The 67,933-nt window shown below is 38.6% G+C and overlaps 6 protein-coding genes across 15 annotated transcripts; 4 read left to right on the forward strand and 2 right to left on the reverse strand.

Annotated features, from left to right (window-relative positions):
* Positions 1 to 1,762: 1,762 nt before the first annotated feature.
* LOC116207679 (zinc finger CCCH domain-containing protein 30) lies at positions 1,763 to 5,919 on the reverse strand. Of its 3 annotated transcripts, XM_031540737.1 has the most exons (3): positions 5,552 to 5,919; positions 4,852 to 4,990; positions 1,763 to 4,703 (listed from the first exon to the last, which is right to left on the reverse strand). In XM_031540737.1, exon 3 carries the CDS (start codon positions 4,638 to 4,640, stop codon positions 2,481 to 2,483), a length of 2,160 nt encoding a protein of 719 aa, XP_031396597.1. In that variant the 5' UTR covers positions 4,641 to 4,703; positions 4,852 to 4,990; positions 5,552 to 5,919; the 3' UTR covers positions 1,763 to 2,480. The 3 variants fall into 3 exon arrangements, with proteins under 3 accessions (XP_031396597.1, XP_031396598.1, XP_031396599.1); XM_031540738.1 differs by lacking the exon at positions 4,852 to 4,990; XM_031540739.1 differs by lacking the exons at positions 4,852 to 4,990; positions 5,552 to 5,919 and adding an exon at positions 5,037 to 5,534.
* Positions 5,920 to 28,889: 22,970 nt separating this feature from the next.
* On the forward strand, positions 28,890 to 34,859 carry LOC116208097 (nuclear transcription factor Y subunit A-1-like). Of its 6 annotated transcripts, none has more exons than XM_031541335.1 (7): positions 28,890 to 29,157; positions 31,077 to 31,186; positions 31,752 to 32,137; positions 33,150 to 33,265; positions 33,354 to 33,425; positions 33,634 to 33,798; positions 33,882 to 34,562. In XM_031541335.1, exons 3-7 carry the CDS (start codon positions 31,924 to 31,926, stop codon positions 34,191 to 34,193), a joined length of 879 nt encoding a protein of 292 aa, XP_031397195.1. In that variant the 5' UTR covers positions 28,890 to 29,157; positions 31,077 to 31,186; positions 31,752 to 31,923; the 3' UTR covers positions 34,194 to 34,562. The 6 variants fall into 6 exon arrangements, 5 of the variants coding, with proteins under 5 accessions (XP_031397195.1, XP_031397193.1, XP_031397194.1 ...); XM_031541333.1 differs by having other exon boundaries at positions 31,077 to 31,182; XM_031541334.1 differs by having other exon boundaries at positions 31,077 to 31,178.
* A 2,617-nt stretch (positions 34,860 to 37,476) lies between these two features.
* Positions 37,477 to 40,646, reverse strand: LOC116208096 (guanylate kinase 1). Its single transcript, XM_031541331.1, has 11 exons — positions 40,390 to 40,646; positions 39,961 to 39,994; positions 39,764 to 39,871; positions 39,561 to 39,637; positions 39,344 to 39,473; positions 38,878 to 39,240; positions 38,599 to 38,720; positions 38,386 to 38,521; positions 38,250 to 38,295; positions 38,065 to 38,170; positions 37,477 to 37,983 (listed from the first exon to the last, which is right to left on the reverse strand). Exons 2-11 carry the CDS (start codon positions 39,961 to 39,963, stop codon positions 37,866 to 37,868), a joined length of 1,209 nt encoding a protein of 402 aa, XP_031397191.1. The 5' UTR covers positions 39,964 to 39,994; positions 40,390 to 40,646; the 3' UTR covers positions 37,477 to 37,865.
* Positions 40,647 to 48,721: 8,075 nt separating this feature from the next.
* On the forward strand, positions 48,722 to 50,912 carry LOC116208822 (remorin 4.1). Its single transcript, XM_031542384.1, has 3 exons — positions 48,722 to 49,295; positions 49,391 to 49,602; positions 50,283 to 50,912. The coding sequence occupies exons 1-3, from the start codon at positions 48,893 to 48,895 to the stop codon at positions 50,472 to 50,474; spliced, it is 807 nt and encodes a 268-aa protein (XP_031398244.1). The 5' UTR covers positions 48,722 to 48,892; the 3' UTR covers positions 50,475 to 50,912.
* A 1,042-nt stretch (positions 50,913 to 51,954) lies between these two features.
* LOC116209224 (putative elongation factor TypA-like SVR3, chloroplastic) lies at positions 51,955 to 56,750 on the forward strand. Its single transcript, XM_031542809.1, has 14 exons — positions 51,955 to 52,272; positions 52,475 to 52,584; positions 52,709 to 52,912; positions 53,136 to 53,312; positions 53,400 to 53,552; positions 53,888 to 53,977; positions 54,304 to 54,438; positions 54,518 to 54,634; positions 54,996 to 55,147; positions 55,216 to 55,300; positions 55,419 to 55,513; positions 55,715 to 55,880; positions 55,959 to 56,154; positions 56,397 to 56,750. The coding sequence occupies exons 1-14, from the start codon at positions 52,047 to 52,049 to the stop codon at positions 56,531 to 56,533; spliced, it is 2,043 nt and encodes a 680-aa protein (XP_031398669.1). The 5' UTR covers positions 51,955 to 52,046; the 3' UTR covers positions 56,534 to 56,750.
* Positions 56,751 to 61,139: 4,389 nt separating this feature from the next.
* Positions 61,140 to 65,332, forward strand: LOC116208035 (calcium-dependent protein kinase 32). 3 transcript variants are annotated; one of them, XM_031541223.1, is made up of 9 exons: positions 61,140 to 61,276; positions 61,404 to 62,126; positions 62,768 to 62,891; positions 62,992 to 63,135; positions 63,258 to 63,410; positions 63,539 to 63,654; positions 63,780 to 63,947; positions 64,100 to 64,327; positions 64,844 to 65,332. In XM_031541223.1, the coding sequence occupies exons 2-9, from the start codon at positions 61,623 to 61,625 to the stop codon at positions 65,000 to 65,002; spliced, it is 1,596 nt and encodes a 531-aa protein (XP_031397083.1). In that variant the 5' UTR covers positions 61,140 to 61,276; positions 61,404 to 61,622; the 3' UTR covers positions 65,003 to 65,332. The 3 variants fall into 3 exon arrangements, with proteins under 3 accessions (XP_031397083.1, XP_031397084.1, XP_031397082.1); XM_031541224.1 differs by having other exon boundaries at positions 61,195 to 61,316; XM_031541222.1 differs by having other exon boundaries at positions 61,203 to 62,126.
* Positions 65,333 to 67,933: the final 2,601 nt, after the last annotated feature.

The raw sequence follows: 67,933 nt of genomic DNA on the forward strand, positions 1-67,933 counted from the left end.
TAAGTCTAATTAGTGATCAGTGATATTGCATTATCTCGACTTAGTGGGACAATTTTATTAAAATTAATTCACTAATGAATGTCAAGATTGGACCACCAATTTATTGATGACACCCCCTAATTTCAAAATACGACCACCGGGCAATGCCAATAGACTAAATCCATAAATGTCTCGACATAATCTTCTAGAATAGCACATAATATATATATATATATATATATATATATCATGTTTAAAACAAGCAATTCTCTTCCTTGATCAACGAATCCATCTTTCCTCCAATCCAATGATCTTTGCTTACAAATCCGAATTCAACTAAATTTCACAGCTTCGTCAAAATTCTTAATTAAATAATTGCCGATGGTAATCAATTGCGAGGACCAAAATTTCCACTTTCGACCCCTTGTGACCTCATGGCATTGAAGGAACTCCACAACTTTATGGAAAAGAGTCATTCAATCAAACAATAATGGTCGAGGTCCCCCCTCCCCTTATTATTAATTTCCAAGGGTGGTTCCCGGAAAAAACGCAGCAAAGAAAGGAAAATACCGAAGAATAACTAATAAAATAGAGATGTCATTCTCATTTGAAGGCAAAACGATATGCATTCTTTTTTAATAAGAGAGTAGAGAGAAGAATTCCCCGATCCAGTTTATGGACACAGTTCAAGTGTCCCTTTCTATTGTCATATCAAACATTTCGGGATGGTCCTCACGCTGAACCGTTCGTAAATTGGCTCTAAAAAAAAAGAAAAAGAAAAAAGGGAAAAATGTTTCATGGGCGATCAAGCTCTTTTCCTTGATCATGAAAAGAAGGGAGATGAGAAACGAGAATTTGCTGCTTCTTTTTTTTTTTTTAAAAAAAATATATATATATATTTTTGGGGGTTACCCACTATACTCTGTTTCCATTGATTTTTGTCCTCTTGAATGTCCAAATCAATGCTTTTAAGCTCTCAAACAATTGGAATGATGACAACATCTCCCTTACTATATTTATTTATCTCGAAAATAATTAAAAAGATAGCATTATTTCAAGAACCAAACACCTCAGCAAAGCAACAAGAAGAAGCATGCATGCATACATGCATAAGATCTTGTCAACACGACAAGAACCATCCTCGTCTGGTGGGTTTAGGTAAAATAAATCCTTTCTTTTAGAAAAAAAAAATTATTATTATTATTATTATCATTTTTTTTCCCCCTGAATTTTCTCAGCCAAAAGAGAGGATCTAAAGGCACCGAAAGTATGCGACTTTTGCTATCATTTTCTTCTTCTGCAAAAGAGATGTAGTTAAAAGAAGCAAAAGGAATAAAACCCGTGATTACCCGTATCTTCGCAGGTTCTTTCTCCCGCGAGTAAAACAACCACCAGATGAAAGTAAACTCGGGTTTTATCCCGATGCAGAGGATGGATACGCGTCCCGGGCGAGAGCTCCTGTCGATTTATATATTCCTCGGAGCAAGAAAACAGGCCACCTCCCCTCTTACTTTCTCTTGGATTGATACCCTCGTGAGAATAGAATAACTGGGGTTGGGGGGTACTCACCAATCAAGAATCATGGCATCATTATCAGAGTCATGCCATCATCAACCCAAAGCAAGATCCATCATCCGTAGACCCTTTGGCTTTAAATATTGCCATCCCATCACCATAACTGATATGATATAATATCATATACTTCCATTGGGGAAAGAGGCTTTTCTTCTTCCCACATCCCAAAGAACCGGACCAGCAATCAAGAACAGCATTAAGAAAGCCATTAAAGACAACAAATGAAGCAATTATTATATGAAGAAAGAGTAATCTGTAATGGAATGTTACATGGCAAAAGGATCAATATCATCTCCATTCTTCTTCTCTACTTCTCCCAGCAGTTGCTGGCATCATTTGAACAGATTATTGGTTCCATACTACAAACATGGGGAAACATCTGCCCCCCTCACTTTCTTGTTCCATTCCCAGAAAACTAAAAAAGAAAGGAAAAACGAAAAGGCACTGATGACCCTTCTCTTCTCAGTTCTTCTCGAGGGTGTTAATGAATCGAAAGGAGCAAAATATCGGAAGGAACATATAGGCTTTCAGAGTTCCATCTTCATGAAAATATCATAGAGGCCGAAGAAAAAAAAATTATGAATAATAGGGTACCTAAGACTGTAAGATATTTGGGAAGAAAAAGAAAAACCGAAAAGAAGGAATGAACTTCTTCCTAGCCTGGGACTATTTCTGCTTATAACCCAGAGACGTTCCCATCCTCCTTCTTTGTTCTAACTTCTGTTGTAATCGATCGAAACAATGAAATTGGTTAAAACGAATTCCCCCCCTTTCACCTTCCACCTCCTTGTTCTTAATGCCACCTTCTTTAAAACCCACAAACAACAAAATTCTCCAGCAAAAAGTCATAGTATTTACCAAAATCCTTAGGGCTGTCTGTCTTGTCTACTACCTCAATGTTTCAGTTCAGCGAGAAGCCTTCTGTCCTAGTTTTGCTGAGTCACGAGCTGATCAAGCTGCATCTGCTCGAGCCACGCTCCTAGCACCGCATGGTCAACAGGCTCTGCCTGCGAGCTTATGTTCGGAACCTCCCCGGACGGAGCAGTAGCAGGTGGAACCCCACAGTGAGATGATGAGAGCTTCTCCTTGAGGTCAGTCGGAGATTCTTTAACAAGTGACTGCACCCAGGAGAGATCAGGCTCCTCCCCGCCGTTGTTGCCGAGTTCAAATGAGTTTGACCTACGCAGCTTGCCCAGCTCATCCGTACTGACGGCCCAATCAGGCTTCCCATTAGAGCTTCCCCATTTGGACCAAGAACCCACGGGGGAACCCACGATAGCAGAGGAGTTGGATCCGAGTTCACGAGAGCTCAAGCTTCGAAACTGTTGCTGCTGTTTCTCACGCTGAGCTAGCATGGAAACCCGAGAGCCCATAGGAGAGATCGGTTCCATGTTACGAGGAGACATTCTCCCCGAAGTTGGAACACCAAAGGATGCCTGAAGAAGAGGATGATCCATGTTCTTGGGAGAGAAGGATGTGTTGATCGGAGATAACATGCTCTGCTGCTGCTGTTGAAACTGGTTTATGACTGCGGACTTGTGGGTCGGCGAGAAAACCGCAGAGGCCAAAGCCTGGTCCGCATATCTGGGGGATGAGCTCTCAGCAGAAAAGAGATCATCCAGGTTCGATGGGGTCAGAGTCTTCAGCCGCCCTGATCGATTCAATGAATTAGCCACCATTGAGGGTTGTGAGAGGACTGAAAACTCATTCAACAGCTGCTGCTGCTGCTGCTGCTGTTGCTGCTGCTGTAAATCATAATCATTCATCATATCAAACTCATCCGCAGGGATGTCTCTCGCGTTGAGGGACGATCTTAAGCGACTGGACTGGAGGTTGCCGCCAGGAAGGTGCAAGGTTGGAACATTCTGCTGCGGCCATGGGACCGAAGAGTGAGACATTCCGTTACCAGCAGAAGGGGACATCGGAGGAGTGAACGGAGAAGGAGACATGACAGAGACTGAAGAAGGAGATCCTGGTAAGAGGCTCATCGCAGCAGCAAAGTCCATAGCAGCGGCAGCAGCAGCCCCGGAAGCTGCTGCCGAACGGGGAGAAGGCACGGCCGAACCAGTTGATACATACAGAGGCCGAAGCTCCTGCTCTGTGTGAGCAAAGAAGCAAACTCTCCTCGCACAGCTCGTCCCATCCTTGCACAGCCTGGTCCTGTACTGGGCGGGATGCAGCCAGCACTCAAAGACTCCATGGGCATACTCACACATATCCCCCCGCCTGCATGCCCCCTTCCTGAAGTCAGGACACGGGACACAGCTGTAGTGGAATTTCCTTGGGTCCCGCCTACGGGCGTTCTCACCAGGGTGGACAAACGGACACTCGGTCCAGTCATGTGAGTAAGCCCGGGAACAGGGCCGGACTTTGAAAGAGTACATCCTGAACTCGTCGGTTGAGAAAATGCTGTTCTTGATATCAGGAAGAGATGGGTCAATGGGATATTCTTTCTTTTCTGACACCAAGGGAGCCGGGAAATCATTCAACTTGGACTTCATTGGAGAAGTACCAGTAGCTGAAGCAGGGGACCCGTTCTCAGGAGAGGAAGAGAGCGGGGGTGAGTTCGAATTGGAAGTGGCCACTGATATCCTCAGGTTTCGTTCCCCAATGGAGCCCTCAACTGAAAGGAGCTCTTCGAGGGCAAACTTTATCTGGTGTAGCTTTGGGGGGACAACAATAACATCCACCGGGCGATGGCCACTTGCATCTGTCAAGTTGGGGTCTGCACCTGCAGCTAAGAGCAGTTTCACCGCCTCAATGGCATTCACGGCTCCACCTGAGGCAGCACAATGGAGAGCAGTGCTCTTGTCCAGGCCGCAGGATCGATTGACATCGCAGTCTGATACGGAGAGGATCAGTTTCATCACTTCGACACTTCCATAAGTTGCAGCAACCATTAATGGAGTCCGCTGCTCGTTCACCATCTGCTTCGACCCCTTCTGTCGACCATACCACAACCCAACCTCATCAATGCTGGAAGGGTCACGCTCGATGAACCGCTTGAAGCCTTCAATATCATTATTAGCAGCGAGCTCAAGCAAACTCACAAAAGTATCCTCAGTCACGACAGTCAAGTGACTCATGGCTTCCAGGGGACGCCTAGATTCTTGCAACGTAATCAGAGATCTCGAGTACAAATCCTTCTTCTGCCACAAAGAATGCAAAATCCCCATTAATTTATTACTCATGGGAAGGTTTTGACTCTGAATAATGATAAGTCGCAGAAGAAAGGATGGAAGAAACAGTACAGACATAGGATGCAACGATACTACAAAGCCGCAAGTGAGCACTGACCGAATGAAAATGAGCTACATGATTAATGGAAAATGATTCCAATATTTAAGACTCCCCATATGACAGAATCAAACGGCTGCTGCTCCTTTCTTCTTCGACTTTCCATCAGATTTCATATGGGAAACGGCCCAATCCAACCCTAAGAACATAAAAACAACAAAACCCATTTCACAAGAAAGACAAACCTGAAAAAGTAGTTTGCTTAGCACTTCATCGGAACAACATATGGCAGAGGTTACCGGGCTCGGAAGAAAAACCAACTTAACAGAAAGATCAACGCTTTGTCAAGCAGAAGAAAGAAATGAGCACGACAATGATTGACTACGCAAAAGAAGCTTCCAAGGAGACCAAAGCAGCTACAAGAACATCAGAGAAGCAAAACCCACAAACCCAGAAATGGCAAATTAACGATCTGACTACAAATCCGGTGAAAAGAACCCTTCCTGCACAGACCAAATAATAGGCTAGAACCAAGACACGAAACTAACAAGGTATGAGAGACATCCCCAGAGGAAGGTAGCATCACAGATCAGATGTCTATTTTGAGCAGACAGATCGGAAGCAAAGCGGGAGTAAAAGATCAAAAAAGGGCAAATCTTTGCATGTGACCCAGCCGACCAAAGCAGAACTGTTCCGAGCAAAGTGAAGGGGGGTGGGGGGCGATTTCAACAAGCAGTCTGGTGATTGGAGCGAATCTTACCAGTTATACCCAGCTCAAGAAAATGTAAGAGCTCTCGCAGATCTGCTGCCGATTTCCACTTGTAGTTAAAAATATCGAGGGGGAAGCGGAGAACCAAAAGAAGCGCAGGCAGCCTCTCACCTTCCTCCTCCTCGGAGCAGAACAAAAAAACTAAAAAGAAGCCCACCGAAAAAACAAAGGAGAAAACTTGTTTTCCCTACAAAGAATAAAATGGAAAATGGGGAGAAGAGAACTATCTTCTCTCTGAAAGAGAGAGTGTATGGGGGTAGAGAAGATGGAGACTGAGAGGAGGAGCTCTTTGTTCTTCTTCCTCCATCTCTATTTCCTATGTTTCTTTGTAAGTTGAAGCAGAGAAAAAAAAATAAAAATAAAAAAAGAGGGGAATTTGCACCCAAAAAAAAAATGAAAAAAAAAAAGAATTTGGGTTAGATAAAATCGCCTATCCAATAGAAGCTAAAGAAAAATTATAAAAAGGCAGGCGCACTGACATCCCTATTAAGTTTATTGTCAGTGCATCTGCTGCGGACACCCACTTTTCGTACATCCGTTCATGCTCTGCCGCGTGTCCTGAAGAGGGTAAAACAGTCATTTGAAGCTGCCACCGTGGGGTAATCCTGTAATTGACGGTGGGCCGACGCAGCCAATCGGTGTGACGCGGCGCCGTCTGATTGGCTGCGGGGAATAGAAGGGGGTGGCACCGCCTTCATTTCGCGGATACTCATGTAAGAATTTAACCTCGTCTTTAGGTCAAATTCCATGGAAATTCAACCTAAATTCACTCCACATGAAAGTTAAATTCCCGGGAGGTGGGATCTCGTGCGGCGCGCCTCCGCTGCATCCGGGCGGGTTCTTCGACGGGGGCAGGAGAAAGCTCAGTAGGGGATTTCCCCGCTCGCGGGGCAAAAATGACGTTGCTGTCCTCCAAGTAATCGCCTTATCCAATGAGTCAACGCCACGTCAGCCAGGGAAGCGGTCTGGTTGGAGCACGGGAGCAAAGGCCCCCTGATGCGGACAACTTAGAAGTTACTGGAAACCGGCGGGGGAGGTGAAAAGGCTGGGAGGGAGACCGGTTAGGTGGGAGCGGGGGCCGGGGTGGGGAGACCGGCCGAGCCGGTGACCTCGGACGTGCGCGGGAGCCCTGATTGAACTGGAATTAAGTCCGGAGATTTGGAGTCCGGAGATTTGGAGTCCGCCGATGAGGTCGGGGAAAGTGGGACGTGGTATCGGGCGCAGGGGATCGGACTCCAGGCACGGGTCAATTCCGGTTAATTGTGAAGTCAAATCACGGGGAGGGTGCAAAGAAAGCATGGAGCACCAACGACTCTATAAAAAATGCTAAAAATAGTACAATTAAGTTAATTAAATTGTTTTTAGAAAAATAGCGACAACGCTATTTTCTATTCTAATAAATAATATAAAAATATATATTCTCTATACCTAAATTGTCAATTATTCTTTTGAGCTATTGCAATTATTCTGTTGTCTTAGAAATATCGATTAGTTTGTCTACAACTTGTTTTCTTTGGTAAGATAAGATGTCTACTACTTTTCTGTGAATTAACAAATTCAGAGAATTTTATTGAGATTTAGAATGAATATATTTATATATATATATATATATCTCCACGCACTTTATAGAGTATTTGATTTTAAAGTTGAATTGAGTTGAATTTTGATTTTAATTGGTCTGTAATGATTGTGATGTTGAATTATGAGAAAAAGTGTGAAAAATTAATAAATAGTTGAGAGAATTTATTATTAAAAATTGAATTAAATTATTAAAAAATTGAAAAAAGTAATAATTATGTTTTTGACTTTTATTGTGTAGTAAGTAGAATTAAAATTAAAGTTAAAATCTTAAAACCGGATTTAGAAATCAAACGGGACATTAGACTTTACCTTGTGTGTGGCGAGCCAACTATAATTATTTTTTCTAACAAAAATGTTAAATCCTCCTAATTTGTATGCCTAAACATTCTCATAGTTCAAAATCTCACTGACATTAATTGAATAGTCTTTTGATATTATGTAGTCACAACTCATGACATTATTAGTTAGATTTTAAATTTAAAAAATTTTCAGGTTAATTATTAGAAGGATATAACAACACTCTTTTTCTTATACTTTTATGAATGAATTGATTTAGAAAAGGAAGGACAAAATTTTGGGTAAGTAAAAAAAGTCAGATTTTGAAATAAAATTTAAAAATGGAACAACAATAATGATATAGATTATAGAACGTGGGAAGGAGAGATTGAAAGAGAAAATAACAAAATAAATAGATTTTGATATGTGTGAGGAAAGAAACGGAAAAAAGAATAATATTAAATAAATAATATTGCCTTCAACTTTTATAATTTATTTCTAATTCTATCACATACTCAAATTAAAAATAAGGGATATTTTCAACAATTTAAAATTTTCTATAAATTTGCCTTGTAGTTTCAAAATCAAACAATTCAATTAAATAATAATATGATATGATATTATTATATGATTATAAAAAGTACCAATAATGAAGGTGAATTGATCAATTCCTAATTGTCGAACTATGGTTGCTTTCGATGACTGGGTTTTTCATGAAAAAATATTTTGTCATATCGGATAAAGCATTAAGAATTATAAATAAGAAAATATGGCTTTTCTTGCTTCAATGGGGATTCAGCAAAAAAGGAGCCCCGACGGGCAAACCTTTACGGCCGCCCAGGTTGACCACAAAACCCAAAAGAACTATAAATTAAATATAGATATAAATATATGTATAGGTTTAATATCTGAATGGGTTTTGTCTAATATTAACATATTATTGCATGAAACCATAATAATAAATTAAGATCAAGTAATCATATATTAAGTCATCCGATTAATTATGTACATCGGAATATAACGAAAGCGACTATATCGCATATTGTGCTTCTTCTTCTTCTTTTTTGCCATAGAAAATTCAATTTTAACTTCCTCAAGCTTGAGATGGCATATGAAGCCATTCATCTTCTAAAGCCACGAATATTCAAAACCTTATATTTAAAAAATCGTGTGATTTGAAAAAATAAAGCCTCCACGGATGCTTTATTTACATTTCCACATTGAAATTACATATAAATGGTTGACATATAATAATTACTTTTCAAACTGAAATTGATGAAGAGTATATTGACCGTGAAAAAAATAGTTTGCACTTCTTTCATTCTGTTGAAAGGTAGAATTATTGAATAAGTAACTAACTATAGTGTAAAATATTAAAAATTAGATGAATTAAATCAAATAAACTTAGAATAAGAAGGTTATTAATGGAGGGATGATGTAGGGACGCCATATTCCTTTTTTTTTTTCTCGCCAGTAACTTATTTACATTACATAAAGAAGTTCTCCATTAAAATTGTTAGCAATTTATTGTGATGGGAAAACAAACCCTAAGAAGTTCTTGTCTGAATAATGATGAATTTTATATATTGATTTATTTATATATAAGCACCCCGATAATGATAGGATTATAATATTAGACGGCCTGAATCTTTATAAAAGTATGCCTTTCATTTATACTAGCTAGCAACGTCTTGATTGGGTTGATTGTCAATTTGGGCACTTAATGCATGGTTTATGCATGTTGGATCGTGGATAGACTATGTATATGGGACGAATAGCTTGGATTCAGTCCAGTGATTTTGCGATTAAAGATGGAATTATATATAAATTTTTTGAAGATTTTGCTCCATCCTTCGGATGAACGAGTTTTAATATATTAAGGTTCCCTGCCATCATGGACATGTAATAATATAACTATTGAGAAAAGAAAACGAGGGGGAAATATATATATATTTTCTTTTATGCCGTCATATTTATCCAATCAAGATATATATTTCTTCGAAGAATTAGTTAAATAATGATGATAGCAAATTTAGGAGTCAGCTCAATTAATGTGTATGGATCTTACCCAACAATATTTGCTAAAAGATTGGCATTTAAACATCTGCAGTTAGGAAGGAACTTAATGACATTGCTTACACAAAACGGGTATATAAAAAAAGAAATTCAAAATTTCATGATTTGGTAAAAGAAAAAACTTACCTTAAAAGTTTTCTGGTAGCATCCAAATTAATTAAGACCTATAATTGGATTGGATTGCCTCGATTCTTTTCTTCCCCTTATTCGGCCATACTCATAGTTCTAAAATCGAACTTTCGTTTAAATAATAATATAAGATATAAGACGCAATCTATATATAACGTGTGTACATATAGGTCGAACAAATCCAATGCAGAGAAAATCACTGAAACCCTATTTAAACTCGCGTATAAGGGCAATGCGCAAATGTGGGTAAGAAAATTCCTCCATTTCCCCGCTGGAAATATAAACGAAGTAGATAAAACGATTGACAAAGAACGAGACCGGTCGATTTAATTACCGAATCAAAATTTTGTCTCTCGCCCCTTTCCGAGAAAAGAAAATCATGACAATATATATTAACCGTCGAGGCAATGGAGGTTTTCTTTTCTTGGACAAAATAATACGATGGAGCTTTCACTGTCAGGGTTTTCTTAACAGGAAGGAGGTCGTGCATCGGAGGACTGTTTGGGTTATTTAGACGTTTAACTACTTTCGGACGTGAGCTTATAGGAAATTATTTTCCTTGGAACCAAACACGTACTGTGATGAGACCATAAGGTTCCAAAACTTTGGATATATTCATATTCAATTGGGAGGAATTTATTCATTATGGGATCGACTTTGTTCGAATATATAATATAGTCAGAGTCATTCGATTTTCTGATATTAGGTGACGTGATATACACTAAAAGAAAACTTTAGATATATTAATTCTCAGCCTCAGGCATTTTACAACAGAAAATAACTCCCAACCCTAAGATTGGCCGGATTTGATATATATAAATATCTAATTTTTTATTCGTCTCCAAACTGTATAAAGTCTAATTTAATTGCCCTTAATTGAAGAGAGATAATCAATACAAGCAATACCCTAATTAGAGATGAGTAATAAGAGGCAATTACAAAAATTTCCTCTAAAACTCTTATATCGAGACAAATATAATAATATATGTCTCTTATATAGATTTTATTTGTCTCTAGAGCACAAAAAATTGATACTTGAATAAATAATAAATTTATATCATAATTTTTAACAGCAAATAATACTTTTGCCTCTAAAAAATATTTTTTAGAAATGTATAAGTAGAGACATATAGAAATATTGTCGGTAATTCATCTTTTAGAAAGCAAAAGATTTAATTATTTCTAAATTCAATTGTATTTGCCCATAATATATTTTTTTAGATGTAAATTACAATTGCCTCTAAATCTAATAAACATTTGCCTCCAACTTAACAAATTTTATCTACAAAGTAATTACATAAAATGTTGAAAGTAGGATTATTTTTACTTAACATAGAAAATTTATTAGATATAAATTAAAAAATATTCAATTAACTCTATGCAAAAGTAAAAAATGTGTTTTATTTATTTATAAGTGTAAATTGTGTTATGCAAGTATTAAATTAAATAAAATAGTTGCTAATATATTTGTGTATTTTACATCATATATTGTATTTTTATCTATTTTTTATAAAAAAAATTAATTACAGAAACAATCATCAAATTTACTACCCTGAGAAAAAAAATTAATGATATATATGCACAATCTTTGATTTACTATCATATTTACCTATCAATTATTTTTTAAATTGAATATAAATAAAAATTTTACATATTTATAGAGGCTTGACATTTTTTATTGTGAGACATAAATTGAATTTGTAATTCAATTAAAAGATGTATTGGTGGTGAAATGGTAAAGGCGCGAGACTAAAAATGTTGTGCTAGACATCAAATGTTCGAGTCGGATTCAAAACACAATAGAAAGATGCGAGATATATTAGAGTCAAATGTGATTAATATAATTTTCTTTTTGAAAAATTACACAACAATTATGATTGTCCTTAATGATAAATTTAGTAACAAAATTTCTTGTTATATCTCCTTATTTGAGGCAATTTTAATTAACACTAATAGTATTAATTGGCGACTTTTATTAATTATTACTAATTTGCGTATATAGACCTAAAACAATACAGGTAAATGGGACAATTTACTCATTTGCCTCTTATACTATTAGAAGCAAATAAATGGATTTTAGAAATAAATCACTATCTCTAATATGAGTTTTTCTTTTAGTGATTTCATGTCAGTCCACATCCTTGTTTTGCGTTGTAACCCTAATCGACTTAGAAGACTTGTTATCGTTTTTCTCGCGAGAATAAGCCCCTGCGCCAAACTGAAAGGCATCATACAGGCACGCGTGCAATTTTTTCTTTGCCATGCACTTGGTGCGGATCCATATATACAAGCTTTCGTATGCATCCGATAAGTTCCTCGTTACGTAGGCTTTTTATGTATTTGGTGAACCGTTTTTTAGGCTTTCGATCAATAGGAACCAATGGGTGGAATTCCAACACCTGATATTTCGACTAATACAAAACAGCCAGGCTTGAGCTTGAAGACATGGGATTGTCCACACACTTCAGCTCAAGGAGATGGACGTGTCTTTCCACATCATTTCCTAGTCAGAACCTCCAAATTTCTCTAACAAAAAGGGATTTCTCTGCTTTTTATTTTTTTCTTTGTTTTTTGGGGAAAAATGTGAAATATATAATTAACCTTTTTGACATTTAGGGAAGGCAGGACAAATGGGGAATTATGTCAATCTCTCTCTTATCTCTTTTTATGTGAAAGAAAAGAGAAATGACACATACTGTACATATTGATTAATTAAAAGGGGGATGGATTATGGAGCACTTAGGTTTTGGGTTGATGCATACATTCACTATCTACCCAACGCATGCAATAATATTCATTAAGATAGGAATATGGTCCCAACTTTAGCTGATTTTGGTATATTTTTTCTTTTAAAAAATTGCCTTTGAATCAGCCCACCCCCAAGGGATAGAGAGAATTTTTTTATCAAGAAAGTTACAAATCCGAACCCAAATCGGATGCCCCCACCACCATGAAAGTGACTTTCTTGTGATGGTGTTATACGATAGCGACTAGGGCCGATTTGGGCCTTCACAGGAGCCCGACTGTACGCGACAGCACCGTTTCAGTGTCTTCCATTTCGGACGAATCTCGAACCTGACTCAACACGAAGAATAAGGTTATCTCGAATCTCGGTGTGATTAAATCTGCTTTAAAGCATAAAACAAAGGAGTGAGTAGGCGTCACGCGTCATAAGAAACGAGCTCGTACGAGAAGAATTAGCTAGACCGCTTTTATTCCTTCCCACTACGATCATGAGAAATGCTGATTAAGAGTCGATAAAATGCACATTAATTAAATATACAAGAAATTTTGGACCCTAATATAAAATAATTGGGACCGCACATCATCCAATTAATTTGAACTTTTGAATCGCTCAATCACTAATATACCCAGTTAAGTTCTAAACATTACTAGAACAAGCAGTCAAAGTGCACCCTATGTTGTTACGGACGCGATGGCAAACGTTTATGCCCACATGATATGGATCACGAACTTCTATCTTGATCTCTAGTTGATACTTCTATCTTGACCAGTGGCCATTAGTAGCACATGTACGGCTTCAAATTTCCTCGTCATGGACAGAGGGGTCCCTATTGGGAAAGTTATTTCTGTTCAGACAATATATTTGTTTATAAAATTAAATTTAACTTAATTTACTTTATTTTTTCTCCAATTCAACAATATAATTATTACTTTTTAAAATTTTTTTATTCAAATTCTCTCTCATATTTTTTTTTATCTATTATTACAATTAATTTTTTAATAATAATTTTCTCAACTATTCAATATATTTTCCTCAATTTAACTGCACAGTTATTACTTTTTTATCTTATTTTTTAAATTCTCTTACATACTTTTCTCAATTATTTTTATCTCCATTTTCTCAAATTTTAAAAAATAAAATAAATTAAACTTAATTTCATTATTAAATGTAAAAATATTATATTTATTTGCATAAATAAAATGAATAATAAAAATCATTGATTTTTTTTTATTTTTTTAGCTGAAAAATCACCAGATCATATTACTTGGCTTATATATTCTTCATATTGAATAAACAAAGACCCCGGTCAAGAGGAAGAGACGACAAGGAAATATTCACTGAGTATTATTCAATTACGTGACAGTGTATAACTTAATCAACAATTGACATATATGAAGATAGGGAGAAACACTTTACAGACTATAACAATATATTTTGTACGTGTTAGTTGTTGATTGAGTTTTAAGCAGAAATTTGACCATATAATATACACTAAATATTTTCTCATGGATGACACATAGGGATTGGAGGACACATGTCCCGCTTCCACTGAGTCGACGGCATCGATCCCATGGGTTGGTCGGATGTTTACTGGTGAGGTGGACTTGGCTACACAGTCATATTTCTCTTTCGTTCTTTCTTTCTCCATCTTTTTCTTCTTTTTTTTAATTTCATTTTTATAATTGTAAATTTTTCTGGTCGGACAAATTCAGGTTTTTCTCATAAAAATCGAACAGGGACAAAGGACGTTTCTAGAGAAAGAAAGCAACGCGTGGAATGGAGAGGGGTCCTGGGGACAAACCCGGCCCCACCCAAAGTGACTTTATGAATTATATATTCAATAAGTATTATACTCTAAATAAATAAAAATCAATTTAAATACTTGTAAATAAAAATTTATACGTCGTTGTGGGCACTTTTAGCCATTTTAATTGGGTATTATCTATACAAGTCATTCACTTGATTTCCTGGGGGTCAGTATCGAAGCAGACGGGCTGATCTGAGCCGTCAATCGACCGATCAGACTCACCGTATCTTGCAAATCATAATAGGACGTAGATATTCAGCAAGAATAGTAATCTAATAACCTATCCAAAAAAAAAAAAGAAAACAGTAATCTAATAAAGCAGATAATTATCAAACAAATACTAATTTCTTTATTTATGATTTAAGGATTCACGAGTTGAATCGCAACTTCGTTATGAGAAATTATTGCGTGCTTTTGTTCGGCTACGTGCGAGAATGTGTGAAAATTGTTCCGAAAATATGGGATGAGCTACTTATTTGGAAAGATAACAATAAAGAAAATACGTATAGATGGGTTAAGTTGGGGCGAGGCCAAGCAAAATTATGGTAAATGAATTCACGGGGAAAACGAAGACTCTCGACGATGGACCTGAGGTTTTGTCCTCTTTTTTTTTTGGCGCAAGGAAGAGAGTTGAGATTGAGAAATAAGAGTGTACCATGGGCCGTAAAAAGATAAAATACATTAGTTTATATCAATTTAGATGGTGTTTCGATGTATCATTCACGATCTATTAACTTGAACTTTTAAATTAGAAATGAGTTTAAATATGTACAAATCTATAGAGATTCAAATTCTTAACAATAGAAGAGCAAGTTTTACGCTTCAATATGAGGTCACACTATGCAAGTTACAGATCTCGAAAGACTCAAAGTGTGCTAGTGATAATCTGTCTCTCCTTGTTCGAGTATGGAAGGGGAACCCCGGCTTATGGTTTAGTCAAAAAACCCGAGAAAAAAAAAAAGAAGATGCCTGCTTGATGGTGAGTTGTTAAGGGCAAGTCTCAAGGGCACGTGACACGTTCGGACAAAGTATGAAAAAAGATCATCCATTGTTATGTTATGGCGGATTTGTTGAGATTGGAAAATAAGCGCGTCCCATAGACCATAAAAAAAGAAAATATATGAGTTTATAAGTGGTCTGCGTCTCATTATTTATTAGTTTAAGTTTTTGAATTAGAGATAGATAGAGACTCGTAGTAGGCCCTAGGAAAGTTTTCTATCTAGAGAGAAGACAGAACTACATGTGATGTTAATTGTATGGACGGTATTGCAATAAAAAGGCCTCATTTTTGGGCCAACAAGAAAATAGAAGGGGAAAAAGCCTTGCTTTGGGGTGTATGAGCCATCATTCCCGGGGAAATAATTCATCTTTTTCAACGAGTCATATTTATTATAACTATTCCCCCATTTTGGGATATCGACTCAGGACACGTAAAAATCGAGTCTCGAATGCTCCGATTGTAACTTGTACGTGCGATACAAAACTTTGAATGAGTTGTTAGAAGATAAAGTACCACATAAAATTTTGTACAGAGAATGATCCATTATTAAATAAGACGTGCTTAGTAAGAAAAATAAAATTGAGTTTGAGCTGCTCTTGTTGACCTATGTTGAGTTTTTAATTCGTGTATGATCACTATCACTCCTATTAGAAAGTCCCAAATTCTTTTTATTAAATTATTAAAAGAAAGAAAAGAAGTAACATGACGTAGATTTAAGACCACTAAAGCCCATCACGTATCGATTGGTTAATTCTAAAACGGCGGGCCCATCCAAGCATAGTAACCTCCGACTGCCGTGCACTAAAAAATGCAAGAGATTAGCCTATCCAAAGCCGAGGGAGAAAAACAATGTTATCATCAACACATGCAAGTGTAATTTATTCCTCTATATTAAAAACCGCCTTGAATGCGAGATATTTTTTGCACGCTCCACTCGTAAAGAATGCGACAAATTCAAGGCTGAACTTGAGATGGTGTGTAAATACTGTCACGAAGTTCTCATATGAGTGTATCATCGCACTTACAATGTGCATGAGGAAATTGGAGCTTGGACTGAGGAGCTTAGGCCGTTCACGAGGAATCGGGAATGCGGCATTACGATTCCAAGATGGATGATGAAGGCCGACCCGAATTTAAGAGGAGTATGAGCTAGCGATAGAAAAACTCTGTGCTCCCTTGCTTGAAGACTTTGGGCCGGGATGGTTAATGGTCCATGGGCCTATTGTGTTCTCGTGTAGGTGAACCTTCTTGCAAGCAGAGCATAGAGGTGACAATTAAATGTCATAATTAAAAGAAATACCGAAAAATGCCGCGGATACGTACCGAGTCTAATTAGTGATCTGAACAAAGAGCCGAGCAAATATCAAGAGATACGATCCCCGCGCGAGTCTTGCTGGGCTCGCTTTCCGGCTACCAAAGCTAAGCTTACAGTTGGGAGTGTGAAAGTCCATCTGTGCGGAATTGGTCTTCTGGGCTGAAGGTTGGATGGGCCGAAGTCATCATTTGAGTTCGACCCGGATCATCGGATAACATCATGCATGTGCCTTGGGTCCTTTAATCCTATTACATCGGTCGACATGGCGACGCCCCTCGGTGTAGGACACGGTGTTCATACTCTGGGTACACGATACGACCTTCCAACTGACTCTCATTTTGTTGTACGTCCGATGTTTGCTTCACAAAATCGGGTAGCTCGACCGAAGAAAAGCGCCCCAATCTTATCCGAGATTCGGCAAGAGCTTTGAATGGTCTTGTTAATTCCGATAGTGTAGCAGTTGCTTTGCTGCCGTAGTGTGTTCTTGGACGCACATGGGACGTTGCACAAACTTTCCCATTTATCCAAATTGTTAATGCCATGTGGTTTGGCATGTTGTTGTCGCCATCTTTTTTAACACATTGGCGTCACGTAGTTGAAATATTCATAGCCTCAAAACCCTTTTCGTAGAATTGATTAGATCCTTAATTTTTCGGTCAGTCTTTTCGGGTTAGTTAATAATAATTAATATAAAATCGTGTACTTTAAACTATTCCTAGAATAAATATAGGGAAAAAAATGATGTAGTTCATTCATTCATATTCTCAGGCTCAAAAATTATCTAATAACTCGTACGGTGCAACAGCAAACAAGAGCGCAATGCACAACGAGCAGAAGAGTCCTCCCAGCTCGAGCGGCGAAAAGCAGTTGAACTTTGAGGAGGCGAACGACATGTTGAATGCTCGGGAAGAAAATGAAAATGGTAAGAATTCGTCTCTCATTTATTCAACACCGAAGGCTCAGAAGTACAGGATACCAAAGCTTTTGGCGTGCCCACCGGCTCCGATGAAGAGGAGGGTGTCCCTGAACTGCTTCCCGAGGAAGACTCCGGTGACTTATTTCGCTCCTCCAGATATCGACTTGTTCTTCCTTCTCGCATATAGGAACATTCCTTCTGGTCAGCATCAATAATGGACTGCTCCTGATAACTATTACGGATCGATGATGACAAGAGCATAAAAGAATGTAATGTGATTATCACCGGACGCAACTTCAGCAGCGTCCTGATAGTCTTTAGGTGGCTTTAGTTTGGAGATCTCATTAAGTATCATTTTCGATGTGTGGTAAGGCTTACAGAGTTTGGGTTCGGCAACTGTTTCGATATTATAAGGAAGTATATACTGGCTATCTGTGTGCTTCAGGCTCTCATTGAATCGAATGTGTCGGGAGAGAAGGAAATTCTCCCCTCTGTCGGGCTCCTTTCCTGTGCATACTTCTTCCAAAAATCTGAATCCTGCTATATATATTCGAACCAGTACCCAGTGGGCGGATGTCGATCAAAACATGACAAGTCCATATAAGCATAATCGAGGTTATAGCCCTTGTAGATGTGACACAGTTACGAACAAATAAGGCCACGGAACACAGTGCGAGATACGCATCCGGCTAGGAGAAGTTCAAGCGCATACCAGAAGTCTATGTGAGATAAATACCAGAATTCTCACTGAATTTAGAACACACGATAAATAGCGGAAACAAGAATTTAGGATTGCCTCCAGCTATTGATTTTAATTGTGGTATTTGAAAGACCGGATTATAACTCACACATAATCACTAAATAATCCACGAGCCTAGCGAACAATCACGAATAGTATTCTGGATTCACGCGAGACTCCTGGAACTCTTACAACGATCGGAAATCTTCTAAGCTCTCGGTAATCTCATGTAGATGGTGTGTGTGACCTCACGAATCACCGAGCTTGGAGACCTTGATCAATGTGTGTGTGTGTGTGTATATATATATATATATATATATATATATAACTCAGCCATCTCCCATCATAATGGCAACGTAAACATGAAACGAGGGATAATAAATAGGATAATTATTGGGAGCTATACTAAAATGAAGACCATACATTTAGAGATCATAATTCCAATATTCTCCCACTTGGTTCGAAAATTTTAGTATCTAGATGCTCAAATCATGATTTCCAACTTTAGAAGAAATAAGATACAGGAATCATGACGATAAGTCCTCTTAGAACGAGTATTATTTTCCATGTATCACGATGCGTCTCAGTCCTTCAACCTCAAACCAAAACTTTATGAATAAACCCTATGTTTATTCTAGGTCCAACTTTAACTGTTATTCCTTGAAAACCATATGTGCACATCCATATGAGAAATAAACTGAATAAGATTGTCAAGATAAACACAAGGTTCGTACAGCTATTATTGTGTAGTGGAATCAAGTCCCATGCGATTCACATGATCCTTGAACCCCTTAGTTGGCATGCCTTTCATCAAAGGATCAGCGATCATCAATTCAGTGCTAATATGCTCAATGACCACTTTATTCTCTTTGACATGTTCCCTAATGGCTAAGTACTTTACGTCGACGTGCTTACTTCGACTTCGACTTCTGTGGTTCTTAGCCAATTGTATGGCAGCTGAATTATCACAGTGTATCTTTAATGGCCTAGCAATAGAATAAAAAATTCTAAGCCCCAAGATAAAACTCTTCAACCACACACCATGTGAGGTAGCCTCAAAGCAAGCAACGAACTTAGCCTCAGTGGTAGATGTAGTAGTCAAAGTTTGACTCAAGCTTCTCCATGAAATAACTCCGCTGGCCATCATAAAGATGTATCCTGATGTCAATTTCTGAGAATCGACACAATCAGCGAAGTTGGAGTCAGAGTAGCCTACCACCTCAAGAACATCGGTATGTCCATACATGAGCATGTAATCCTTGGACCCTTTCAGATACCTCATGGCTTTCTTTGCTGCATTCCAGTGGTCCATTCTTGGATTACTCTAATATCTGCCTAACATTCTCACAACAAATGCAATATCGGGCCTTGTACAAACTTGAGCATACATAAGGCTACCAATAGACAAAGCATATGGGATGTTTGCCATTTGTTCCCATTCTAGATTTTTTTTAGAGCACTAGTTTAAATTGAACTTGTCACCCTTCACAATGGGTGTTGTACTCGACGAACAATCCTTCATCCGAAATCTCTCCAAGACCTTATTGATATAAGTTTCTTGCGACAGACTTAAGATGCCGCGAGGTCTATCCCTATGGATTTTAATCCCAATGACATAAAATGCCTCACCAATATGCTTCATATCAAAATTCTTAGAAATAAATTATTTCACCTCATGTTGCAAGCCCTCATCATTGGTTGCAAGTAGAATGTCGTCCACACACAAAATCAGGAAACAAATCTTACTTCCACTGACATTATGGTATATGCATTGTTCTATGATGTTCTCTTCAAAACCAAAAGAAGAAATAACATCATGGAACTTCAAGTACCCCTGACGGGAGGCTCGTTTCATGTTGTAAATAGATTTTTTGAGCTTACAGACCAAATGCTCACCTTTACTAGAGGATAACCCTTCAAGTTATTTCATGTATACCTCCTCCTCTAGTTCTCCATTGAGGAAAGTTGTTTTCACATCCATCTAATGCAGTTCTAAGTCAAAAGAGTTACTAATGCCATAATAAAACGGAAAGAATCTTTCTTTGATACAGGCGAGAAAGTCTCCATGTAATTGATCCCTTTCTGAGTGAACCCTTTGGCTACGAGTCTCGCTTTATATTTTTCGATGTTACCTATTGAATCCCTCTTGGTTTTGAAGACCCATTTGCACCCTATGGCCTTCGAACCTTTAGGCAACTCAACAATATCTCAGACTCCAATTGATGCCATTGAATTCATCTCTTCGTTCATGGTATTGTACCATAATTCTGACTCACCACTAAACATGGCCTGTGAAAACGATTCGGGATCATTTTCGGCTCCAACGTTGTAGTCAGACTCTTGTGAATACACAACATAATCACAAAAAATTGTTGACTTCCTCATCCTTGTTGATCTCTTTAATGTTGTGTCCTCATACTCTAGAGGAGCTTCTTCCATAACAAGTTGCTCAATAGTTTCTAGCAATTGCTGAGCAACTAGATCAACGGGTTCATCAATAATTATTTGTGGATTCTGAATGATTGGTTGAAGTATACCACTCGGAGGTGCATTATGAATGACAATCAATCTCTCTCTTGAAATGGGAGTTTTTATCCTCGAATGACCATTCTCAGAATTTTGAGTCTACCCACCCCCAAAGTTATTTTCAAGGAATTTGGCATTCATCGATTCCACAAATCTGGTGATGTGAGATGCACAGTAAAATCTATAATCCTTAGACTTCTTAGCATATCCAACGAAATATCCACTAATAGTCCTTGGGTCTAGTTTTTTTTCCTGTGGATTATAAATTCGTATCTCATATGAACATTCCCCAAATGTGCATATGTTGCAAACTTGGTTTCCAACCTTTTCATAACTCAAATGGCATTTTAAAAACAACCATAGTTGGAACTCAATTTAATATATACACAACCGTCTTGAGAGCTTCAATCCACAAGAAATTTGGAAGTTTGGAGCTGCTGAGCATGCTCCGCACCATGTCCAATAATGTTCGATTCTTTCTCTCTGTTATACCGGTTTGATCTGGAGATCCAGGCATGGTGTATTGGGCAACTATCCCATGCTCATGGAGAAACTTAGCAAATGGACAAGGTGCCTGTCCATCCTCAGTGTGTCTACCATAATATTCACCTATTCTATCTGACCTCACGATCTTTATTTGCTTTTCGCATTGTTTCTTTACTTCTGCCTTGAAAACCTTAAAGGCAACTAGTGCTTCATTCTTATGACGAAACAAGTATAGATACATATATTGGGAATAGTCATCTATAAAAGAAATGAAGTATCTTTGACTGCCAGAGTCCATTTCTGGACTACAGATATCTATATGTATGATCTCTAATAGGTCTGAACTTCTCCTAACACCTTTCTCTAACATGTTAGTTTGCTTTCCCTTTATGCAATCTATACATTGTCTCAAAATCAGTAAAATCCAGAGTATCGAGTATCCCTTCATTCACCAACCTCTTTATTCGGTCAATTGAAATATGACCTAACACTCGGTGCCATAAAATGGAAGAACTTTAATCCATAACACATCTTTTAATACCCGCTTCAACATGCATAGTATTGTAAATGGAATCAACTTGTAAATGGATTGGGAAAAGACCATCAGACATAGTATTATTCGCAACAAGATCAGATTTGTAATACAAACTGCATAACAAATCTAAAAATTTGAAGGAATATCCCAAGGGTACAAGTCTGGAAACTTAAATTAAATTTTGAGAGAAATTTGGAATATAAAATAAAACCAGAACTTAAAACAAGCTTGCACGTTTCAAAAGCCTCGACATTTGAGCGCACTCTATTTCCTTGTATAGATGCAATGCTCATTGTCTACTGGATTTCGATGGGTTAGAAAGCCCTGTAAGGTATTGGAAATATGGATTGTAGAACCGGAATCAATTCACCATGTGTTATGACAAATGTCAGCCATATAGATTCATAACAAACTGGAGAGATTAATATACATTTCTTTTCAAGTCACTTCTTATATCTGACACAATCCTTCTTAATGTGCCCATTCTTTTTACAGAAGTAACACCACCTAGAATGGACGCTTTGCCCTTGTCCTTATGCTTGGCTTGTGTCTTCTTTCTCTTCCTTTGTGCAGCCATATGTGCACTATCATTCATCTCAGCAAGTAGCCTCCCATCCTCTTGTACGCACATGGCTAAAAGCTCATTAATTGATCATTTCTCCTTATGAGTGTTATAAGAGATCTTAAAGGCCCTGTACTGCTGTGGCAGGGAGTTCAAAATGAAGTGCATTAGGAAGGATTCAGACATATCAAACTCAAGTTTCTTTAATTGGGTCGTAATATCCCTCATCATCATGATGTGCTCAGGTACACCTTTGACTCCAGTGAGTCTCATAGATGATAACCGGGTCATAAAAGTGTTAGTAAGGGCCTTATCTAAAGACTCAAACTGCTCATCTATGGCCATCAATAATTCCTTGATATTATTACGCTCTCTAATGCAACCATTATGCTAGCAGGTAAACGCGCCTTGATAAACATCATGCAAATGCGATTAGATCGCTCTTATGCTTCATAAAGAGCTACCTCAGTTGGAGTGCTAGCATTTGTGGGAGCTGGTGATTCCTCTTTCCTTATAGTGTAATCCATATTCATGCACCCCAAATGAAGGAAAATCCTTTCCTTCCTCAATTTATAGTTATCACCAATTAGTTTGGGAATTTCTGTTTGAGATCAGAGTGGGAAATACAGCTGCAAATAAACAAAATACATGCTCAAAATTCGAATAAAGGCATAACCTTGCATATTCTACTAATGCAAAACACACAATAAATCACAAATATGAACCAGACAACAAAACTGTCTGTGGGCTGAGTTTTATTTCAGGTACCATATTTGGCCTTATTTTGATGAAACTAAAAAAATTATAAACCTCAATTCCTGTGGGCAAGTCGAAGAATATAATACGTTATTCCATCCTAATTATTCATGGACATATGATAAAGACTCTTGTGGGATAGAATTCATCATATTCGTATGATTAATTACAATCGATGTTATTTTACCATATGTGACCCTAAAATATTCATATATAGTTTTAACATAATTAGAGATGCTGTGGCTACTCCCTAATTAGTCAAAATTATATAGATCACACAACACCTTTACGCCATTGAAACCTTAAACCAGCATGCTTAAACCTATGACTATTAAACTGTCGCGGGCTTCTTATTCACTAATAACTTCTAATGTAATAAATACTTTAATGGGCAAGGAAGTCAAAACAATTGGGCCCACTTAATAAGCCCAACCATCAGAATTTTTACATGAGCCCAATTGCAAGTTCGAAGTCAAAATCATATTCGAAGGCAAGCCCCAGATCCGAATTTTCTTTTTATTTTGACTCTCTGGTATTTGATACTCGAAATCCGCCCCAATGCTCAAATAAATCAAAATTTTGTGAGGGCATCTCGACCCGGATCAACTATAATTGAACATACTGCACTAAATGAATGAATAAACTAATCTCCTTTATGGGTTTAACCTCATATGTGTAATTTCCATGTCATCAAATCATCATCTGCTCGACGGTTATCTTAACTCAAAATCTGACGCTCGATTAAACGAAAATTACATTTTTACATCGGCCAATCTCTTCATGCCCAAAGACCATAGATTCAATCTGCCATGGTTTGGCCTCACGCTTAGAGGATAATCATTTTCACTCTACTGTGCACGTTCAAATCGACCTTTTCTTAATGGGATATAAAAAATGGAAAGAGATCCACCACAAAATTACTGACATCGAGACTCTGATTTCAATGACTCAAAGAATAATTTTGCTCGTAATTAAAGCCCTTTTATAAATCAACATCAATTTGGCAAGGAATCACTTCAATCGATGCCGATTAAAACACACCCATGTAGACACGAACGCACAAACACTAATGTATATTCATATATGAGAAGAAATCAAATTGAACAAGCCATCCAAATGCATGGCCCCAATCTCAATGATCAGATACTCCATAAGAATGACGACTTAACAGTAAACGTCACCATTCTCAGACCATGCAAATTAAATTCATAAAACATTGAATCAAAAGAATGAATCAAACATAGGACGTGCGATAACTCGATGCACGTTTAATCTTATGAAATCAAATGCAATCAAGGCAGAGGCTATATGGCCCCGATACCAAATGTGAGATAAGTACTGAAATTCTCACTGAATTTAGAGCACACGATTAATAGCGGAAGCAAGAATTTAGAATTACCTTTAGTCATTGATTTTAACTGAGGTATCCGAGAGACCGGATTATAACTTGCACGTAGTCACTAAATAATCTACGAGCCTAGTGAATAATCACGAGTAGTACTTCAAATTCACCCGAGACTCCCAGAACTCTTATAACGATTGAAAATCTTCCAAACTCTCGGTAATCTCATGTAGATGGTGTGTGCGACCTCGCAAATCACTGAGCTTTGAGACCTCTGATCAATGTATTTATATAACTCAGCCATCTCCTATTGTAATGGCAACGTAATCATGAAATGAGAGGTAATAAATTGAATGATCATGGGATAATCATTGGGAGCTATACTAAAATGAGTACCATACATTTAAAGATCATAATTCCAACAGTCTAATCGTACTTCCTGCTTTTTTCTTTTTTTTCTTTTTTCTTTTTTTCTGATAAAGGTTATGTATTGATCTATCTATATTCAAAGCACAAGACACCTGGACATAAGAATTAGTGTCTCCGGCGCTTGATAAGCTCGAGTACGTCGGCAGTCAGATTGCTGGAGATCATGCGTTAATTGTAAGTTTTTGCGGCAAAGGCTGCCTATCTATCTATTCAAATCCATATTAGAAGTCATTTTCGCTTTCAGCCGAACTGTGCAGTAGACTGTGTTATGTATAGATTATGGTTTCGCCGATGAATACAATTAACAATCGAACTCGTATATCGGCCATTGCGTACCTGAAAGGTGATAGTACTGCATTTCCCAGCTCCGCTGGATTCACTCTGTCCATATATCATCTCGTTCATGATAGGCGCTTATCGGGCCACGATAGAGAGTAAGAACACAAACGGGCCTCACGTCTCCATACTGAGGTGGCCCGGTTTTGAGGCTTGAGGTGAGACTTCGGGCTGGGCTTCTTTTACGATTCTGACTTCCCAACAAATCACACATCAAGTCATAATACATATATTTTTGGTAACTAAGTCATATTATTTGATCATAAGATCGTCCTTAGCCTTGTCCTTGTAAACTGATCAATCCATACATTATTTGGCTTCGGTTATTTAGTATTAGCAAAATCACTTCGCCTCTACATGAAGTAGTATTTGTAGAACTGGCGCTTGTGACATATACATAATTCTGAATAGGCGTCGTTCGATACGCTTTTGTAAATTCATTACGGACAACAGATCCTCTTGAGCTACTTAAAAGGATGGAAAATTCCTTCTCAGTGTAACTCTGCTACCAAAACCATTTTAATCATTAGCTGATTGACAGCTATTAATACACGTGAACGATACAATTTTGTTAAGACGACTTTGATCCCAACTCAAAGGTCATATAGGAGATGACCACATCAAATCAAGTCAAATCAAATGTAGAATTATTTTAATTCCGAATTCATGAGCCGTTCTTACAATTGTAATGTGGTGCGGTTTATGATTGAAGCCGGATAATTCCACCCTCGAACTATTTGGAGAAATTGAAATCTTAGTTTCCCATCTACCGTAGATGGCTACTTTTCACTGGTTCTCCATGGACTAAATGATTCGACAATCATGTCTCTTGCCAGGAAAAACAAAACATGAAATTTTTTTGTCTCCGATAACAATAATTAGCCCCAAAAAAGAAAAAGGAAAAGGAAAAGGGAAAAGTACAATCATTTGTGATCTCACTGCACCTTCACGCCAGCGGATGAGCTGTCCACTAATCCCCTCATTCCTCCGTGCACCACGTGGAGCGATCGCGACGGCGGTCTGTGGCGGCTCAGATTCGAAGCCCGGGGACACGCGGTGGCGTTTAACGGCTGGCCGTCGCGAGATCCGTCCGTGTCCTCTAGAACCCGGTTAACGACACCCCTGCTACCTAACGCCACGACAGCCTAACGGCGAGTCGCGGTCCCTGCGCCGTTAAGTCTCCCCGGGGGGGCCGGGGCACCACGTGTCCCGTGTCTGGTGCTGCGGGGGCCCACCTGTCCTTATTGCCGGACGTCGGCGGGTGGACACGTTGCGGTACCTCAGTAGAGTGGCATCGCATGCAGATTCCAAGGGAGGGGGAGGGGGGGGGGGATTAAATTATTTTTGTTTCCCTTTAAAGGGAGAGAAACATAATGATTAAATTAGGGTTAATGTGGACTAAGTACCCGCTTTTAAGGATAATTAATCACTAGGGTTATGGATTCATTAATGTTGGACGGATCTACCCCGGAGTCTTGCCGATAATGACCTAATTCACCTTTCTTCTAGTAGTAGTTGTTCTACCTCTAAACATTGTTGACCCCTCTCGACCAATTATTGGAAGCTAATTGAGTGGAGTATACCTCTTGAGGCAATCGTTATGGAGAAAGTATCATTCCCATTGGGGTTTCCTTTTTGGAACGAGGGAGACGACCCCATCTCGATAGTCCACTCTCCTTTTACAATTCTTATAATTCGACTCCGTGAACAGTCTAATCTAAAGTCGAATTTTTGTCACGACCAAAGTATTTCTCCAATAACTTAATTTTGCAACAATATTTAGGCCAAAGTTAATAGAATGGTATATCAAATCAATCCGTCACGTTGACTTCACCCGACAAGATTGGTCATGCGTTATTATATGTGATTTGTACGAAATGGCTTGCTGTATCCACATGATATTAACTGGGTTGATCTTGTATCGATCATTGTGCAGGGCAGGCACTTATCACTCGTCTGTAGGTACACTTGTTCTATAATTTCACGACACCTGGCTAATCATACCTTAGATTTCTGTAGCTTTTTGAGTAATATCTAATAATATCTAAGCTCCATTATATGAGGGAATTAAATTAATCTACTTTAGGAAAGATTCTGTCCTTGCTGACTTTTAATTTATTCAACCAGTGTACGATTGTTGGAGGAGAGGAGGTGAGGACCTAAGTCCCTCAATTTCCTGAATATGGCAAGCGATTTACATTCTTTTTTCGTTTTTCTTTCTCCTTTTTGATGAACCTATAATAATCGGCATAAATTTTGTTGTACATCATTATTCGTGAGATGGCTGAGCCTAATCCGATTCGGGCAGCGGACTCGATTTTTGCTGTACTTTTTTTAAAAAAAAAAATTATTCTGCTTGGTTTTTTTGCCATGAAAGAAGCAACAAGGATGATATGAATATTGGTTGGGGAAGAGGGTTTGGTCATTTGGAAAAGTCGAGGACAGCAATGTCATAATAGGAAAAGACTAGTTAAAGACCCGTGTTATCAAAACATTCTTTAATTAGTTAAGAAAACTCTTCTGCTTTTCAAAGATTTGTGCACAAGTCCAGAAAAAAAAAGGTTTGTTTTTTAAAATCTATCGAGAGAGGAATTTTTACTCTTAAGAAATACCAGGGTATTGCCGTGCGATACCATCGTCAGATAATTTTTCAAAAATTGCTAATTTGTCATAATAGTTTGTATAGTAACTAATATATATAACATAACTAAAATTAATGACAAAATTATTTTGAGTAAAATTATGAACAGTTGATTGATAGTAAATGCTCCAAATTTAAATATTATGCTAATTAATATTTCATATGATATAAAAACTAAATTTTCTCACAAATCTCTTAATTTGAATTTTCGATTATAGTATCATGATCGTAATATAATAGACATTAAATAGTCTGCTAATTTTAGGTGGACGAACTTTCTTACTGTAGGTTTGATATTTATTAAAAGTGTATCAAAGCCAATGCTAAGTTAATATTCAAAGAAGAATTAAGCTTAGTCAAGATGTTAGTGTAATACTGCGTTTCACCGTAAAAATAAGAACATTTTTGTTGTCACAAATTAAAAGAGACAACTTAAATATGAATTTAAGATAGACTTTTTTTTTTTATCAACGTGAGTTGATTTTAGGTAGGTCGGCGCTTAGTATTCTTAGGTAAGACCGAAGGTGGGAGTCTTGTGATTAGAAAAAATCATGATCGGAGGAGATTTATCTCTTACGAGGTCAACCTCGTTTGAATCTAGATTAATCAGACCTAGAGAATTTTCAAATATCAAGTGATACACACTTAAAAAAGCACAAATATAAATAGACTAATTGAAATAAGCTTTCTTCAATGTTGGCTGATTAACTGAGTTGGCAGTTTACGTAAAGTATCGGGTGAGCCTTATGATTAGAGAAAATTCACGATCGAGAGAGGTTTATCCGTTAGTGGGTCGAACTCACTCGAACCCAGATTAGTGGAATATAATAATCTTCCGAATATCAAGTAATACACACCTAAAAAATATAATCGATCATTTTTATATATCGCAACAGAAGTTTCCATATTTTATAGTCGAAAAGAAGAGTCCCGTGAGGTTTTACTTAAATTTAATAAAAAAAATTAAAAGAAAAAAAATCTTTTAATTTATTTAAAATAATTAATATATATATATATATATGAGAGTGAGACGTGGCTTTTTCAAACAAGAGTTTTAGTATAGAATGATAGAGGTTATCCTAGGAAAATGGATTAAAACTTGGCACACCCTTTTTCCGAAAGCTTGGGGAAGGGAAAAGGACGTGCTTCGCGTCACCATTTCTGGATAATAAAAGATAAAAGAAATTTCCCCCAAAAATCAGACCAGTTTTTCCAAATTTCTCCTCTTTTTTATTCCAAAAATTATAAGTACTTCCCATGATTAGCTTCTGGGTTGCTCCATCTCCTCTGTTCCTACTTAAAAAGGACAAAGCTTGAGGCTGTTCCTTCCATGGCAGGAGAAGTATCTCTGCTGAGCGCCTCCACCCAGTGAAGAGAAGAGACTTTGTCTCCCAGAAAAGTAAGCTTCTGCATATTGCTGACATATCCTTCCTTGTCATCAATAAGCACACATGCATGAGCTCACTGCTAATGAAACCGCTTCTGGGTCTTTTCGGAGATCGGGTTTTCGCGGGATACTTGTCCCTCGTGTCGAACCCGGGTTTCATATTTCTGTTGCGTTGCTGTTCTTGCTGCTGTTTCCGCGGTGCTTGTTATGCAATTTGATGTGAGGATTTGTTATTAAATTTTTTGGCTGTTGATTGACTGTGAAGGTGGGTTACTTTTTCCTTTTCTACTCCCACTAAATTTGGGTGAGTGATTAGTAGATCAATTTTTTTAATCAAAAGCTCCATCTTAATTATGGATTAGATTGAGATGGGTTTGCTTATGCACGTAGTTCATCATATGCACGCATGCATGTGCCTTACTTCCATCTGAACATGTTCTTGAGCCTCTGCATATTAAGCCGATCAACCGTTAATTACTTGTTCGTATATCAGTTGCTCAATTCCAGCTTCATGTCTATCGGCAAGGCTTGAGATATAGTGAATATTATCGTTATATGTTCTTTGTCAGCCCGCAAGATCTGACCCGAGGATGGAGCAAAATCCTATTTTGGGATGATTTTTAGTCTATTTTTGTGTTGTCAGAGCGTGATTTGTGATGGAGGTACTGTTAGTTGTAGATCTGAAATCGAGAAATATTACCAAAAAAGTTTTTTTTTTTTTAAGGAAAGAAAGCATAATAAACAAAATTAAGTCCCTCGGTTTGGCCCATTTCTGGTTGTGCTGTCTACCTCCTTTTCAAAGTAGAGTAGTTCTAGGAAAAGCAAAAGATTTCGTAAAATATGTGGCAATTAGTGCTGAATATTGTCGGTTCTATGTGGTGGTATAGCAAGATTATGAATTGACAATGCATTTGGTGAGAAAAATATGGAACTAGCTAGTAAATACATGAATATTGATTGATCCTCGGTATTTTTTTTTTTGGGAGTCCCCTCTTTATTAAATCCAAGTCATGCTTTGTACGAGTTCTTGAGGCGCAAATTGTTGGAAAATTGTTATGTTTAGTGAGCGGTAGGAAGTGAGCAGAGTGTCTCTGATATCACTGATCCAATGTTGTCACTAAGGTGGCATTTGATAAATTAAGTACTTAAAAACTAAGCACTTCGTTAGTTAAGAAAAGAAATGTATAAAAAGATGAGAGGATTGATAAGGATGATGAGATGTATTTTGAGGAGTTAAAGGCATCAATAAGTGAAAAACGACTTATTCTATAAAGTCAAATTTTTTTACTTAAATCATTAAGTAAATTTTGACTCAATGATTAACTAGTTTATACACTCATCTCTCGTCTTTCCCTTCTTCTCTCATTTATTTTCTCTTATAACTAACTTATAATTAATTTGTACTTATTTAATTAAGTTGAAATAAACACACCCAACTGGCGCAAAAATAATCAACTTAATTTTGTAACTCCCTATCAATCCATTAGGTTTCTTTCAAATTGAATCTAAGGTTGTGTTTGTTTACATCTTAGTTAAATAAGTGCTTAAAAGTTAATTACAAATTAGTTACATGGAAAAATAAATAGGAGAGAGAGAGAAAGATGAAAGATAATGGTCTCATCTACTCATCTACTCAATCATTAAGTCAAAAATCACTAATTGAGTAAGCAAAAAATTTTGAGCCATTTTTCACTTATCGGTGCTCCCTTCTCCTCACAAAACATTTTCTCATCATTATCATCCATTCTTTCTTCCTATAAATTTTAAACACTTAATTTATCAAACACCACCTAAGTTAATTGGCTCCTTATTAGTTGTTCTGCGGTGTTTCGTTTACTAAAGGGCATTCTTTGGCTGTTTAGACAAGCGTGTTTGTTTTATTTTGTCCTAAATTATTTGAAATTATCGGATTAGCATTGGTTTGCTTTCAGGAGAGCATATTATAATCTCACGGAACCTAGATAGAACGTGGAGCGCCGGCCCCGCCCGCCAATACAGTCACCATGCTTACCAGCCGCCTATAGATATAGATGGTAGGTAGGTGAGGATAGTTTGCTTCTCTTCTCCTAGGCCACCTCCACATGTTATTCGTGAAGAAAAGGCAGCAGGCGGTTCTTCGCTTAGTAGAGCTCGGCTTGCTCCCCCTCAAGCATTGGCATTTCGTACAGAATTCTTATAAACTGCTATTAATTACTATCAGTGCTCTAACTTCATCTTATTGCTTCACTTCCATGTCCATTCCAATTAACATGAATGCAGCTGTCAATCCGAGCCCTTTCAATTTATCTGACGTACAGTAGTGTCAGATAATCATGGTAATATAAATAATTTGACAAAGTAAATGTGTGTGATATTGTCGTGTTTATCAAAATCCAAGAAGTAGGAGACCATTTATTTGTTGTCTCTTGCACTCTTTTTTTTTTCTTTTCTTTTCCTGCTGAAACTTTTGCTCATTTACTTAATTTACATATCCTGACCCAAAAACGAGTACTTGAGAGGGCAATTGTGCATATCGAGTTGCTTTTCTATTGTAGTAAAGTGGATAACTTATCGTTCTGCTTTCAATTTATGCTTTCATTATTTGTTAAACTTTTCTTTGTTTTCAGGAATCTAGAGTGAACCTACTTCAATGCATAAAGCTGGACTCGCAAAGTCGTGAACTTTGCATTCTGCGCCTGAGTTTGGATTTTTGGTTCTGTCTTTTTAGCTTACATCCTTTTACCAAGGGCTACCTACACTCAGGGACTACTGATTTTGGAAGACGAGAAGAAGAGAACCATGAGCGAAAAAGTAGACACGTTTTCTTCTCAACCATGGTGGGATGAGATCAGGCACGATGCCACAGCAGATCTGTTGAAGGGAAGCATGATAGATTTTTCATCAGATGGAAATGGTGGTCTGGGGTCTAAAATCATCAATTTAGAAAAAACTACTCCTCATGACCAGAGCGATACCCGGAAACTGGCAGGAATTGATGTAGTTTCACAGCCAGGTAAATCTCAGAAATGTGAAACTTTTTTACACAGCAAGTCAATTGGCAAGGTGGTTGTTTGTAGCTAAAATCCTTGCTGGGGTCTCAACAACGAGCTATAGCCCTTTTTCCCATCATTGAGCGGTTGTCATTGTAGGAGAAAGTTTTGTGAGTTTAAAATTGCTTCGTTTTGCATGGGATTGTGGTTTCGCAAAAACTCGAGTGTGAGATACATGTCAGTATTATTTAATTGCTTGGACTATCTCCATAAGACTCCTGATATACTTTAATAGATCCATACTTCCATACAAGCATGTCTGTCCTATATCGTGGTTTCTTCCTTCTTTTCTTTTCAATTGTAGCCAATGAGACATGTCTGACGTATGAAACTCACGCATCAATGTTGTATATGCATGGGATTTTGTGCAAATCAGTGAAATATCTGCGCATTTATGTGTTCACAGCTTGTATCTGCGCAAAACATGAGCGTCTCTAGATAATTTCTTTGAGAACTTTTGGTTCACAATAACTTGGAAATGGTTTCCATGGTTTTAACCCAATATACCTACTTTTGGTTCACAATGACTTGGAAATGGTTTCCATGGTTTTAACCCAATATACCTGGCTGGCATTGAGTTTAAAATAGTCAGTGAATGGAAACAGGCAGTCGGCATATTTGACCAGCAGAACGAGGCTGGCTTTGGAAACAGGAGGTGGTAGTGGTGGTCACTGATCAGTAGGGGATGTCATGGGAACAAGAGTTCTGTCTCGGAGAAATTGAAAATATATTTCATAAAATTGGTGTTTAAAGCACTTTTTATGGAGGCAATTCCTGGAAGAAAGATCTGAAAATTTGCTATAAAAATTGGCACGTCACTGTCTTCGGACATAGAAAAAATTTATTTCTGGACAGACCTTAATTTTCTGGAGGGTGTCAAATTCAACTTGTATTATCCTTGAAGGAGTTTTAACTTCGTTTTGTGTCACATCTTTGTGTTGATCTGGGCTATATACTTCTCTTGATGCAACGTAGATAAGCTATTTGGATCAGAGCAGCAGCATAGGCAACAAGCTTCTTCTGCATTTCATCCAACAAGAAGAAGTGACCTTGTTCAGCCTTCCAAACAAGAGTTAATCGATCACTCAATGGTGAGGTCTCTATCCCCTTCCTATGTGTATGTGTGTGCACATTTTGTTATTACCCGTAATTAATGGGTCAACACGAAACTTGTGCAAGGCATGTGGGTCATATCAATTCTCCGAGCCATACTATGGAGGAGTTATGCCTACATATTTATCTCAGTCTCTGGTATGTGCTCCCTATCTCCTGTTTTACAGAAAATCCATAGTATCTTGTTTTGCTGAGCACAATGTCAAATGGAACGGATGGTGAAAGCATTAGACATCTCATGAGAATCAAGCTTAATCTAAAATCGAACTCTGTGATATCTCCCTAAATTGCTATTCACGAAAGGAGGTTCTTTGTGGTGCATTGAAGTTCATGATTTCTGTTGCAGCCTCATCTTCATTGTCTTGGCATGCACTCCTCGAGGGCCGTGCTGCCTCTTGGGGTGGCCGAGGAACCGGTTTATGTGAACGCCAAGCAGTACCATGGGATTCTGAGGCGAAGGCAGGTCCGGGCAAAGGCTGAGCTCGAAAAGAAGCTAATAAAAGTTCGCAGGGTAAATATTCTTGCTGGCTATACTTCTCCTTCCCATGCTTTCCGGTGTGTATTATCTTTACACAACTCCCAACTTTTCAACAGCCATATCTTCACGAGTCGAGACACCTCCATGCTATGAGGAGGGCTCGTGGCTGTGGAGGCCGTTTCTTAGACACGAAGAAGCTTGGAAATGGTAGCTCTGCAGGTAATGCTTCGACTAACCCGGACAGCAGAGCCAGTACCGAGAAAACTGGTTCAGAGCAGACTTCCTTTGGCTCTTTAAGCTCCGAATCAGTTCCTTTCAACCTTTCTTTGGGTGAGCCCCAACCCACCGGCCATGACCAAATGGGATTTCATCTCTTTTCACATCATACCTTATCGGATAGCAGAGCTGCGGAATTAAGGGACCCGTGAGAGAGAATCATTGGGAGAGGGTTCCCCCATAACGCCCTGACCATCAAATGAGGTCGTTACCCCTTCTACTCATTCTCTAATATGGTGGTCTTACTTTTGTTGCTGTTTGTTTGTTTCTCATGCTGTCAGCGGAGAGAATACATAGTAGCAGTTGCATAGGTCCAAGTTTGGACATTCCGATCCCCTGACGCAGTCAATTGAGTTGAAATGATCAATCTCATATCCTCTGTTTATGGGCAAATCATTCTTGGCTGAGTTCTCTGTTGTCGTGTCTGAGTTAATAGCATATCGCTCATCTTTCTATGGCGACATGGATTTGGTATTGAGTTATGTACAAAGTAAGTTAAGGACAGCATCTGCATTCGAAAAGCTGGAATGGCTTCGTGTCTTATGCTGTAATATTCTGTTCCATGTTTGCGATATATCAGAAGCCTTGCTGGTTTGTGCAGATGGATATAAATGTCAAGATTGGAAACTCCCCGCGCTATTTCATTTTCGCAATGCCATGTGTGATACGGCGGGATGTTACCTAATAGTTTGGAGTTGCTGTTAATACAGAGGAAGGGAAAGGGAGGGAGGATCTATTTTATGTTTGGCACTTCTCTTAATAGACATTTTGCTGTCCTTCCAAAACTAAATATGACCAAATTGGAGATGGACATGGAATTGGTGGTTGGATTGGGGTGGGGTGGGGTGTCTTGTGAGATTTTTAAGAACGACGAAAGAAAGCAAAATAGAAAAGGTAAGAAACTCGAGGTAATGTGATGACTGTTTCGACTCCTCTGCAATTGAAATTAGGTGCAGTTTAATGCACTTGCGGAGAAATACGGGTCGTAACATGACTAACCTTTCTGTCCGGAGAATTGAGAGATGATTAAGCAATGTTTTTGAAAGTTCCAACCGCTTCTCATATAGGATGGTCTCGGTGAGATCGAATTTCTGAGATATGGTTCGATCGGCTTCGAGTCCCGTTGGCAATTGGAGTTGGAACCTTACGACTTCAAGGAAGAACATATCAAAGGAAGCAACAATTTCTTGCCAGATACTTTGACAAGAGAATGGAAGCCATGAAGCAGATTGACAACGCTATAGAAGCCTACATGAAGGATATTGAGGTCATCATGAAAAAGATTGAAGGACTAAAGGAAGCAAAAGAGACATTGATAAAGACTTTCGGTCTAGCCAAGATCGAGGACGTCCTTGACAAGGAAACCGATAAAGCAACCCTTCGAGCCCTCGAGGAAGAAAAGAAGCAAGCGTCGAATTACGGTTCCTATTGTCCGTGTTGTATCATGTTTGTACGTAGTACGGCAGCGCTGGGCCCCATTCTGTTGAGCTGACTCTTAAGAGCAACTTGCCCTCCACCATGTGGGAGGAAGTTTCAGTGTGGGGCATTGCCCCAAATTTGCAGTAAGCCCCAGAGCCGACTCTTAAGAGCAACTTGTCCTCCACCATGTGGGAGGAAGTTTCAGTGTGGGGCATTGCCCCAAATTTGCAGCAAGCCCCAGTGGAGAAGAAATGATAAGTCTTAGGAAGTTATGACCTCGGAGGTTAATACTCTGACTATAGACTTTGCGGATATGTGGTGTTTCTTTGATACGTAATTGAGGTAACGGTGACCAGCTCGGGCCCTCAAGTTCTGGCACGATGGGATTCAGATCCATATGGATATGTCATATGGGGTTGCTACGAAAAAATATTGGATGAGTAATACATAGCTAAGTGACCGTGTATAAACTTCAGTCCCGAATGACAAGTTTAAAGTAACAAAGGGAGTGAGTTGTTTAGTGGGACACTTATCACTCGAGAATGAAGTTTTACACAGCCAAGTGGCTGTGTATTACTCGCTCAATAATTTCTAAGGATGCTACGCCGGCCCCGCCTTTCCTCAAAAAAAGAAAAGGAATTTATGCCCTTGTCCAAAACAACAGAACATCATCCGAATTGGGCCAATCAATGTGTCAGGTTGTGAGCCTCTCATGGTTCGATAAAGTCCCTGTTGTTTGTTCTTTTGGCCCACGCAATTGGTCCAGAATGGCCAACTGCCAACCACTCAAGGACAGGATCCAGGAACCACCTTATAAAAGACAAGAGGACATCATTCAGTCTGGGACCGCCCGATAGGGAAAGGTCTCCCGATGAGTTGACTCCTCATTCCCGATTCATTACCCGCTTCGTTGAGATGACTCCCGTGATAAGATGCAAAATTGGTTGTATCCATGCCATGGAATCCTTCCGGAATCGTTTTCCTGGAATCATCTAAATGGCTGATAGTGCACCAGATTTCCTGGAAGGTGCTTTGCTTGTGACAGGTGAAGGGTTGCTTTCATGGGGAATGGGGTTCTGATAAGTCTATTAGTAATGTCGGTGGAAGTGGTGGGTTGAGTGGCTGAGTGGGGCAGCTAACTGAAAACTGCATTAACGGCCACTGTTCTTATTCTCTTTCAGGGGAAGAATGCATGTATATACCAACAATTGCAAGCGTTTCTCTTTTCCTAACTGGCCGAATTTATGCCTTGGCTGAAGTTCCGTTGATAAATCACATATGGAATGGCCCGGTTTTACGTGGCCACCGCGCTGCTTCATTCGAGTTCCCACTTGGGATCTCGTTACTTTGTGCAAAAGCCTCCCCTATATTCATTATACCATACGTGAAATTAATGATAGCCTATAACTGTAATTAGCTCGGTTGAAAAAGAATATTTTTAAATCCGATCTATTATCTTTCCACAACTGGACTATCTTTGGGCAAAAAGAAAAACGACTGAATCGGGTCCCACTTGCAACAGTCCATTCCACTCAACAGCAAGATCTTAGCTAGTTGGGGTCATGTTCTTCTCCAATTTGAAAAGTTGGGGTCACTTTTTTTTTGGTGGAAAGTTGAATATCAAGTCGGCAGCAAATGGCATCCTCTTCCGATTCGTCCAGCAAAATTCTTCACCACATCACGGAGCAGTGACCCCGCCACCTGATTTGAAAAGAAAACACCTTTATTTATCCCTTTTCATGGAAGCTCAAGGCAAGAATCACAACTGGCAATACAACAATCGAACTTTCCCGCTCGCAGGATCTTTCATGCAGAAGCTACATCCCGACTCGTCCGATCCCCATTGACAAGGAATACAACGTCGATTGTGCATTATTATGTCTTGGCGGCTGTCTAAAACCGTAGGTCCTGCTATAAAGGAATACCATTTCTATTTGCGTACTCTCTTATGGAACGCGGCATAAAATGCCAAAGAAAAGACACAGGCAACGGAATGGATCGTGGATGAGTAAAAGATTGGAGCAAGTTACTGAAAATAATTCCCAGAATTTGATTCCTTTAACAGCTTAAATGATGCCTCTCTATCCTTCTTAAAGTTCCAACAGCTCGTAAGAGAAATTTCATCAAGTTGTCGTACAGATACCCAAATGCCACACGGTTCATATAATCATCAGCTCGTGCTGGGACAAATAATTGTGATCTCTTTCAGATGGTACTACTCCTAATGATATCTACTCTAAAGAGAAGGAAAGAATGTAAAAGAGTCCGACTTCTGCAATGAGCAGCAGTACGCAAGGATAAATGCTTTTACCATTGTCCTCCTTTCCCAAATCAGAATGAATAAAATGAAAGGTACTAGCTCAAAATTGGAAGACAGTTAGTCATGTCGACGACGGAGGCAGATATTAGCTCAGCTTATTGATCACTTCCAACCCTTCAGAAGATTGATCAACTTCACAAAAGTCCAATCCTCTCGTACGCCCAGGCGCTCCACCTTTAAGAGAGGATACGTCCAGCACAATCCTGAGATGGCCAAACATAAGTTAAATATATGACTGGACATGGAAAATGTCTGCAGTAAAAAGGCCTAATAAAGTAACTTACAGATTCTTGAATGCCTCATCCGATTCAGGGCTTCCGCTACTTATAATTATCTTGTTGTCGATAATCGACACTGAATGCTCCAAAGGCAGATTGATTCCTCTGGGTACTGCACATTTCAAATGCATAAGATCTAGAGCCGGAGTAACAAAAAGCGAACTCACAGTCAATCAAAGGGCTTCACTTACATGATTGAACAGCTGGCCCTGAACTTCCATCAAGTCCCAAGAGTTTCTGCACCACAGGTAAGAGTCAAGTGTGATCATACTGTTCATCTCCTAGAGCCTCTACAAACCACAACCTAACGGAGAGCAGTTGAGTTACCTTAAGTCTCTGATAGCATTCTTCAAGATTATCATTGTACAGGATATGATCAAAATGGCCCGATGAAAGTCCCTGCTCAAGCTCTGCCTTGGCATTTCTCAGTCGCTTTAAGATCTGTTCCTCTGTTTCAGTACCCCTGCCCAAGTGTTTGAACTAGAAATAAGATACTGCTGATCAAGAACAAGATAGTCTAGATTGCAACTTCTAACTTACCTAGCACGGAGTCGCTTCTCGAGTTCTTCCATTGATGGGGGACGAATAAAGATGAATATAGCTTTGAGAGAACTAGCCCTTACTGATCTCACTCCTTGGACATCGATATCAAGAATACATCTCTACAACAGTTTGCAAGTCAAAACTATTCAAAAGCCAAGATCAATGCCAGCAATAAATTTAAAATTTCTGCAACTTTGCTTATCCCCAAAAAAAAAAATCCTGCAAATTTTCACAGGACAAAAAGACCATCAAGGTAAAATGAGCACAAGATTATACCTTCCCCTTGTCTGCTACCACTTCAACAGCTTCAATGCTTGTTCCATAAAGATTTCCGTGAACAGAAGCAAACTCGAGAAACTTGCCATCTTTTATATCCCTCTCCATCACACTTTTCTGGGTGAAGTGGTAGTGTACCCCATCTTTCTCCATACCCCTCGGAGCTCGGGTTGTGTGGCTTACGGAGAATCCAAACAATGATGGAAATTCCTCCATAAGTTTGTTTATCAAGGTACCTTTCCCGACTCCTGAAGGACCACTGATTACAACCGGCTTCTCAGCATTGCCCCTCACACCCTTACTCCATGCAATGACTTTGGTGCCATGAAGTTTCCGCTGCTCCCTAACATAATGTGTATCCACCTAAAATTTCACGGTCAGTCATTACAATGTGGCTAGCTACAACGAAACTTGTTGAGAATCAGTTGTATGTTTAAAGTAGCAATTCATTCAGAGAAAAACCAACCTCAAGTAACCAAAGGCAATCATCTGGATTGGAACCTTTCTTGACAACCAATATTCGATCTTGACCAAGAGGCACCGCTGAGTGGCCTTTGCAAGTCCCTGGTTTGGTACCGAGCACAGTTGGATTGATCCTGCAAATATTGCCATATATTACTATCCATATCAAGTTCAAACCAAAATCAGGATGACGCTACTCCAAATAGAGAGCTGCTAGTCACCATTGTCCGGCTGACTTGTCAAAAGTTCGGACCCCTAGAGATAATGCCGATTCATCATCAGCTCCCCCAATCACATACTGAAAATTACCACAATATTTTCATGAGGGACAAAAGATGCAGGGTTTTCTAGACGGGAGATAATCGACCACAAGAATAGTGTCCATGAGGTGAATAAGTCCGACAAGGATTATATGTGAACATACAGTTTTATCACCAATATCAACAGCAGCCTCACAACTTCTTGATTTTAAAGCAATGCCATTTGGAAGCTCCTTCTGCGGATCTTCAGCATAGAATGCTGGAGCTTCTCCCTGATGGAGATCACCGAGAAAGATGATCAAATTACATGGATCATGACAATACTATTGGAGAAAAGACGAGGGATCAGAAAGAGGCTCACCATTGAGAATACTAGCCCTTAGCTTCAACGAGCGCTGCATAGAAAATATTGGGGGAAAAAAAACAAGGATCAGAAAGAGCCAAACAAACCCGGATCTAGCAGTAAATTCAGGGAGGCCAAACTGCTTGCCTGGCTCAAAGGGCTCGAAAGGAAACGAGAATCGAGAACAAAACGGAATCAGCAAAAACACCAATCGGTGTCTGAGCAAAGATCCAAACTTTAACAGAATGACAATCATTACAGCCTCAAACGAACAAAGACCCAGTTGCTATTTCAACATTCTCGGACGCAGAATGCAAGAATTCAGCAAACAAACGGCACGAAGTACATCAAAAGAGCCCCGCAGATCAACGAATCACCATAGCCGGGCCGACAAAAAATGCCCCATTGAAGCCGAAAAAGCAGCTTCAAATCTTTACACCCTCTTACCTCTGTATACTCAGCGGTTCAACGACGGAAGCTCCCCCTGTTGGGTTGGGGAACGGAATTGAGTGAGGGATCAAAGGAGCGAGCTTTACGAGGTCCCTTCAACCCTGACGTCCTGCGAATGCAAGAAGGGAACGAGCTCGGGCAAGGGAGAGGAAGAGAGAGAGAGGGAATCTCTCTATAAAGAGGAGAGGAGACAGTGGCAGGAAATTTTCAGAGTTCTCATATTTGTAGGAGGAGAGGAAGAAGGGAGAGAGAGAGAGAAAGAGAGAGAGAGAGAGAGAGGTGGTGGCGTTGTTTGGTCGCATTCAATTCACCGAAACAGGAAGACCGGCTCTGGCAATTTCTCCTTTTTCTCTTTGAAACAATTAATTAATTATTAATATAATTTATTTTACGTACCTTTTTTTCTCTTTGAGGAGCTAACGAAATTTTGCATTTGTTTTTGAATAGGAAAATACAGTTTTATTCATCGAATTTTCGGATACCATAATGTACATAAAAAAAATTCAAGTAAAATCACTTATTGTATGTTTATTTTTCCTGTGAAGATTATGCGATATGCTCAATTGGTATCATCCATGTCATTCAAGTAAAATCGGCCTGTGAGAAAATGAAAATTCTATAGTATAATCGACAACAAGGATTGTAGCATGTGTATAAGTAAATTAGTTATGAAACTTATGCGCTGCACGAGATAAAATGTGATTTTTGTTCTAATTTTATTATATAAAATATGTGTTATAAATAATTGAAAATAGTAGTTTACAATCAATAATAGTATACTATTAGATATATAAGACTGAGGTTAAGTTGATTTCACAAATAAGATAAGGAAAAAATTATATAAAAGAAGAGAACTCAATATAAATCTTGAGAAATTCAATATTGTCAAGATATCGCACAAAAAAAAATTAAAAAGAAAAATTCTGCCATGGCAGTATGAATTTTTGCCTTCTTTGTCAATATTCATATAGTGCTACATCATGTATGTTGACTATATACATAAAATTAGAGAACCCAAAAATTTTGTAAAAGTTTGTGTAGGAAAAGTAAGAAATTGAAGAACTCGCCTTTAGAAGTCTAATTGTAGATGTACTAAAATAAACTCGAGTCAGTGCGAAAAATTGAAAAACTATAGTAATAGCAATATTTTTATAAGCGAATAAATTACAATTTATGTGTAGTATTTTCGCTATTTATAATGTATCATATAAAATACTATAGATACCATATCTTATCTATATCTTTAAAAAAAATACGACTTGATTTATTTTTTAAAAAGAAAAATGCAACACAAATGCATATCTATATATTATTGAATATTAAAAAAAAGAGAGAGAAAATTTATATTCAACCATCACACACACATATAGATATAGATTATTGAAAATTTAAGTTTCACGTTTTTGATGAAAAACAAAGAAAGGGATCTTGCAATCTACCGTGCAGTTTACTTTTAAAATTGCGCAATTTACTATAATTCACTTCAAAATTGGTGTAATTCACTTAAAATTTGATATATTACATACTTCGTTGCTTAATAATGTACTGCAAAACTATTTAATTGTACTATGGAGCTTCTCGAAGTTTGATTTCTTTTGTTTTTGTTTTCTCTTTTCATTTAATGAATTTTGTATTTTTTTTTCCATCTAAAAAGAAGAAAAGGTTCTTAATTTTCGTAGAAAAAGATTTTTCCAAGTCAGCCCCAATTTTCTTGCTAATCTAGATTTTATGTAATCTTTAGCCACTTTTTGTAACCGAGAATGACTTTATCTCCCCCTTTATTCTACTAATTATTTATATCCTAATTTCATATATATTCAACAGCAGAACATTAAAAAAACGTAAAAATTAATTTTACTAGGTTTAAATCTCGTTGGAAGACCCAAGAAATAATTTCTGATGAATGTGTTGAGTTTGATATAGATGATCTATTTAAACCGTCAAGAGACGACGATTATATCGAAAAGTTATTGTTTCTACTTTGGAACCAATTAGCTAAACCGAAAAAAAAAAGGTTTTTTTTTTTTTTTGTGCGCGCCATGGTATTTGGAAGTTGAATGGAAACCCACTATTGCAGTATAAATCATCCTGATTAGTAAAACAAGATCGAGATTTTGTAGCTCGATAATTTGTTGGGACTGAATATTTCAAATAGAGCTCCACAAAAGAAAGAAATTCATCATAATGTAATAAGTGTAATAAATTACAATATTGAACTAGACTAACTCGTGTTTTCCCCTTTTTTTAGGAGCTCGCGATCAAAATCTTACAAGCGAACCGACCATCATACTTTTAAATAACTCCTCACTCGATAGATAGATCATTTCATTTTCACCTTTCTAAATTTTTTTGGCGTGCACCTAATCGATTTGGAGAGTCTTCTTGGAAGATAACTTTCCCGTGAATGTGAAAGGTTTTCGAGATTCCACGCATGTTGACTCCCCACGGGAAACGCCCTAAATAGAGGTCTCTCTGCATTGCGTGGAAAACATTTCTTTGCCGGAAAACAGTTTCAAGAAAAGTCCTCTTGACTCGTCCCTTTCTTGATATAGAAGGCCATAACTTCCCGCTTTTCCCACACCTCCAATAATTGGAAAAGCAAGTTTCCACGAGTTTCTCTGCTAGCTTTGATCATGCTGGCACTCGTGAAACACACGCATGCATCCCACATCAATCGTCATTGAGGTTTTCGACAACTTCAATTACGGTGCGACCGCAGGTTCATGGCCGGATCTCATTCCTGTGCAGATAAGGAAGAATTGGAAACGCCTCTTGGATTGATTCATCCGATCGAGAACAAGTAACACTACAAAGTCATGCGTGATTTTTAGCCAAATCACGGGCCAGAATGAGGACCTATTATGAGCTCCTTTGCGATCACCTGATTAGCTGCAATTTCTGCTTATAAGATTTATTGTTCTGTCTAATCTATGATACTTAATGACTGCACATTAATTAATTTATAATATTTCACTAACTAAATTCCCCTCCCTCCCCCCTCTCGATTTATATTCATCATTATATAAAACAAACAAGTACTTGGTCGGCATCTATATAATCATGGGGAGGCCGGGAATTAAGGTTCTTTCTGTCTGCACCAATTACTGGTCCAAATTGAAGTTGGATTCTTTTCCTTATACATACATATGCACTAAACTGACGCGCGGACTTAAAAATATAATAATTAAGAAAATAAGAAGGGGGAAAAATAGAGAGCGCGAGGTGGAGGAAAAAGTGGATGATTAGATTTAGAAATTATTTGGTTAAATTATTAAATTATCTAAAATATAGTGATAGTAATTAATTAGAGAGAATATATAATGAATAATTTGAAAAATAGAAAGTCACAAAAAAGAGAAAGTTTTGCTTTTATATAATAATATAGATAATGATATATATAGGTACACGTACGTGTGCGTATGTACATATTCATACATATATTACAAGGAAACAACTTGTAACCCCTTTACAATCACAAATAGCATGTTGGTCAAGTCGAAGAAAAAGGGGTTCTATTTTGTAACGAGATTTTGAGATGCGGGGACTAATAATAAGGTTGATTAGCCCTCGAGCTATTATTGACCCAAAGGCTTCAACGAAAAGGCACCATCCAATTTCCCAAAAAAAAAAAACAAAAAATGCCGTCCAATGAATTGGGCCAAAGTAATCCATCTCGGATTCTTTTCTAGATATTATACCCTTAACATATCCCTTTAATTATATCCTAATTAAGTTGTCACCGTCAATAAAGTCGCATGAGCTACTTAGAACAGAGTCCTCCTTTCTTTCTTTCTTTCTTTTTTTTCAATTTTTTCTTAGCGTGAAGAGAAAGGTATCGTACTATTTTACTGTTCTAGGCATGTACTGGTCATACGTATGTATATAATATTTTGAGGAAGAGATGAACTTTCTTCGAAGGTTCTTTTGAACTTAATTAAGATTTAATGACGTGTCGAGATATATTGTCGCACGCGAAAAAATTGATAAAGAAATCACAAGTTCATATGAGGTTTAGGCTCAACAACTTATCGATTTAAGGTTTTGAGTTACAGATGGATTCAAGTCCGTATAGACCTAAATTGATAATGAATCTTCTTAGTTGATAATGTTAATGCTATTATTGTATATGTTTTAAAGTAAAGAAGATAGGATATCAAAATGAAAGATAGTGCTCATTATTTTATGTCGATGCCACGGAATTAAGAAATCGCAACTTGTAAGAGTACGTAAAAATAACCACTCATAAAATTTGACCGAAGAATAAATTCCATCTTTGGTGTATATAAGGATTACAATTCACCAAAATCGCGACGGCTGAATTATAAGATATTAATTTATCGACAATAATATTGCGCCGATTCTACCACTTAGTCTTTTTTTTATAAGTCCACTTATTGCTTTTTTAATTAGTGAAAGGATGGTGATATTGTGATGATTCGACTAGAGGAAAATAGACGAGACAAACTTTCACAAGAATATATATATATAGTAGCAGCCACTGACCAATATATCCTAGGATATGCCACCTTTTTCCTTAGAATTTGTAATCACTTGTCTCTAGAATATATCCCTATATCTACCTAACATCAAATCTTAAGAGGAACAAAGCATGTCGAACATCACAACTCTCTCGCCTGAACAGGCGACGGACATGCACAATTCGGGGCCCATCGAAGCAGACCCTCGACAGTGTAATGAAGCTTTGATCGTTTATTGGCCCGGATCCGTCTTAAACGGATCTGTGCTAACTCTAATCCTGTCATTTATGATTAGATTGCCGTTTGGGTGTGTTTCTTCATGACAGATTTGTGAAAAAGATGGGAAGTTAGACTAACCATTCCAATGCGCATAATATGGAACAGATAAATACAGGCCCAGTCATTTTTGGGCATATATCCATCATGATCTTGGACCAAATATAAGCTGAGTTTGTAAGAAAATACTAATAATTAAAACAAAGAAGTAAAAGGAGATGGATATCAATTGTAAATAAATAGTTCATTATCGGGCTTAAAAAGTTGGAAAATGGGCTAAGAGTCCAATATCTTCATCGTCAAGTTTATAAAGGCAACCTGGCCCTTCCACCAATTCACGGTCCATGGACAAAATAACGACGGTGTCTCTCATGCAACATGTTTGGAGGTGGAGGCCATGGAAAGCCATTTTTAAACTCTTTTTTTTATGACATTTTTTTCAATATGCTACACTTTATATTCAAAAGTCGAATGGACTCCGATTAATTTGCGACTGAGTCGGGATAGTTCATTAAGAGATAAAACTCTCACGACATGTATTTTCACCATTTACAATATTCACAACCCGAAACTTCATTTAAGGTGAACAAATGTCGAATTAATTTGTGACCGAGTCTCATTAATTACCATTTTCTAATGTCTTCAACAATAATGAATTATCCAAGCGGTCTAAAAAGATTAAAAAAAAAGATTATAGGTAAATTTCAAAATTTAGTTGAAAATCATCTCCACTTAATCACAAGAAATTTCTATATAATTTTTAAATTGATTTAGAGTTCATATATATATATATTATCTAAACCGTCAAGCGATTATTGGACGAGTTCTCGGAGCCAGTTATATATATATATATATATATATATGCGCGTGTCACAATTAAAATTCGAATTACCTAATTTATTACCAATTTAAATAGTTTCTTATTATTTACGACATGAAAATATCTTTATTTTTTCGATGAAGCACAAGATTGCACAAGTCTATCATTCTTGCTTAGGTATATTTGACCGTGATCATGAGATGCTGTGATCATGGGATGCTCTTAACGAATTTCAAATCCCTATTATAAGTAAAATTTGTCTACTTAATATTAGGATGAGATTTTGGAACACCTGATCATTTACTATCAATTGAGATTTCATAAATTTTACGCATAAATGATTTTATTATTAGGGCATTATATAAACTATTAAAAAAACCATAAAATTGATGAAGAAATTTGATCCCCTACATTGTTCGGGTGTGCACCGTAGCACAGAACTAAATTAGGATGTGGTGGCTCAACCCTCGCCCCCCAATTCCAACCAATTTTGGTGGTATTGTTTGCTTAACGACTTTGACAAATTAAGAGGGGCTGAGGTAATTTCATTTGAGTCACCTCAACCCAAATCAGACGCAGTATCACTTTATCTAATTACGTGAAAATGCAGCATTTAGTTTCAGATTAAGACTTCTTTTTTTTTGGTGAGAGCTCTGATAAGGTAATTAAGGCTTACATCCCCTCGTTCAAGCTACCGCAATAATTTATCGCGTGAATCTCCCACATTTAACTAGCTCGTCGACGTAGATTCATCGATTGGTGCACGTGAAAACTGATCTAAACATCGTCTAATCATTTATTTATTTTTTTGGAAATATTTCTACACCGTTATTATTTTAACCTTTGTCACCCGGTCTCCACCTAAACTCCTTCAATTAAAAAAAGACAAAGGTCTCATTTGGTTGCAATCTCTGTCACCTTGGTCACTTTCTCAAATGGCCAGTTCCAGTAAGCTCGATAACACCTGTAACTAAGCTTTGTCGGCAATTACATACGCACGCCTCTATCATTATAATTGTAATATCGAGAAATCATAACAGTTTGTCTTCAATAACGAAAACTATTCTAATGCGCAAAATCCGCGTAGCTCATGAGGAAGCTACGAAAAGGATAGACCGAAACATACAATGAACTTTGATGCAATTGATTATGCTCCGTTTGGTTTCGTAGTTAAAATCACAAAAATTTTAACTTTAACTTTAACTCAATACATTACAAAACAAAAATACACATTTCTCTAGTCAAAAATTTTAATTTTAACTTTAATTCAACACACTACACAATTATTTGTCATTTTCTACAATCAAAATCAAAATTATTTTAATTTTAAAATCAAACGCATCATTAGGATCCGTCTTTGATCAGTTCATAATATACTTATATTACATCCCTATTTCACACTTCCATTAACATCACTCGACTCGATCGCCACACCTCAATTATGAGCACGAGTGTTCCGTTCTCATTGGCTGGGAAATGATTTGTTTTCCTTTTCAGAAATTTTCCCATAATATTAACATACAAATATAATTATAATAATATTTATGCTAAGACAATAGTTAGGTTAGGAGATAATATTGATTAACACGCGAGACGTAGGAATCTTGGATACCTGGAGACGACTGAGAGAGAGGAACATCGTACACGTGGCGATCAGCGGTTGGAACGGATACCAAGAAACAGAAGGTTACGTAGGTTCTCCATCGGGCTCATGAGGCCTGGATGTCCGCCACGTGTACCATCATTCGGACTTGCTATCATTGATCAACGACAGGTGTATAGTGTTCGAGTGGATTGGGGCCACTGCTTTGTTATTGGTGGGCCCTCATAAAGCAACTACCCTCTTTCGGCCGACACAAAAATTTCCTTTTCCTTTTCCCCTCAAAAAAAAAAAAAATAAAATTATATGGAGGAACTGAAAAGAAAAATTCTACAAATGTCTAGGAAAGGTAATTAAATTTGCTAGTTGTCCCCCCCAATTTTTCTTGTTAACAGTTTGACCCCGGAGATTTCTATAGTCAAAGTGCTAAGTCTTGGTTATAAATTTACTTATCTCACAATTTGTCGAAAAATATACCCAATTTTACAACATCACGACCTTTTTGCATAACTGGAGTTGATTAATACACGGATTCAAATAGAATCTTCAAGAAGAATGACAATACTATTATGATGGTACTATTTTAGCAAATTTGTATTGTTTAACTAGTTACAGTTTTTACATGATATGTGAAAAGTACATTTGAATGAGTGAGACTGAAGTTGAGTAATCAAAATGACAAAGGATAAAAGTGAAAACAAACTTTCCCAAAATAGATTAACTAAATAATATCTAGGAAGATCATGGGTTAATTAGATAAAGTCAGCCCCGTAAAAACGGAAATATTATGTGTAATTGATACATATCACATGATACTGTATCATCATGTACATAAAAAAATATATTTTTATCAACAATAATTTTTTGGTGATATTTTTAAAAATTAAAAGGAATTAAAGAATTATATTGACTCATGGTATTGTCACGTGATATACCTATTATCACATTTTCCTCTCGTGACACATTCCCTACGTTCATTTTTAGTAAAAAGACAAAAAAAAATTGTTGAAAAATTGTTAATTTTTGAGATATTCTCAGTTTAACTGAGATTAATGCATGTTCCATGTCGCCTTTAACCTGGCATTTTAATCTTTACATCACCATGCTCATTAACTTTGTGATCACATAGTAATTTCTCTCTCCCCCGCTTCTTGAATTTTCTTCCTCTCCTCACTTGTCAGCTTCCATATGTGTGTGGCTTGTATTCCTTCATGCTCTCTCACAACTTCATAAAACCAACACTCGAGCTATGATTAAACCCTTCCTCGATCTCTCATCCCCCGCCGAGATTTTCCTAAACCGGCACCGTAACTTATATTTCTTGCTATGTTGAATGATCAAAGGCCGATGAGCAGCGGTACAGCAGACGGAGCGACCCCAGAAGATGAACCCTTCAGGGACATCCATGCTCTGACCCCGCTCCCACCGCCGCCGGGGCGCCGGAGAGACACTTGGGAGACAAGCAGCCACCGGTCGTCCTCCTTGTCTGTGGCGAGCAGCGAACTCACCCCGAGCGAGAACTTCACCAGCATGAGCAGGGAGTTCAGCGCCCTGGTGCTAGCTGGATCTGCTATTGGAAACAGTGGAAGTAATAACACCGGCGAGAGCGATGGCACGAACATGAGCGGTGTGAACAACTTGGGAAGCATCGGGGAGGAGGAGACCAATCCCTTAGCGATCGTTCCCGACAGTAACCCTCTCCAGGAACCGACCTCACGTGGAAGTACAGGTATACTGAGTGGACCCATACATATGGTTAATTAATCTCTTACCCTCTAATCTTCTGCTCAATATGCTTCACTTCCATGGACGTACGACGTACAGTTGTGTCGTCTTCAGCGGGTATGAGCAGTCACGTCGGGGAGGTGACCTCGGTCCAGAGGGTGAAGAAGGAGGAAGTCGAGTCGAAGATAGGCGCATGGCAGAACGCGAAGATCGCTAAGATCAACAACCGGTTCAAGAGGGAGGATGCGGTCATCAATGGATGGGAAAGTGAGCAGGTCCAGAAGGCTTCCTCTTGGATGAAGAAAGTCGAGGTAATTAATATCAAAATAGCATAGGTTATGATTTTAACCTTTTAATGCAAACTAGTAATTTTTGTTTTTATTTTTATTTTGGCTTTTAGTTTTTTTTTTTTAATTCCAAATGATTATTCTGATGACTAGATTCTAGCTCAAAAGATTGCCCACTACGAATATTCACATGCTCAATAATTATCTCATTATTAAGGCCATTATTATAGATCTTTATGAATTATATGGGATAAAGATCGATATCGATGTTTGTGAAATACGAGCTGAAGATCAGAAAAATTGGTTGTTAAGTGGTCCATGTTGTATAGAAGAGACCTCCTATGATGAATTAAATATCTATAATGTCCATTATTTGGTCATCTCCTAGCAACCCACCCTTACGTTTAGGTTAAAGGAAAGGGGTTGATTTGTCGATTTTCCCATGTGAAAGATAATCATCAAATTAATGAGTCGTCATATATATCTTAGATCAGAAAAGGTCGAGCTTTCATGCTTTCACCCGAAAGCGGCTTGTGGAGTTTGATCCTACATATATTATTGTATGATCTCGTCGTGTTTCCTAAGGCAACAAAAGTATCATGTGTGTGTGAGATCATTTTTCTCATTTCACAAGCAAACGTTTCCTTTTCTTTCATTACAAAATCTGAAAGAGAGAGCTGATGGCTGGTTTTTGGCCATGGCAGAGGAAGCTGGAGGAAAAGAGAGCGCGAGCACTGGAGAAGATGCAAAATGACATTGCAAAAGCCCACCGGAAGGCAGAGGAGCGGAAGGCTTCGTCGGAGGCAAGGAGAGGAACCAAGGTGGCTAGGGTTCTTGAGATTGCCAACCTCATGAGAGCCGTCGGGAGAGCCCCGGCCAAAAGGTCCTTCTTCTAAGTTAAATCGGAGACATACGTATATACATACATATGATATACGTCCAAGACAATTATATATAACTATTATTACAACTTGTATAAACATTAATGTATGTACGTAGAGAAGTATTTGATTTTCTTAATTAGGAGAAAAGGAGAGAAGAAAATCGATGGTGGGTAAGCAGGGCATATGAATGTTTTAAGGGCAGAATAAGAATGTCCCGGCAAATCGAGGATGTCCTTGGTCATGTGTTTTCGATTGACGTAGGGGTGTCCTATTTTTGTGAGGGGCAATACTCCTCCTACGAAAGGATCAATGTTTTTCTAAGCGTGTTGACGATGTGGGTGTTTAAGATTGTTCCCGGAGGAGCATTTGTTTTGGTGGTGATGGTAAGGAAAAGGTTTTATTGCATGTAAATAGATTTTGGAAGAATACTATGATCCTACTTATGATCAATGCGTGAGTTCATTTATATCGTCAAGAACGACGACGGATCAACTAGAATAATCATAGTACGGGTATACGTCTTGATTGAATGAGTCCAATTCGATAATAGAATCTTTTGATATCTCTCATGTTAAAGTCGAAAAGGACAGTTAATTATAATGCGTTTCTTCTTGAGATGTTAAAATAAGCCAATTAGTGGGCTTCACTTTACTAGCCCGAGGGCACTTTCTCGTGTAATTAATGGGGTGTGACCTCATCTTTGTATCGGTTGGAAAAACATACGTTTACCAAAACAATCATCATCAAAAGGTTACTGGAAATCGATCCAGATAATAATACATAGAGTTTGACTAGTTATCGTTTCATCAAAAATGACGATTTGCATATTGATTACATATACTCAGACATCAAAAACATAACACGGTAAGGGTATATCGTATGAAAGCATTACGTTTTCCATGTCAGTTATTATGGTGAATCAAAATGAAATTTGCAATAAATCCGACCATCTTTACATATTAGAAGAACATGATGTTGTGTCTCATTTTTAAGCTCTAGTTTGACTTGGACATTGCACGAGAAATTATTAGGTGAACTTAGTTCACCGTATCATTTATGAACCAAGTCATTAGAATAAAGACACGTGCATAAATTATTAGATCCTTCATATCTAAATGATCCAAAGCTCTTCATCTTTTCAAATCGGTCCATCTTCCTCTCCCTCCTCCTCCCACTCTTCACTGGCGCATCATTTAGCCCTGTCCCTCACCTCCCCCGCCATTTGGCGACTCGGGCTCCCAGACGACGTATGACCACCGCCACATCTCTCTCTTATCCTTGCTCTTTCCACGTACCTTAACACATCCTGACCCCAAAAATTTAGACCAGGAAGGGCATGAAATTAACAAATAAATGCCGGCCACGTAGTAGGAGCCTAACCACGTCATCTCCATGGGCCCACATCGATGACGTGGATGAATGTGGACCGTCGACTCGGTCAAGATGACAAAATCCCGCAGCCCCCCACGGTAGCTCCAATAACAGCCTCAAATTCCCAAATCCCCTTCTCCGTCGTCCTCTCTCCTTCTTCCTCCTCTGCAGCTCAGCCCGTCAGAGCTGCGAGCGAGAGTGACAGAGAGAGCAATGGAGATGGCTCTCAGCTTCCACAGCTCGTCGCCATCCATGCTGAACCCGAGCACTGGTTCGAGCTCGGTGAGGACCAGCTGCTCTCCTCGGCTCCCCAAGCAGCTGCTCGGCGTCAGCTTATCCTCTCCCCTCACTGCCAAGACGAGCCTCAAGTGCCGCTCCAAGAGTGCGGTCCACGGACCGGTCAAATGCTCCGTCACTCAGGCCACAGAGGCTGCCACTGGTACTCGCTCTTGAGCAAAAATTCTCCGGAAATGCTATAATTCGATGATTTCAATCCGCATTGAGCCTATTGTATTTGTAGAGCGGGTAAAACTGTTATCTGGGCCGCCAATTGTGGTGAATTAGTCGAAGAAGATGTGTAAAATGGTGGAATTTGGTTCATTTCGACCAGTGCTGACTCAGTTCTATGCGTGGTTTTGTAGAGAAGAAGAGCGGGTTGAAGCGGAGGAGCGACATAAGGAATATAGCCATTGTTGCTCACGTCGACCATGGGAAGACAACTCTTGTGGATTCAATGCTGAAGCAGGCCAAGGTACTCTTACTTCGAATTCGAAATTATCGGTTTTTGCTTTCTTTTTTGCAACAGGGATAAGAAATTTAATGCCTTTTGTTACTATGGTTGTGATGGAGATTATGTTTGTAATTCATTGGTGCAGGTCTTCCGGGATAACCAGTTTGTCCAGGAAAGGATAATGGACTCGAATGATCTGGAGCGTGAACGGGGGATTACCATACTCAGCAAAAACACTTCCATTAACTACAAGGATACGAAGATTAATATAATAGATACTCCTGGACACTCCGACTTTGGAGGTGAAGTGGAACGCATCCTTAACATGGTCGAGGGAGTGCTTCTAGTGGTAACCTCTGCTTCTGTGGGTTGCTTTTGGTTGTTGCCATCTTGATTTTGTGGTGGTCTTTCCTCATTAGTGCTCATTTGCAAATTTTTTTATAACTGAGAGTTGCACGTCTGTTGATTATTCACAAGTTTGCTATTAGCCAGGAATCACAATCTTGTTGGTAGCCAAGTTTTCCTTGATTAGATTCACATTTGTCAGTTCTACTTCTCCTGTTCTCTTATAGGTGGATTCTGTTGAAGGTCCAATGCCGCAAACAAGATTTGTCTTGAAGAAGGCTCTAGAATTCGGTCATGCTGTTGTTGTGGTTGTCAACAAGATTGACCGACCATCTGCACGCCCTGATTTTGTTATCAACTCCACTTTTGAACTCTTCATTGAATTAAATGCAACTGATGAACAGGTAGTCCTTTTCATCTTTTTCCCGGTCCTGAAGCCAATGGATATGGTCATAAAATATGAACTTATCTGAGTTTTCGTGTGCCTGCAGTGTGATTTTCAAGTTATTTATGCAAGTGGAATCAAAGGAAAAGCTGGACTTGAACCTGATAATTTGGCTGATGATTTAGGGCCCCTCTTTGAGTCCATAATAAGATGCATACCTGGACCACGCATCGACAAAGATGGTGCACTGCAAATGCTTGTTAGTGTTTCTTTACTCAACCAGTGCTTCCAACAGAAAGATTCATCTTTAAGCATTCACTTGATTTATAATTATATTTTATACCTTATAATTTGTCCGTTACAGACATGCTCTACAATACGATTAAAACTCTAACAAATCCATATATATATTTGTTTGATATTTTAAGAAACTTTTAGTAATTTAAACTTCTATCTTTATAGCATACCGATAGAAACTTCTGAAGTTAGTTCAAGAGCAAAAGAGAGTATTTCTTGCCATATAATGGTTGAACTTTGATTGGCAAAACTTTATAATTTCTAATCATTTCTGACATTCTGTTTCTGTGCTTTTAGGCCACAAATATTGAGTACGATGAACATAAAGGACGGATAGCTATAGGGCGCTTGCATGCTGGCGTTTTGAGGAAAGGGATGGAAGTGAGGGTAAGTGTTGTCAAAAGTGAAATGCTTTTAATTTTAGACTTCTACTTTGTTATCTTGGTAAAACAATGTCGAATGGACCTTGATTGGGATGGGATGTAGTGGATGTTATGTATGTTGTCAATTTATTCTCAGATATGTGTTTCAACTGTGCCTAATACTAAATTGTTGTTGGTCTAAATAGTATGAAAGCTAATGAATTATTCACTAGGGGATGTGAAATTTTTTTTTCTTCCAATTATTGAACACAATGGCAGGTTGAACGAGATAATTACTTTGATTGCATTGTCTGGCTTTGTTTATAAACAGTCGTTGTTTTCAATTCCTAGGTGTGCACTTCAGAAGATTCATGTAGATTTTCCAGAATCAGCGAGCTTTTCATATATGAAAAGTTCAGTAGAGTTCCAGTAGAAAGCGTGGAAGCTGGTGATATTTGTGCTGTCTGTGGGATCGATGACATTCAGGTTCTTGTTTTTATAGTTTACCACTATATTGTTCTTCCTTAGTCTATTAGTTTATTGCGACTCACACTGCCTCTTACAGATTGGGGAGACAATTGCTGATAAAACATCTGGGAAACCATTGCCTGCAATTAAGGTGGAAGAGCCAACAGTCAAAATGTCATTTTCTATTAACACATCACCTTTTGTTGGGCGTGAGGTACGTGTTTTGAAGAGGTTAATATCAAGCTCTTCTTTAGTCAACTCCGCTATACATCATATATTATAAAGCATCCATTCTCTATTAAATGAAGAAGAATCTAGCTTATGCATTTTCCTAGCAATTTATAAGCACATAAAGATTTAACTTTTGCATTTGCATGATAATAAGGACCGCTGTCTTTCTAATTTGCTGATTGGGCAAATTTCTCAATGTGATCATTATGATGGCATCTACGAAATCCATAAATTTTTACTTCGACACTTCTTATAATGTCATACTATAGTTTTTTATTTTCACACAGGCTGCAAAGTTGCTAATTTCTGATTTTACCTGTGCTGTGGGAATATGTTCACTGCAGGGAAAATATGTTACAAGTCGCAACTTGCGTGATCGATTATATCGTGAGCTTGAGCGTAACTTGGCCATGAAAGTAGAAGATGGTGAAACCGCTGATACATTCGTTGTTAGTGGTCGTGGTACTTTGCATATCACGATACTGATCGAAAACATGTAAGTCTGCCATGTCCTCACTTTCTCATTGCTCATAAATGGACATATTTTGCTCACTCTTGTTTCAGGCGGAGAGAAGGATATGAGTTCATGGTTGGACCTCCCAAAGTAATCAACAAGAAGGTTGATGACAAGTTGCTAGAGCCGTATGAGGTGATTCTCCCCCTCTCTGTCTCACTCTTGCTTTCCTTCTCATGACCAGATTATACTCATTGTTGCTTAAAAATATCATTTTCATAGAGTATTTCTTTACAAAATGTAATTGTGCCAGATCGCAACAGTAGAGGTGCCAGAAGAACACATGGGAGCAGTGGTTGAACTTCTTGGGCGAAGGCGTGGGCAGATGTTTGATATGCAGGGAGTTGGGTGCGTGACACTTTTCTTCTTCCCTTCCCCTTCTTCTATTGCTTTTGAGTATATCTAGGATGAGATTTCCTTTTTGTTAGGCTACTACAAGCTGATTTTGTTGGAATGCATTTGATAGGCTATTAGCAATAATTTCTTCTGATTTCACTTTAACAAGGTGAATTTCATAGCTCATTTTGATGGGAAGTCTACATGTGCTAGGTCGGAAGGAACAACCCTGCTGAAGTATAAGATCCCGACACGTGGTCTCCTTGGGTTGCGGAATGCAATCTTAACTGCTTCTCGAGGCACAGCTATTCTCAACACAATCTTCGATAGCTACGGACCTTGGGCTGGTGATATCAGTACCAGGGATCAGGGCTCGCTGGTACCTTCACTCAACAACTCATATTTTACTTATTCATGGGAATTCCTTGAAACTGAGACCTTTGAGCTGATGCTTCAGGTTGCTTTTGAGGAAGGAACAAGCACCTCTTACGCTCTAGCCAGTTCTCAGGAGAGGGGGCATATGTTTATTGGCCCTGGAGTGGATGTCTACAAAGGCCAAATAGTGGGCATTCATCAACGGCCTGGGGACTTATCCCTGAATGTGTGCAAGAAGAAGGCTGCGACAAATGTACGTTCCAACAAGGAGCAAACAGGTGAGGGACCGACCGTATTCAATTGCTTTCAGAAATTGTTCTTCAGTAACCTACAGGTGTTTAGAAATGGTTTCCCAAAGTAGTATTTGAAAACCAGCCTGTAAATGGATGGTGATTGGCTAATGGCGGAGGAGGTGACAGGTTGATGGAAACGTGCCCTTATAGTTCGACTTGTTCAATTGAGAGGGCAAGTGACTTCCTCTGCCAAAGACTATAACCTTTTAATTTCCCATACTTTGCAGTGGTGCTCGATACCCCGTTGGACTACAGCCTGGATGACTGCATAGAATACATTCAGGAAGACGAACTGGTGGAGGTCACACCCCTGAGCATCCGAACGTGCAAAAACCCGAAGCTCACCGGAAAAAAGACGAGGTAAAAACATTTCAACTGCTCACATGAGCTCAAATCTTCATATAGCATCCATCCCAACTGATTCAATTCTACTTGGGTATATATAGAAGATAAATATTTGTCAAAAGTTTTGTTCCCCATTTAGCACAAGTGCTTAGGTATACGACGGGGCACTGACATTGTATTCTTGACGATCACATTCCATAGTCAATGAATCCTTCTCTCTTGAGCATTTATATCTAGATCAACCCGACTTACGCATTCAACTTGTCATTCGGGACCGAGTCCTATAACCTTCTATATGTCCTCCTCTGATTACGATTAATAAAAAAGGAGGAAGTTTGGTCACCTAAGGACAGAAGATTTCTTGCCGTGGGGTATTAACTTTGACCCGAACTTAAGTCAATATCGATGCAGTTAGGCAATAACAAAAGCCTACGAAGAGGTCCGTCCTTTGTACGCACGTGTGCATCTAGAAACGTTTTATCAATTTGCCAACATATTTTTCTCTTCCAAGGACAATATATTATTATGTGCGATAAACATTTGGCCAACTTTGACCTGGTCAATTGTCCTCGAAAATTAATTAATTAATTAATAATGCCAAAAAGCAGACCCATATGCAGGTATTAATCTTCTTCCCCGGTTTGTGTAAATCATATATCATATAATATGTATATTTATATATATTTCATCCACTTCCTTCGTTTGACCTTCATCTGAGATGACGACAATTGAATTGATACAATGGCCAAAGGAAAAATGATACAAATAAATATTTTTTTATGAATAGGAACGCGACTAATTTGGTTTTATCTTAGTAATAATTGAATATCTTTCGTTACGTTATTAAATTAATTGTCATTACGGCCGGCGACAATGGCTTTGCAGTGACCACTGAACTAATACTACTATATCCATACAACGACGGCTTCCATGCAGACCGTAGAAAATCTTGACTTGGCTGGCACGCCTGAACTTCATTATTTTTGCGTGGAGAAATTCTCATACTTTATAATAGATAATTGCGGTCGAATTGAAGGTTAATGAGTATCTTTACGCATTCGATCGGGATAAGAATTACGCAACATAGAAACCGAAGGTTGGAAAGGACATAAGAGAGCAAAAGTGACTCGGAGAAAGAAGCAACAACTCGTGGGACAATGAATAAACAAGGCGTGATTTCACCAACAAAAAGTGTTCCAAAAAAAAAAAGAAAAAGGGGGACAGTACGAAGTAAAGGGGATGGGAATGAAATCATTTTTGTATGGTCCAAAAAGATGAGGTTGCATGTGACCTCTCCCAACCGATGACAAGCTATCGCGCTTGCCGTATATACAAAGAGAAAAATAGATACATTACTAAAAAAATAAATTACGTACTCTATGCAAAATGGGATTTTCAATAAAGAAAATATAACTTTTTATATATAATAGAGATCCACTCGTATTATGCATGAGATATATTTAACACTTACTTGAAATAATAATCAATGGAGGAAGAAGACGGCATAACAATTACAAGGGGAAAGAAAGGAAAATAATAAGAGGGACGACCGGTAAGAGAAATAGAGAGAGACCGAGAGGAAAGTGGTAAGCAGAGTCGGAATTTACTTGATAAAATTATTAATTTGTTCAAATTATATTGGTCATAATTAATTAGCGAAAATGCGTCGTGAACCAGTTGAGTAACAAAAAGTGAGATCAAATGAAAAAGTTTTGATTTATATATAATAATATAAATAGATGGATTTATTTTATTCGGTAAGAGAACTCGATGGTATGAAAATTTTGATGTATTACTATAAAGAGCGATTGATTCTTATTTATATATTTGTGAGCTCGTGACTCTCATCGGAGTTCATTAGTGTATAGGTCGCGTGTAAAATAAACCGATTCCAACAAAGATCTAACCCGAAGTAATAGCACTAAATTATTCAAATTCTTACATGATTGATTAGGAAGGCAGCGTCAACATGCATGAATAATCTGTCTATTCTATTAAGATATAGGGATCAAAAGTGAGAGAACAAGTTAATCGTTTATTTATCTATTTATTTATTTTATTTATTTAGTTATATATTTATTTTGCCGAATAAACAAGAAAAAGAAATGGATCATAGTATAATTTTTGTAAAGAAAGAGAGACTCAGTGAACGTTGCGCCCGAAGTCAAAATTTGACCGGCCAGCTAAAAAAGGTGGCGGTCTTTTGAGGCCACCATGGGTTCTAAATGACCAAACTACCCTTGGATTCGTCCACCCTAAGAAAGGGGAGAAACAAATATTGATCCCTTGCTTCGTTTTATCCATTAATGTAATGTCACTTTCGACTCCAACATATATAGCTTTTACATTTTAGGCTTTTCGGCACATATCTGTCCTTTCACGAGCAAGATCGATGGTTAGTTACTTTATTGCCTAAGGCTCGGTCCTGCTAACACATTCGTTTTTTAAATTCACATGTCCCCATCCGTCACCATAAGTCGAGTTTGTAATGTGAGAAAGGACCGAAACATGTGGGCTGCAGAACAAAAAACTATGAATCAAAAGGTGAGATTATAAAAGGGGAAAAATTATTTATTGGACGAAAAGATCAAGTCGGGAAATCTCCTAATTAATTGAGATTAGTGGGAAATAATGTTGGCTTTTAAGTCTAATTACCAAAATGGACGCGTTCGCGTTTTGCCCACCCTAAATTAAGCAGGTTATCCAGAAGACGACTTTAAAGATTCGCGGCTTCTAGAAGGACTCGCTCGAGCAATTTGTAGCCAATGAGGGAAGAACACGTGGAAGAACATTAGCCACCCCGGCGAGCCGACTAAAGCATTAGTTTGTCGGCACAGGCCGTTGTCTGCGGACACGCTCTGCCAAATTACCTCTTTGCCCCAGTTTCAATTTTCATGCACTAAGCTTAGGGCTTGTTTAGTTTGTGAATGAAATTTTAGAATCACAATTCTAACTTAATTCTACCTACAACAAAACAAAATAATTTATACAAATTCAAAGAGTAGACCCCATTTATACCACTTTTTTCCACAACAAAACAAAATAATTCATACAAAGTCAAAGGGTGAGTCCCATTTATACCACTCTTTTTTCAAAATCAAAATCTGATTTTAAAATCATACTATGAAATCAAATACAACATTAATCATCTGTTGGAATCGAACAATTGTTGTTCTATTACTAAATGTCGACATTATACATATTATAACGAAACTAGTGAGGGGAGGGATCATTCCTTGTAATGATTATTTTTTGCATTCTCTTGTAAAATGCGATATTAAGATCGATCGATAAAGCATGTGATGGTCATTAGTCGGTCTAAAGAGTGCAATTCAACTAAAGGCTATGAAGAATTCGTCATTTAATTTGTGCTGGCCCGACACCAGATATGCACAACAAGACTTAGTTTCATTTCCACCAAACAAACCCAAATCGAATAGGATAAAATTAAAGGAGAATAATAATGAATAATTGTAAAATCAGATAAAGTCAGACCATACACACACACACATACACACATACATACATATATATATATATATGTATGTATGTATGTATACTCCGTCGAATTAAACAATGGAGGCCTCACATGAAAACCTGATTGGGATAGATCACGACAACTCACAGAAATGATGGACCGGAGAGAGTTGCAAAATTTAATAACTTGATGGCAAATGTGTCGTAAAGATGCCTCACTAAACGTACGTCATTGTATGCTTGTACCAAACATATCGATACGAAAGAAAAAGAAAGAGACAACGACCATTGCAATATCAAAGATTTTCTCTATAGTACTTTGCCGATGAGAGCTGATCAAATGTTGCCCAAAAAATACATACGTATATATATATATATATATATAGTCATGTTGATAATTTTACATTGATGTCTACATTGATTGTTGTAGTAGCCCCTTCTGCGGTCCTTGTTTGAGTCAAAATAAATGTCGATCAATATGGTTTTCTTGTACTTTCAGGCGTTACACATTCTCTCCCTTTGTACATTTACTCATAATGTCGCTTCCCCGAGTATTATAGTATTGAAGGTCAATGGTGTTTTGTTTCCTCTCCCCCCCCCCCCCCCCCCCCCCCAAAAATATATCCTAGAAATTGAACTTAAAATGTAAAAATACTAAAATATAAGTTGAGGTCCGGCTTCAAATCTTGTGCATGGAGAACATGTATGATCGAGAGAAATTTACCTCTTAATAGAAAGATTTTGCTCGAACTCGTACTACATGTGCCATTGGACTTTTGAATACCGGGCGATCAAGACTAAAAATAAAAAACACAAGAATCCTATACATAAAAAAAGAAGTGAAGTAGAGGAAGGGGCAGTGGCACGGAGCATCGACTCGAAACCAAGTGATCCCGGATTCAATCATTATTGATGGGATTTGTGTGTCTATTTATTTTCCTTAATTCTCATACCGGATCTACGGGCGTCCCTTATCACTGATAAAAACAAAGTGAAGTAAATAATAAAATTGAAAAATGAACCAAATTTGGGGGGCTTTTTCAGGTAATTTTACGAATGTTGGGCCCGTTTTGATAAGGAGGACCAATTGATCATTGTCTTGGACATTTTGGGTAAACAACAAAAGAGCTCTCTCTCTCTCTCTCCTTCTCTCTCTACCCTATGTCTTGTCTTCCCATCGGATAGAAAGAGAAAGCAAGAAAGGGGTTAGGAAAGAGCAGCAAGCAGGAGAGGGAAAGGGACAAGGAAAGACGAAGGGGGGAAGTGTCTGAGAAGTGAGAAAGAGGTTTTGCGAGCTTTGACCCTTCTCTCCATATTCATCCATGGTGGCTCACGCGCTTTATTATTCCTCCTCTCGCCTTCTTCCTCCCTACTCCGAATTGCCTTGACATTTATTTATATTTCTTCCTCAGCGTTTTCTCTCACCAAACCCACGAAGATCTCGAAATCCCAAACCCCAATTGGAAATTTCAGGTCGGAGCCAGTCCTTCCCACAAGGGCACCTCGAAAAATCCGATCTTGATCTCGATCTGGGGGCTGGAGCAGAGGAATTCCTGGTTTTGAGGCCGTTTGGATCTCGCGGGTTTGTCCTATCAGTCCGAGGAGTAGCTGTGGACGGGAGGTTTTGATTCATGGGGAATTGCTGCGTGACCCCACAGACGGCCGATGATGCCCCCAAGAAGGGCAAGAAGCAGAACCCTTTCGCTGTGGACTACGGCGTGAATTACAACGTCAATGGAGGGCACAAGCTCACGGTGCTCAAGGAACCGACGGGGCGGGAGATCGAGCAGCGGTACGAGCTTGGCCGGGAGCTCGGGAGGGGCGAGTTCGGGATAACGTACCTGTGCACGAACAAGGAGACCCGAGAGGAGCTTGCATGCAAGTCAATACTGAAGAAGAAGCTGCGGACAGCTGTGGATATTGAGGATGTGAGGAGGGAAGTGGAGATCATGAAGCACTTGCCCAAGCACCCCAATATTGTTAGCTTGAAGGACACTTATGAGGATGATAATGCTGTGCATTTGGTCATGGAGCTCTGCGAGGGAGGCGAGCTCTTCGATCGGATCGTAGCCAGAGGCCACTACACGGAACGGGCTGCTGCTGCGGTTATAAAGACCATCGTCGAAGTCATTCAGGTATAGATTTTGTTGGTTTTTGTTCGGATTTGATTGATTCTCGGTTTGGATCTGATGATTTCGAGTTTGTTTATGTTCATATTCAGTTTTGTGATTCTTGATGGGTTGGATCATAATCATGCTGTTGTGTTCATATAGCTGCTAAGGAGTACCTATCCCGCCAGGATTAGCAGTTTTGACTCGAATAGATTAATCCGTTGAAGTTATTTTTGTGAAACTACAGCTTCAGTTGTGAATAGTTGATGGAGTTAAGGAACTATTGCTGTTGGTAGTAAATGATCTGATCATCTGAGTGCTCGGCAGTGTATTAGAGAACTGTTGTGCTGTCAAAGTGATTAATGTTGTCGATTATTAAAAAATTATTTCTTCTCTCACTTATGTTAACATTTGCTTTCTTCTTGAAAATTTGAGATATGTTTTGAGTAGAATCATTTGCATTCATCGGCTGTATGAAATGTGCTGTTTGGGTGATAGGAACTCTGCTTTGGAAATACTAAATCCATTTTTCACATGCTTCTCTTCTAATTGCACGACTATGGGTTAAAAACAATGACGTTCTCTACCTATTACCTTGTTCAGTTAGCTATACAGATGAAACTTGTAGTCTATACACTGAAATGAGTTTATTTGTTCTGCTGCAGGTGTGCCACAAGCACGGTGTTATGCATCGGGATCTCAAGCCTGAGAACTTCTTGTTTGCAAACAAGAAGGAGACGGCTCCCCTTAAGGCTATTGACTTTGGGTTGTCAATGTTCTTTAAACCTGGTAAGTGTTTAGAGAGGGCTAACACTTACCAGTTAACTGGTTTAATTGCTTTAAGCTTATGCTTTTTGTACTCATAAACTAAATTCATTGATCCCTGCAGGTGAAAAATTTACTGAGATAGTCGGTAGTCCTTACTACATGGCTCCTGAGGTGCTTAAGAGGAATTATGGACCAGAAGTAGATGTCTGGAGCGCTGGGGTCGTCCTTTACATATTGCTTTGTGGTGTCCCACCTTTTTGGGCAGGTTCGAAATTCCTATGCACTTCCCTGACACAATTATCATCAACCAATCAAGTGGACCCTAAACTTATTGTAAATCATTTCCGGCATTGTTTCGATTGTCCTAATGTTCTGTTTCAACTGTAGAAACCGAGCAAGGAATTGCCCAAGCTATCATCAGGTCTGTTGTTGATTTTAAGAGGGACCCTTGGCCCAAAGTTTCAGATAATGCGAAAGACCTTGTGAAGAAGATGCTTGACCCGGATCCCAAGAGACGCCTCACAGCTCAGGAAGTGCTAGGTAATTTACCTTGTTGCAACATTACTTGGGTATTTTGGTTTTTCGCCCTTTTTCTTTTATATCTTGGGAATACACTTGGATTAGACAAATGTGTTGAATAAGCTCATTTACTGGTCTCTGAAATGCAGATCACCCCTGGGTTCAGAATGCTAAGAAGGCTCCTAATGTTTCCTTGGGTGAAACCGTCAGGGCAAGACTGAAGCAGTTCTCTGTTATGAACAAGCTTAAGAAGAGAGCCCTTAAGGTAATGTGTTCCTTAATTTTCCCAGTTTTTGTTGCTACCACTTGTTTCTCTTCGCGGAGTACGGTACTCTTCACAATCTTATATGAGCTGTTTCGTTCTAAGCCTATGAAATTTTGAACCAATAGGTAATCGCGGAGCATTTATCTGTTGAAGAAGTCGCCGGCATTAAAGAAGGATTCCATCTGATGGACACGAACAAAAAGGGCAAAATAAACATCGATGAGCTACGAGTTGGTCTCCACAAGCTCGGACATCAGATCCCTGATGCGGATCTTCAGATTCTGATGGAAGCTGTAAGTATATCCAGAATGTCATTTTTACGTTGCTTAGCTTTATCTCCAGGAGTTGGTCAAAAGGGAAAGATCAGAGACTTCAGCTTTGTTCAGATAAAATAACAACGAAATAAAGCAGGAGCTGAGTATTCGTTTCTATTGCTTTCTTACAGGGTGACGTTGACAAAGATGGACATCTCGACTATGCAGAGTTTGTAGCTATCTCTGTACACCTGAGAAAGATGGGCAACGATGAACATCTAAAGAAGGCCTTTGCATTCTTCGATCAAAATCAGAGTGGGTTCATAGAGATTGAAGAGCTGAGGAACGCATTAGCCAATGAAGTTGACGTGAATGAAGAAGTTATCAGCGCCATCATGCACGATGTAGATACTGACAAGGTCAGATTGCATATCTTTTTCTCGCATTTTATTAGGACCAGTGCATGGCCTCGATTCTTGTTTAGGATCTGTCTGGTTCTTTTTATTCTTTTTCTTTACGATCATTCTCTTCTGATTTTTTTCGTGTTATGGGAAAACAAAATTCTGAACTGCAGCTCAACACTTTTGCACTTTAGTTTTTGAATTTTTTTTTTTTTGGATAAGTGTTGAGACCCTTTTCATTTACGAACAAAAATATGTACATTGTACACTTATCCAAGTACAACTCAGTAAACTAAGCATTAAAGACTTCATTTACATCAAAAAATCAAAATGCCTAGCAGCAATTGAGTCTTTCTAATTTAGCCTCCAGCTTTTGGATGGATTGGACCCGTAATTTCACCAGCTGCAAGATCATCAGCTTTGGGATGTTTTTAAGGATACTGAACTGTCCTAGCTTTCCACGATCAACCGTTCACTTGGGGTTACTTTCTCCGGCACGATCCTCACTTGAAAATCTCAAACTCCACTTCGCAGGATGGGCGAATAAGTTACGAGGAGTTCGTCACGATGATGAAGGCGGGCACAGACTGGAGGAAAGCATCAAGACAGTACTCGAGGGAGCGGTTCAACAATCTCAGCCTCTCGTTAATGAGAGACGGCTCATTGCAGCTGAGCAACAACGAAGTCCGGTGATCCAACTGGGGATAAGAAAATCTTTAGGCGAACAGAACAGTAATATATTCTTTGGCTATCTGGAAAAATTTTCTTCTTCAGGTTCTTCACTAATTTTTTTGTTTCTTTATTTGCCTCTTCCGGGGACCCTTCTATGGACAAGACTAGGGTTCGGGTCCCGGAATTGAATTTGTACTTTGGAGATGGTTTCTTCTTTGCTGTTGTCTATGTTATTAAAAAGGAAAAGAGGAGAGAAGGGCTGTGAGGGTTGGAGAGGCCAAGTGTGGTTGTAAATATTTGTTCATGTTTAAGGAGAAGAAAAAGATTTGGGGATTATTTTGCAATTCAAAATTGTCCACAAACTTTGCATTTTTTCCAGTGATGGTGGTGGTCTAGATAGCAAACCGGAGAGGTTTTTCCCAGTTGTCCCTATCAGAAGCTGGTGTTGGCAGCTCCACTACGGCCACCTCAGTTGCTGGCGTCCTCCACCGACTTCACAGGCATCAGTAGACCTTAAAATTGTTAACCGATGCCGGTAATGGTGGTAATGGCGGCAGAAGGGGTGAGGTTTTGCACACAAATAATTTCCTGAGAATTATATTTGATTTTAGTGACTAACTGGAATAACTGGAAATACTATCCTTTTATTTCGGGTTACGAGGTTTTGCACACAAATAATTTCCTAAGAATTATATTTGATTTTAGTGACTAACTGGGATAACTGGAAACACTATCCTTTCATTTTGGGTTATCGTCCAACCGAACATTCCGTCCAGAACTCAGCCTTGCGAGGCCGAAAGTTGCATTAGTCGTTGGCCTAAAGAATCTCCAACACCACAGCTGGGAAAAAGCAATCCTCTACTTAACCAATAACTCAGCCTACCACTGCTATTTCTAGGGCCCAAATTTTCATGAAATTATTGATTGGTCCTCTGAAGACCCAAAATTTCAAGAAATCAGGCCCGAGAGAGGCCCGCTCTGCTAAATACAATGGCCAAGATCATCGCAAGCCGGGGCGGTGACCATGGGCCTGCAGAAATCATCTTTCGGGAGCTGTGACGCCACGCAGTTGCTGGCCCTCGATACGTAGCAAGATCGTAGTAAACTCGAACATCCCAAGATCATTTCCAGCGTACATAATCTACTAGAAAGCAACTCCTTCAATTACGGCTCGGGATATGAGCCGGGCAGTAAATGCTCGAAATCATCAACTAATTCAGCCAAAAGGAGGAGGACGACGACATCGAATCATTGCCAGTTGAATGACGGAGGCAAGAATATATCATAAGGACAATTAAATGAAACCAAAATCATTGAGCCCTATCAAACTGCAATAATTGAGTTCTTCTCTTCCTCATCAGACATGCCACTTGGACAACCTTTGGCTCACATCCAATCCGTATGCCTATGGCTCCCTATCATCTCTTCCCTTCTCCATCTCTGTCAGACTGACCATCCCTTCTGGAGATGGCCGGTTCTCTGGATGAGCCAAAGCTTGGGTCCATTATCCCACTCGTATAATTTTCCAATTTTCCATGCATATTATAAACTCATACCAACGTCGGTTCATCGATCTGACAGTTTCAAAAGCTGATCATACGAACAAAAACAGCATCATAGACACTTTAAGAGTCGTTTATTTTATCTCTGTAACTTGTAATCCCATGTGCCAAGTTTTAAGAGCGCATCATGATACACTACGCCGAAACTGTTATGTAGAGATGGAACATTCCATTTCAAAGCATGGAATTTCCGTCCATGTATGTGATATCTGATAGGAGCTGAAACGGAATGGCCTCTGCCCTAAAAATTGGCATTCCAATTTGACATAGACGGAAAATTCCATCTCCGTCAAACATGGGACAAAACTGGGACAAAATTTCCAATTCACCGGCGTGGAACGGGACATCCCTTCCAAATTCCGTCCTACGTTGGTACGGCGGGAGGGACGGGGAATTCAGTCTCTTCCTGGGACGGACCATCCCAACTCGGTACAAATGTGGAACGACATTTTCTGTCTACGCAGTCATGGGATGGAAATGCGATGGAGATTCCGCCTCAAGAGGTAAGAGACAAAATATTGCTATCTCCATTTTTATCTCCAGTTTAGAGATGGATGTAGGGAGGGAATTTTTTTTTTTTTTGGTCTCTTAGGCTATGTTTGTATCGCGGGATATGGAGGATCGGGGTGAGATTTAAAAGGGTGGGGTGGGAGGGAATTCCAAATCTCATGTTTGGCGTTTGGATAAACATTAGTAAGGGATGAGCTGGGGGTCGACGAGATTCGAAATCTCTTGTTTGAAGAGCATTAGTAAAGAGCTGGGCAAGGTAGAGAAGGCTATTATGCATTAAAAAAAAAAAGGCTTACATAACCTTTGTAACTCTTAAAAAGTAGGGATGCAATGGTCTTTTATGTTACAATTAAAAAGACAGTGATTACCCATCTGGAAATGATACTTGGGAGTGGTTAGGTAGACCTAAAAAACTCATTGAGATTTTGAACTTCACCTCACCCCCTCCTAAACTTGAGATGGGAAAATTTGTCCCATTTCCATAGTGTGGTGGTTTCCTTTGTCTTTTCTTACAAAGAGGAGCGAAATTCTCCAACCGTAATTTGAAGATTTCTGTCTCAAAATTCCGTTTTCATTGCACAATTTTATTATAATCATCTAAAAAAATCATATTGTTCCAAATCATTTTAAAGATATAATGAATTTTCGTGAGTCTAATACAAGATTAAATAGAATCTAAACTAAAACTACTTGATATCACGTCGATGGTGATTGTTCAGTCTACTTTATATCAACGTCCGGATTTTCCCGTTCGATCGCATTCGGGTAATGATCTCCACAAGGGGAGCCCGTAAATCAAGTACTCTATAGCCACACAACAAATGGACAAGGTGACAAGTAAGATCCCAACAAAAAGTCCCGATCTGTAGCCGATTAGGAT

This window comes from Punica granatum, chromosome 5, assembly GCF_007655135.1.
Source record: "Punica granatum isolate Tunisia-2019 chromosome 5, ASM765513v2, whole genome shotgun sequence".
Classification (NCBI taxonomy): domain Eukaryota; kingdom Viridiplantae; phylum Streptophyta; class Magnoliopsida; order Myrtales; family Lythraceae; genus Punica; species Punica granatum.

What these genes read in the sequence shown, in the direction of transcription:
- LOC116208096 (XM_031541331.1), bottom strand. An exon ending in TTGATATTGGTGATAAAACT is followed by an intron (nt 39,638 to 39,763) that starts GTATGTTCACAT and finishes GGTAATTTTCAG; the next exon opens with TATGTGATTGGGGGAGCTGA. An exon ending in AATGCTATCAGAGACTTAAG is followed by an intron (nt 38,296 to 38,385) that starts GTAACTCAACTG and finishes CCTGTGGTGCAG; the next exon opens with AAACTCTTGGGACTTGATGG.
- LOC116208035 (XM_031541223.1), top strand. Translation starts at nt 61,623, where the DNA reads ATGGGGAATTGCTGCGTGACCCCACAGACGGCCGATGATGCCCCCAAG. An exon ending in TGTCCCACCTTTTTGGGCAG is followed by an intron (nt 63,136 to 63,257) that starts GTTCGAAATTCC and finishes TTTCAACTGTAG; the next exon opens with AAACCGAGCAAGGAATTGCC. An exon ending in TTAAGAAGAGAGCCCTTAAG is followed by an intron (nt 63,655 to 63,779) that starts GTAATGTGTTCC and finishes TTGAACCAATAG; the next exon opens with GTAATCGCGGAGCATTTATC.
- LOC116209224 (XM_031542809.1), top strand. Translation starts at nt 52,047, where the DNA reads ATGGAGATGGCTCTCAGCTTCCACAGCTCGTCGCCATCCATGCTGAAC. An exon ending in ATGGTGCACTGCAAATGCTT is followed by an intron (nt 53,553 to 53,887) that starts GTTAGTGTTTCT and finishes CTGTGCTTTTAG; the next exon opens with GCCACAAATATTGAGTACGA. An exon ending in AGTTGCTAGAGCCGTATGAG is followed by an intron (nt 55,301 to 55,418) that starts GTGATTCTCCCC and finishes TAATTGTGCCAG; the next exon opens with ATCGCAACAGTAGAGGTGCC.
- LOC116208097 (XM_031541335.1), top strand. Translation starts at nt 31,924, where the DNA reads ATGAGCGAAAAAGTAGACACGTTTTCTTCTCAACCATGGTGGGATGAG. An exon ending in AGTTAATCGATCACTCAATG is followed by an intron (nt 33,266 to 33,353) that starts GTGAGGTCTCTA and finishes AACTTGTGCAAG; the next exon opens with GCATGTGGGTCATATCAATT. An exon ending in AGCTAATAAAAGTTCGCAGG is followed by an intron (nt 33,799 to 33,881) that starts GTAAATATTCTT and finishes ACTTTTCAACAG; the next exon opens with CCATATCTTCACGAGTCGAG.
- LOC116207679 (XM_031540738.1), bottom strand. Translation starts at nt 4,640, where the DNA reads ATGAGTCACTTGACTGTCGTGACTGAGGATACTTTTGTGAGTTTGCTT.
- LOC116208822 (XM_031542384.1), top strand. Translation starts at nt 48,893, where the DNA reads ATGTTGAATGATCAAAGGCCGATGAGCAGCGGTACAGCAGACGGAGCG. An exon ending in GACCTCACGTGGAAGTACAG is followed by an intron (nt 49,296 to 49,390) that starts GTATACTGAGTG and finishes TACGACGTACAG; the next exon opens with TTGTGTCGTCTTCAGCGGGT. An exon ending in CTTGGATGAAGAAAGTCGAG is followed by an intron (nt 49,603 to 50,282) that starts GTAATTAATATC and finishes TGGCCATGGCAG; the next exon opens with AGGAAGCTGGAGGAAAAGAG.